Source organism: Streptopelia decaocto (assembly GCF_964273445.1).
Source record: "Streptopelia decaocto genome assembly, chromosome: 1".
In the NCBI taxonomy this organism is placed as follows: domain Eukaryota; kingdom Metazoa; phylum Chordata; class Aves; order Columbiformes; family Columbidae; genus Streptopelia; species Streptopelia decaocto.
In genome coordinates, this window is record NC_138663.1 from 139,414,737 (window position 1) to 139,484,791 (window position 70,055).

The 70,055-nt window shown below is 45.0% G+C and overlaps 5 protein-coding genes across 5 annotated transcripts; 2 read left to right on the forward strand and 3 right to left on the reverse strand.

Moving 5' to 3' along the window:
* Positions 1–3,775: 3,775 nt before the first annotated feature.
* Positions 3,776–21,172, reverse strand: LOC309435113 (protein spire homolog 1-like; the record flags this gene model as incomplete). The annotated part of the gene is made up of 16 exons (XM_082042991.1): positions 3,776–4,153; positions 5,320–5,462; positions 5,863–5,890; positions 6,739–6,803; positions 8,144–8,275; positions 9,430–9,581; positions 9,974–10,049; positions 11,405–11,526; positions 11,970–12,099; positions 12,578–12,646; positions 15,167–15,328; positions 18,238–18,303; positions 18,575–18,700; positions 19,450–19,614; positions 20,113–20,144; positions 20,932–21,172. 16 exons carry the CDS (start codon positions 21,170–21,172, stop codon positions 3,982–3,984), a joined length of 1,881 nt encoding a protein of 626 aa, XP_081899117.1. The 3' UTR covers positions 3,776–3,981.
* Positions 21,173–22,817: 1,645 nt separating this feature from the next.
* RMP64 (ribonuclease MRP subunit p64) lies at positions 22,818–30,140 on the forward strand. Its single transcript, XM_082059812.1, has 9 exons — positions 22,818–23,033; positions 23,227–23,381; positions 24,126–24,202; positions 24,310–24,441; positions 24,782–24,859; positions 25,791–26,152; positions 26,949–27,010; positions 28,193–28,443; positions 28,901–30,140. Exons 1-9 carry the CDS (start codon positions 22,880–22,882, stop codon positions 29,295–29,297), a joined length of 1,668 nt encoding a protein of 555 aa, XP_081915938.1. The 5' UTR covers positions 22,818–22,879; the 3' UTR covers positions 29,298–30,140.
* A 142-nt stretch (positions 30,141–30,282) lies between these two features.
* Positions 30,283–33,034, reverse strand: TAF13 (TATA-box binding protein associated factor 13). Its single transcript, XM_082059813.1, has 4 exons — positions 32,955–33,034; positions 32,721–32,799; positions 31,808–31,905; positions 30,283–30,918 (listed from the first exon to the last, which is right to left on the reverse strand). Exons 1-4 carry the CDS (start codon positions 32,979–32,981, stop codon positions 30,748–30,750), a joined length of 375 nt encoding a protein of 124 aa, XP_081915939.1. The 5' UTR covers positions 32,982–33,034; the 3' UTR covers positions 30,283–30,747.
* Positions 33,035–39,556: 6,522 nt separating this feature from the next.
* On the reverse strand, positions 39,557–44,757 carry GTPBP8 (GTP binding protein 8). The gene is made up of 7 exons (XM_082074745.1): positions 44,409–44,757; positions 43,910–44,008; positions 43,283–43,413; positions 42,598–42,697; positions 42,056–42,174; positions 40,726–40,852; positions 39,557–40,077 (listed from the first exon to the last, which is right to left on the reverse strand). The coding sequence occupies exons 1-6, from the start codon at positions 44,700–44,702 to the stop codon at positions 40,768–40,770; spliced, it is 828 nt and encodes a 275-aa protein (XP_081930871.1). The 5' UTR covers positions 44,703–44,757; the 3' UTR covers positions 39,557–40,077; positions 40,726–40,767.
* Positions 44,758–47,278: 2,521 nt separating this feature from the next.
* On the forward strand, positions 47,279–56,884 carry LOC309435116 (cell surface glycoprotein CD200 receptor 1-B-like; the record flags this gene model as incomplete). Its single annotated transcript, XM_082043010.1, has 7 exons — positions 47,279–47,344; positions 49,159–49,267; positions 51,053–51,361; positions 51,629–51,955; positions 52,655–52,757; positions 56,232–56,235; positions 56,753–56,884. The coding sequence occupies 7 exons, from the start codon at positions 47,279–47,281 to the stop codon at positions 56,882–56,884; spliced, it is 1,050 nt and encodes a 349-aa protein (XP_081899136.1).
* Positions 56,885–70,055: the final 13,171 nt, after the last annotated feature.

Below are 70,055 nucleotides of genomic sequence, written 5' to 3' on the forward strand. Positions count from 1 at the left end.
GAGTGGCGCCCTGGGTGAGATTATTCATAGAATCATAGAATAATTTAGGTTGGAAGGGATCTTCAGAGCTCAACTAGTTTAACCCGCCTCCAATGAGCAGGAGCATCTTCAACTAGATCAGGTTGCTCAGAGCCCGGTCCAGCCTGGCCTTGAATGTCTCCAGGGATGGGGCATCTACCACCTCTCTGGGCAAACTGCCAGTGTTTCACCACCCTCATTGTAAAAAATTCCTTCCTCATGTCCAGCCTGAATCTCCTCTCTTTTAATTTAAGACCTTTACCTCTTGCCCTGTCACAAGAGGCCATGTACCTGCTTTCGTCAGGCTGCCTGGCTTCAAGCATCAAAACACCAAACAACTTCAATAACCATACGACAGTTCTGCAGCCAGGCCTCTCCTGCTTCTCACCTCCATGTAAAACCTCCTTTTTGTTTCGCTGTGTCTCTGTCCCAGCTGCCTTTGGCCCATGCACCCTCACTTTTCCCCTCACCTCCCCACTGTGGTGGCCCAGGCCCAGCACCAGCCGGCTGGGTCAGAAATGCCCACTGAGTCCTTCCCAGAGCTAGGGGAGCACCACTGAACGGCTGAAAAATATGAATAAATTAAGACGGTAACAATATGTTTTATTTCCTAGACGCAGCTAAGGATGGGGCCCGGGCAATAACGAAGCCTGTAACTCAGCACCGCCAGGCAGTCGGGAAGGTGGGTGACGGGTAACCGCGCACCTCTACCTGCGCCCTCCCGACACCTAGCCCCCGCGGGTCGGCCCCGGCTCCGGCCCCGGCTCCAGCCCCGGCCCCGGCTGGCAGCGCGGCCCGTGGCTGCCCTCTGCCGGAGCGGCGGCGGCGAGACGGCGGTTGGCTGCCATGGGGATGGCGCGCCCAGAGCCTGCGGGAACCGTTGGAGCCGTTGGCAGCCGTTGGCCCGGGCGAGAGGGCGGGCGTGGCTCCCGCCTCAGGCTGCTTCCCCGGGGCAGCCGGGCCCTGTCCGCAGGTGCTGCTGGCAGGCGCGGCAGCGAGCGTGCAGTGCTGTCGGCACCGTACCCGGGCGCCCGGCTAGGGTGAGCCAACCATTCTTGGAGGATCAGAGGCCCCGTGGTGAAATACAAGGTGTCCTAAGTCAGTCCCTCCCTCTCCCTTACTGGCTTCATAGATAAGTGGACACAGAACTGACCTGAGCGGGAAACAAAATGGAAGTAAGCTTGTGTAGACAGGTCTCCCTTCTCCACCCCCAGGGCCCTGATCCAGGCTCTCCTGCTCATTAGAGCCAGCCCTTTGGGTACAGAGGCACCCAGATAGAGTCTGTGTGGAGACAAAATGACACTTGCCACAAGTTCCTCTTCACACTTTGGTAGCCTGTCCTGAAACAGCACTAGGTGGTTATATTCAATGCACAACTATACTTTAAAAAAAAAAAAAAAATATCCTACCATTACCAATAGTAATAGATTATTTTTCCATTTTTCAGTCATGATTCACTAATGGGATAGGACTAACGACTGCTGCTTTAAGCTACTAGGGGCTGTGTGCTGGGACCCAGTGCAAAAGCCAGACAGACTACTTTCTGCAGTGGTGGGAGAATATCAAAAGGTCCCCACATCCAAAGGCAAGTTTCACCCAAACACAACACTAATAACTAGAATCAGTTGACTCTGAGCAGGAAAGGCTCTGGTCCATATGGTAAGAGGGACCAGCAAATGACTAGAAAACAGATCAAATCCTGCCATGTGCTTGCAGAGTGAAGGCTTTCCTCCAAGCCATCACCTTTCAGAGGCTCCAAACCAAACAGGTTTTGCACAGTCACTTCCAAATCCCTGCAAAATGCTGTTCTTGGTGCATTTAAGGTTTGGTCCCAGATCTTTTCCACATGGGAGCCTTCTGCTCTGCACCCTGGCTTCAGGCTGCCTGTGCCCGATCCCCCTTGCACTCCGCAGTTCTCAGGTAAGCCCTAGTCTCTCTTTCCTCTGAAGTGCTCTCCTTGGTCAGGGAAAGATGACCAGACTGTTTTGGCTGTATTTAAACAGATGTACATTTCTAGTAAGCCTGCCCCCCACAAGTTGTCATGACTTCCCATGGTCAGGAGCAATGGTTGCACACAAGAGTTGAAGAAAGATCAGATGTCACCCCTGTATAGGGGACAGAGGTTTTACTAGCCCACTCAGGGACCAATGCAACCAGTATAGCAAAGAGGAGTGATGGGAATAAGGGCCTTCCTGATAGCTCACTAAATAAGGGACAGGCAAGGAAGGTCAGGGTGTCCCTTAGCAACCCCCCACCACCCCTTTTCCTGTTTGTCTTGTAGTCACCCTGCTCCTGGACACAGGGTAGGAAAAGGGGAAGCCAGTAAAAAGAGTCCATGTGGCACCACAGCAGATGTTCAAGAGACAGAATCTAGAACCAGCTTTGCTCTCCAGCTAAACTGAAGTCTACTTGGGTGTCATACAGATGTGTTCTCTCCGTACCACTGTACCCAGGCCCTGAGAAGAATTTTGGGCTTGCACATTAATCAAAACAGAGATAGAAATGAGCTGAGATCAGCCTATCTAAACTACCTCACTAAGCAAGCATCCAAGAGTACCTCATGCCCCTGGCCCCATGCTGCACCCATCTTTCCAGCAAGCACAGCTGTGGCTTGGCTGCCATTCCCTATAGCCTGCAAGGAGCCCACCTGCCCGACATGGATGTGCCTTGCAGCAGCACCAGTGATTAGCACATGAAGAAGAGGACCAGGGCAGGCAGGCTGCACCCCTCCTAATTGACTGAAGGAAGAGGAACACTTGAACTTGCTCCAAAAGGAAGCAAAAGCTCCAGCTTCCCCACATTCGTTGAGTTGCAGAGCTTGTCCAAACCTGCAAGTAGGCATCAGCTTGCAGATAGGTAGTTTAGAGGAAGTAGAGTTAGGCCAGCACAAGTCAGCTGGAGGTATTGACCCTCCTGGCAGTTTGGATGCAGACCTTGGGCTCAGCTTAAACATGCCTCTCTTCCCTTCTCCACTATCTAGAAGAACTGGCCCTTCCCAGACATTATTTTCTTCATCATGACTCATTCCAAGTATAACACCATTGTAACTTTCACCGCTGTCTATCCAGGCCCTGCAAAACACAGCAAGGAGAACTCCATCAGAGCACCACTTCTATAAAGTCATTCCATTTTGTTTCTGGGGAGAAACAGACATGCTATCAAATATCCCATTTCTGGTTTTAACCACATAAGGCATTTGCCAAAACATTCTTTATTTTTCTAAAACATATGTTGTAATAGTCCATTTTAGCTTAGGCCAAAGCTTAAGGCCAATATAAAGAGCAATAATCTCTCTAGAACAACCATCCACCCCTCAGGTGATGATGGCATTGAGATATACCGGGTACTTCAGTGACAAGCACCAGAGAGCTCTGGTGGCAAAGCACAGATCACACACAGACAAAAACCAAACAAAGCACTAGTCCTAAGCAAGCAGCCTGAGCAGGCTTCCTGACAGCTATCACTACAGTGCTACATGATTCGGAGCCCTGAGTTTAAGTGCTTTTTAGTGAGTTATCAGGAAGGAGTAAGTGCTTGCAAAACACATAGTAATGTGATCACAGAACTGAGAGCTCCACTCTTCAAGCTTCTCGGGAATAGAGGTTTTATGTTAAAAGTTTCCCTGCACTCATTACGTAGGGTGAAGTCTGCTCAGCAATGAATGCAAACAGTGCCACAGAACAATGACAGCTGCAGGTGCAAAGAAGGAAATGCTAGAGGCATGATAGTGCTTCAACATTTATTTCCCCAAGGACACATAAAAGAATTAAAACAGTTCTAAAAACCGCAATGCTTTATAATACTACACAATACATAAATACTAACTGTGCTTCCTGCTCAGACTAAGCAGCAGGGAGGTCTTTTATTCGGGCCTTTATGTCGGTTGGTGCATAAAGCTGTTTCATTTACTTCAGGTACAGAACAAGTGACAGGAGAAATGTATGGTAGTCATTCCAGTTTTGTTCAGGGCCAAGAAATTCTCCTGAGAGGGATGCTCCGCTGTTGACTGGAAGCCATGTTCAACAGATACTGCTCACATCGCATACAGATGTCTGCAGTCAGCCAGTCGGCCATGGTCCCTGTGTAACGGCACAGAGGCTGTGCTAGGCAATGGGGTTCCAAAATAACAGGCACACTGGAGTGGCACAGGGAAGAAAAAACCAAAACAGAACAGGAAAGCTGACACAGGTTTCTGTTAGAGGGTATGGTGGTCTTCTACCCTTCCCCGATGATCCAACACTGCTAAGTGATTTAATTTAATGCATGAGTTCAACAGAGCAGTTAGCTCTGCTTTGGAAGGTTACTGAGCAGCCGAACAGCATAATTCACTGACACCTTCTCTCTGTTGATAGTATGGCAGCTAAAGGGTTAATGGATATCTATGGCTGACCCAAGGTGATGGCTGCATTCTCACAGCATATGCTGTAGGATGGATTTTTGCCATCCTGAAGTACAGCTGTAATGCATTCAAACCTCTTCTGCAGTACTTGGACTATGAGCCAGAACAAACCAGTGTCCCACACAGTTATCTTCAGTAGTGAACACCATCCCTGAATTTTGGCAGCTGAAGTATAAGTCTTTGAATCAGAAACAGCTGTAACTTTATTTTGGTTACATTAAAAAATGGTTTCAGGAAGAAAATATATCTGTTCCCCCAGTAGAATATGTAACTGATTTAGAAAGAACAGATAATGTATGCTTCCAGTCCTAAATATTGCACTTCTACCCACAAAGTCTGTCTTCTCCACCCAGCACTGTCAAAAGGTCCTTTTGAAATAGTTCCCTTTCTGGACACAAAAAGGAAAAGGTGTCTGTGTGTGTGTGTAGGGACTCAGAAACCATTTGTGGCATTACTCTTCAGTCAGTTATGCCCAAAACCATTAGCATATTTTATTTCTAGGTATAAAGGGGCTACTCCTGGGTTGTAGTGACAGACCCCCAGCTATGTGGGACTTAATATAATGGGGTCTGGAAATTATTATATAAATGGAGCTGTCATAAGGAACCTTCTCTATCTGGACTAATATGGACACTTCTGAAAACAGGTTGGAATCTTTATAGCTAAAAGGCAAAATGTATTTCAGAGCACCTACACATCCTCCCTTTTGTTCATCTAAAATGCACAATATTTCCAGAAAATTGTAGAACAGTTAGACCAGTGGCTAAACCACTCATTCAGCATAACATTAAGCTGGCCAGCATAATACTACATACTGTTATCTGCATATTTGCACACTTGCATATACAAGTAACTGGTAACATCTTTCAAGGTCAAAACAGAACATCCCTGTCCCAGCTTACCCCAAAGACTCCCAGTGCTCGAGTTCATGCAGCAGCTCTGAGTTCTTCTGCTTTTGAGTAGCTGGGTCCTCCTCTCTGGAGAGTCTCAAAAGTCTTAAGAAATGAAGTGGGAGATGTACACACATTCTGAAGGGCATGGACATCTAGAATCACAACACAAGTCACCTGAGTTCTCAGGGAAACAAATTCTCCTTCTGAGGTGGAAAATTTGCATGGCATGCAACTGATTTATTGGTGCACTTAGAAGATGGACACTAATGCAGTGAACTTCCTGACTGTTGTATAAATAGAGCACAGTGTAATCCCAACCACTTTACACAGGATGAAAGAAAGAGTAGCCAGAGTTGTTTTAGCTGAGTGTGACAAGAGATGTCTGTGGCACCCTGTCTGCTTTTGCACCTTATAATCTTCACTCTTCTGTTTTCTCAGAAACAAGCTAGAAGGTAGATTTATTAGTGGGATGAAGGAAAGCTTCCTATGACAGGTGAGGTGCAGGGAAAACAGAAAATGTAAAAAACCTGCTGTTGTGAAAATTAGACTTGCCTTGATGCAGCAGTCACAGCAGACGACACTAAGAGAAAAAAGTTCCCAGCATTACCATTTGAGTAAAGCTCAGCAGATACCAATGCTGCAGTTCATGGTGACTTTCCTAAGTCAGTCTTAATTTGTGATTGTGGCATAATCAGTTGATAGAAAAGTGAGCAAGCTTAGAACTCCTCTCTATTCAGTTTGTCAGCCCTCCTATTTATCCTAGTTTAAATAATCTGAAATGTGCCAGCATCCATAGCTTGAACGCTTTATGTGCAAACATCTATTACTTTTCACCCAGCACTAACACCGACGATTACTCCATTCTCAGTGGCTTTTTACTTGCTGCTTGTAATCAATTCAGTGCTTCGCCACTGCTTCAAATAGATTTAAGTGAACCTTAATGCGTCTAAAGTTCCTCTTTTCCACTTCCATGAACAGAAACCCTCTGACAAATAAGTGTATATAAGTAGGTCCAACTCTTTTCCCAGTCAGAGAGTTTGGAGTTCACTTTTTCAGTCCTTAAGAGAAGATTCTGGTGAAAAACCTCTCCCAGAACCTGCTCAGGCCCTTGACTGAAGTTAAATCCAACATCTAGAGCAAAATGCCCAGTGATCTCTGAGAGAAATGGAATCTAATACTTCCACAGTAAACTTGGTTGTTGAAAACTTAATGCTAAGAGTTAAAATTGAGATACCACTTCAGAGGCAAGTTTTTCCATATCCTCTGCAGCTGTAGACACTTCAGCCTGGCTTCTGCAGTAACGCAAAACTGAAGGGCTCAACAACCTGTTTCTACCCATTACTACAACTGTTTGAATACTGAATATTTTCAGCACTGCTTTTTCATTCTTTTCTCCCTCCGTATTCAGCCTTTTTTCTACTAGCTCACCTGCTGCAGAGGTAACAGCTGTAAGGCCACTTAAGAAACATCTGCCTACGGCAGCTGAAACATATCTGTGGAAGAGAAAGTTACTTGTGAATGCCAATAGGAAATATCTTTGTACCAACAGTATCCACTGCTTGCTAAAAAGTAAGCATATAAACCAAGCTTCTAAAGGCTTTAGATCCACATACAATAACAGAGGTCCAATAAAGGATAGCAAAGACACAGGAATTAAAAACTAAAAAGGCAAAAAAAAAAGTCTTACTTGTAGGCCAGTGTTTTTATGATGCAGAGGTTTGGGGCAGCTGCCAGACAACAGGAGTTTTAAAAAGGGCTCTTGAACAAACAATAGCTGTATTGTGCAAGAGTGTAACAGTAGCTAGTTAAGGGAGAGAGAAAGAAAGACATTTTTTGAGGTAGACTGCAGCAATCCCAAAGAGATTAAGTCAGGGCAAATTTGAATCCAATCCTGAAGCAAAAAATGAGTCATATGGAAGCTGATGAGTCGCTTGAACTTTATAAAAAAGAACACATTCATGCACAGCTGGCAGTCAGAAGTGATATTATCTTGAGAAGCAGAGCTTGAGCAAGCTAAAAAAAACTTCAGCAGCAAGAACACAAAGGGGGTAATGGAGCCATTTTAGAATAGGCAGAGTGCAGGCAAGTTAAAGCAGGATTGGTAAGGAAGGTGAGAAGACAAGGCTTTAGTCTCAGGAGCATCAGACAGATTGTGGAAGTAGCATAGCTCTGCTAGTAGAACACTTTTGCTTTGTCTATTCTGCTAAATAAATGAGGGCAAGAATCTGGAGCCCCAAGCCAAGTAGCCTAGACTTCCTCACATCTGTGTTACAATGGGCTTGTACTCACAAAGTTTGCTCTAGAGGGGCTTGTTGCAACAGCCCCTCTAAAGGAGATGTGGCAAATAAGCCAGCAGACAAGCAGAGCGGACAGCCCACAGTCCTGTGCTGCAGGTCATTCGCTGTCCCCCTCGTCTCCCTGACCTTTGCATCCACTCAGCAAGGTGATTTAAGTCAGCATAACCCAGGTGTGGGAGTCCAAGTTAAGAAACTTTCCTTCACTGTTTAGCAGCACCAAACCCCAATTAATTACTTTGTGATTTTAGAGCTGATCAACAGTAATGGCAGCTCTCCTAGCATGAAAATAACAGACAAGAAGTATCATGCAAAGGCTGGGTTACTTCCTGGGCAACTTACACAGCTTAAGTTTGATTAGAAGCCATCACCATACAAGTATTAAAAGATTTTTACAGCCTAAGGCCAAACTCAGATCAGCTGCATGAAGAGGATAAGTTGAGGCAGAAAGCACCTCAGCAGTTCAGCACTGAGGGCCACAGAGCCAGCCAGCTTTTGAAAAGGCAAGGACATCACAAAGACAAGAAGAGGAAACGTACCTTTGCTCTCAGAATAGCACCATCACTACCTCCTTGGAAGAAGCCTTGCCCTTCCAGCATCATCATTGCATACCTGGTTCCAATCAGCTCAGCAATGGTTGGTGATGGCCACTTGGTAGGAAAGGGACAGTCCTATCCAAACACAGAAGAAAAGCTGAAGGAAGCAGGTATTTGGGGAGGTCATCCTCAGAACTGGGTTGCAAAAGACTTAGAATCATTTGTCCTCAAAGCTCAGTTCTGCCAGTGATGAGGAATATCGGGTGACTCTTTGACAATACTAGCAAAGAAACTGCTACAGGGCTTTTAGTGGTTGCTGTAGTTTTCAAGCACCTTCCTGACACCTCAGGTCACTGTGGTGACTGAGGAAAGCAGGTGCCTTGGTCACCACAGTAGTTAATACCATCTCCAGAGCCAGTCTCTGGGGAGTTTTACCCTTTGGTACAGACCACAGCACAGATGACATCCTGGCGCCTCCAAGGTACAGGATCCCTTTCCACAGTGCAACTCTCTATTCCCTTCTCTTTCCCGCAACCCACTGGCCCCACACAAATGGCAGCTGTGGTCTGGTGGCTGACCAGGAAAGACAATAGTGCTTTTATCCCCAGGTGGTGAGCCCAACCCACCTGCATCCCCCACCACACTGCTGAACAAAGAGGTCACGCAGTCATGGTCAGTTCAGAGACTTGCCAAGGGTGGGAGGCAGGGAGGGATGCAGAAGGAAAGAAGGAGACATGGGCACAACATGGCTCATCAGGGCAGAACAGTGCAAGCCTTGCACAGAAGTGCACAAACCCCAGCATTGCTCCCACAACCATCATTCAGAGCCTGATGACTACAGTACTGTATACATTTAAGAGTCACTGATGCTGTACTATCTATGTTCTCTTTACCACAGCTTAAAGTATGTTTGCGGATGTATCAAAATCTAGAAAGAATGCGGGGAAATGGAGAAAGCAGGACAGTCCCACCAACAACTACAATCTGCCCAAGGAAGCCTTGACAGACACTTTCAACTAATGCAGTGGTATTTTTTTCTTCTTGTATGAAGAACAACTTTATTTCATATCATTTGAACTGGGAAGCCTCCACAAGGACCCTACAGCATACAGTCTTCTCTTAAGCTGTCTCCAAGGCGGCAATGATATCCCAACTTCAGATCAGTACACAGTATGGCCTAAACTAAAAACCACAGAACATGCTTTCTGCTTGCACAAGGATCAACATGCAAGCTCTGGTCATTACCAGAAGTATCAGACTAGGCTTGCTAGATGACACACCAGACTTACAAGTTCCTTTCTTTGAAGGCCTCTCTCTAAAGATTTGGACCTTCCTCTGTAAGTAGGCAGTTGCTGTTGGCCAGCGTCCGGGAAACCATTCAGTTTAATGTCTCCTAATGTGGGTGCACTCATGGGAGGACACATGCAATTTGTAGCAAGACCTGGACAGGAAGAGAGAGTTTTAGAGTGCAGAAAACCAACTGGCAGCTCTCCAGTATTCACCCCAAAAGCTGAATGCTCAAGAGCACTTCACTGTCTTCTGAAAGTAGAAAGGCTAGCTTTTACTGTGAATTCCAGTTTGGCCTTTGGGGACATGCTGTCATTGTTTTGAACCTGCAGGAGCTATACAAGCTTCAGTCAACTGCAGAGGAATGGTTTTCTAAGAGCAGCTCCCCAGACTCATTACTCAGTGTTGGAGCTTCTCCTGTAAACTGTCCTCAGGTGACCAGAGAGAAAGCATACAGTGAACCCAACCTAATGCTTTGGGAACCCAGCAGGTGACAGATTGTACTTTGTCCCCCTGGTTTAGATGTGCAGGTAGAAGTACACTGACCTGTGCTGTTGCAGGATATTACTGATGCCCCGGTTGAGGCAAGCCAGGTGCTGGAAGGCAGCTTGGAAGTGTTTTCCTGTAGACCAGAGGGCAGGATATTCTTAAGCTGCATGCGAGAGACATTAAGCCCACTTCCTCAAAAGTGCTGCTGCTAATCAAACCCCAGGATACCCAGGACTGATGAGAAATGTTCAAGGCTCAGCCAAAAGTGGAGAGAGAAATCAATGTGGTATATTTAGCAACTTTATATTCCAAAAGGTAATAGCAAGTTAATTCCCTTCACAAGCACAAAGCTCCAGCCAAGCTAGTGAAATTTCAAATTCATCTGTCCTCTCTCTCACCCAAGTTCAATGCAGATACTAGTCCCAAAGTTTCATCTGTTCAGGAACCAACTTCACAAAATCCTCACTATACAACTCTCAGAGTACCTTGGAACCATTTTCCTGGCTCCAGCTCACACGTAGCAACACTGGAGAACAGTTCAACAGACTGTGCCCCACTAATCCAACTCCAACCCAATGCTGTATCTCAACAGGTTTTTTTTTTTAGCTTCTCTAGAAAAGTAGAAAAATTTGATCGTATTAGTCTCTATATGAAGGTCCTTCTAGTTTAGCAGTAATACATCAACCACAGGGTTCTCAAATGCTGAACATTCCTACAAGTGGCACAGATTTGTGCAAATATAGCCAAGATTTTTCTGCTTTTATTAATTCCTATCCATTTTCCTCAGTTAAGCAACTTCATTTCAGACAAACAGATTTCTGTTTACAGAAAACAGATTCCAGTTTGTATGCCAGTGCATCTGTGCTAGACACGATGTGTTAGGGCTTAAGGTCTGTTCCACAGAATGTCTGAATATGCCCAGACTGAATCCCAGCACCAAGCAGTCAAGCTTTTCATGATCAAACTAGGAGTTAAAGAACCCAAAGACCATGTATCATGGCTTATTGAAGAATGGTGTTCCCAAAATTGCTCCACAGGCAGAAGAGTGGGAAGTCACCAGTAAAGTTGCTTCCTGAAAAAAAGCCATTAAGTTTTCCTTCCACAAGCTCACATACCACATGAAATGCAAATATATCAATACGTGTAGCATCAAATGCCTCACTGTGAGGTAAGAATGGCAATACTTCTGGACCATATTGGCCAAGCTTCTGTGCATATCCAAACTTCTGCAGGATCCGTATGTCAAGAGACAAGAGCAGACCTTGGTTCTATAGACTGCAGACATGCCACAAAATATGTGTTTAAATATGGTGTGAGCTTCTCTAGAGGAAAGAATGTCAGTGAACCTAACAGTACTACATTCGTTCACTTCTGAGAGACAAAATTGATGACACTAGGATTTGCACCTGATGTTCCAGGATGTGTATGTGCAGATCTAATGCCTGCAATTCTTGTGCCTCTCCAGGGTCTTTTCATTTAAAGCCTTACCTGAAGTCCTGGTCTGAGCTGCTGTGTTGTAGTGTTGATAATTTTAAACTTGGTACTGGCATGTTGAAGAGTTAAACTATCGCTTGGAGATTTCAAGGTAATATTTGGTGTCACAACCATTTCTGCAGGGGAGAGGGAGAACAAGAACCCCATACACACAGACAAGATTAGATATTGTGCTGTGACAAGAAAATGACAAATTTCATACCCACACATCAGAAATTGAGATTTGGCTAGACTTTATCCTGGTAGTTTCATAATCTTTTAGTTTTAGGTGATAGTTAAAATTCTGTTCTCTCACTTAATGGACAGATAAATTTAAGCATCCCTTAAAAAAATGGTAGGTTGAAACATCTTTTGACTGTGAATAAGCCACAGGTAGATTTTCTAGAAAGAGCTATTCTTATGCCATACTGCCTCTATCAACACAAATTTGCATTCCTACCTCCTTTACATCATACATGCTAAGGAGAAGATAAGTGAGCTTCATTTCAAAGGCCATGTATTATTTTTAGTCAAGGCTTACTTCACTTGCATGCTCGATAGGTTGCTTTGTAGCAAGTACCTTTGGTCCTCTTCCGCTCTTCCCTTGCTGCTGGTGACAGAAGCTTCTGTGGTTGTTTTATTTCTGATATGAGATGTTCACACCAGCGGGAATCCCACGGCACACACTCTTTTGGCTTCTTCCCCATCACCTGCAGGCAAAGCACAGCACCAGAAAGAGCCAGTGGACAGAGCAAGGAGACCACTGGTGACAGAACTACTCCTTCAGCAATGGCATTGTTTCACAAGTGCCTCTCACTCAAGAGGGCACTGTACCCTGCACATGAGAGAACCTTTAGATAATACGTAATAGAATACTACAGCAACTCTCAACTTTGAAACTGAGAACTCCAGGAGCACTTTCAAGACCACAAAATGTTCCAAATTGAAGCAGTAGTGGAGGAAGCAGGGAGACAGATCATCTTTCTCCTATGCAGATGTCAACTCCCATGTTCCTAACTCCATGTTTTGGCAGGAGGGTCTGCCCAAAAGTTAAGTAGGGTTAATATAATCCCCCTCCCAAATCCAAACCAGTAGCTCAGACATTAGGTCTATATTCCTAGAAAGCGTCCTGTTAACTCCAGAATAATCTTGTTTTGCTACCGTTAGATGTAGCACCAGGTCACTTACAGGTTTTAGATGAGGCTTGGGAGCAGCTACATCAGCTTTGGGGATCTTGTGTTTGTGCTTGATGACCACCTGAAAGAGCAGAAATGACATTTAAGCAATAGTTCTATGCCTGCTAGTGGTACACCCTCCCCTTCAACAGCACAGTGAGTTGACTCAAATCAGGATTTGTGAATGGGGGAGGTGGGGAAGACATAAGAAAACTAATGTGGGAGGTATACACTTATGAAGTTTACTTATGTGAGTTTTCACTAGAGATAAATTTGCCTGTGGCAAACTACAGGCAATCACTGCACAGCCCTTTGGGGCTTGCAAAAGAAACATACAGCCTTCTAGACCCAGCAGCTCCTGAACTCCTGAGAAACCACTGGAAAACCTTGTACCCAGATTTTAATATGAGGAGCGATCCTAACAAGCACCATGGTCATATCACATTTATCAGTGAGAACACAGCTCCAGGGAGGAGAGGAATTTAATGAGTTAACAAGACTGTAAGAACTGTAGCAGCAGACAGCTGTATGCATAAGCTGGAGTCCAAGAGACTGGTTTACAGCCCTATATAAGCCAGGAACAATAGCAAGAAAGAACTGCAGGGCAGGTATTCATGTGAGGACGACTGTCTCCCTCATCCAGCCCTGTGCTTGCTGCATAGAAGAGAACCGACCAAAAAAAGAAAAACAAGTTGTACAGACGTCTTTGGCTGTCTTGTTCACTTATTCTTACTTTGAGGCTATGTAAGGAGCCATTGAAGGAGGAATGTTGTTTTTGCAATTGTAAATCTGAAACATGATAAATACTGAGAGACATCCAGCTATCAGATCTTGAATATAAAATTCTCTTAGCAGTAATCTCGGAATGCAAACCAATTCCTGTGGTTAGAAGTTAAGCTAGGGGGAAGGTTAGCCAGAGAACCAGGAAACCACACCTTAAATAGAAATAAATAAATAAGGGGAGGGAGTTGTTAGAATTGGATTAGTGAGACAGGTAAACTGAGGCAGGGCATCTGGGAAGCGATGGGTAGTCTGTAAACCCTGCAGTACCCAACCAATGGGGAACAGGGGAGAGAATTTGCAGCCGGGATTCAGGGGGGGACATAAGCAGTGGCTTTTTGCCCTGTTTCATGTGCTTACCGTTAGGTAGAACACCTGGTTTTGCAAAATCGTTAATAAAATATGCTTTGCTGAGAGATCCTGCCTGAACCTATTATATTGGCAAGATGATAGTTTCTTACAACTACGCCATTTACTTTCCCTGTGTGTACAACTTCAGAACATGTGGGATTGCAGGTAGAACAACACTACAACTTGCCACACTCATTCATTTGCAAATTAGACCACTGTTTGCTAGAGAAGCTTTAAAATAGTTTTGCAGATGGGGAAATCCTCGTTTAAGAGCCTTCACAAAGACCTGAGCAGCAGCACTTTATGCTTTCTTCTGACAAGAAGAAAAATCAAGACCCAGTTCATCCTGCCACCTTGAGTTACAGTTCTGTATTGCACAGTGCATTGATAACACACTATGTTGCAAGGAACACAAGTAGTTATGATGTATTGTCTTCTTTCCACTACTGTTCACTTAGAAATCAATCAAGGTATCATCTCCAGAGGAATGTCATAGCCTTGTCTGAAGGATGGAGCCAGTCAAGAAAACCAAGACCTCGGGTTTTATAGAGGTGCACAGCTTAGCTGAGGCTTTTAAACTCCCTGCTCTCTAGTAGCACCAACAAGGAAAACAAAACAAAACAACAAAAGCCTGATGTTTAGTGTGGTATGCAAAGTTTTCACTTTGTAAAATATCGCTCTTTCTTACAAGTAGAGCTGTGTCTCATCTTCTGCCAACATGTCTGTTTGCAAAACACGCCAATGCCACAAAGCCTTATCCCAGTGATTTAACTCTGCTCATCATTCCCAGCTCAAGCTGCAGCAAGTGAACAGCATCACAAGCCTTTAGAGACACACCAGACGTTTTGTATCTGGTCATCTTTACCAACCATCCACACTGTTGGAAGCCCCTACCACCTGAGTCAGCACAGGAGCTGCCCCTGGAAGGGGCTCAGCTTTTTTTTTTTTTTACGCTCATTAAACTCCTGCAGTAGCTCGTGTACGCTGCATAAAGGCCGAGCAAAGGACTTTAAAGTGTTTTTGCACTTGCACACATCCCACAACATCCAGGAAGGCAAAGAAATTAGTAAGAGATGCCAGGCACAGGTCAGCTCAAGGAGCATGAAAGGACACAAGTGTCCAAGGTGCAAAGCATAAACAGGGTCTATTTCATTAAACTGTTGTGTGCAAGGCAGAGTGGTTGCTCCAGGGAAGGGAGTGGCTGACCACTGTAGGGGCAAAAAGCTTGCCATCCAGCTTCATGAAATTGTGGTCACTCCTGAATTAAAAAGTTACTGGAAATGAAGCACTTGGGTGGACAAACAGGGTGATCTAATGTTGAGCTGCAGCTGAGAGGGAGACCCAGACACTTCTGGACTTGGATGTACCTTTGAGAAAGACAGGCTTTTGGAGAGTAGGTCTCAACAAATACTGCTTAGAAATGAAGTAGAACAGTTGGTTTCAAAGCTGTCTGTTGACTCTAGTCACTCACCTTCCGAAGGGTGTACCTCTTGTGCTGAATGTCATCCAAAAGTAATTCATAGGGAGAGCGTATACGTTCATTTGAAGTCACATGATGCTGTGGTCGCTCAGTGGCCTTGCGCAGCCTCACACCGTTCTGCAGTTCACGGATGACGTTGGGCCACAGAGATGCCTCAGAGAAACCAGTGAGGGCCAAGTCAACAGCTGGCTGGAACACAGAAACAGCATTCCCTCCCTCTGTGTAACAGGACACACTTAGCAACCGAAGTCATTCAGAAACACAGAAGTGTGTCCTTGACACCCCCTTCAACTCACTTCTGGATTAGGGCACGGTACCAGAGCAGAGAATTGCTGCTCTTTGCAGACATTAATTTATAACAAGGGATCTGGGTGCTGGCTCACCAGGCTCATTCCTAAATTTTGTCGTTAACTTTATGAACTTACTCCAGCAAAACACAGCTTCTGCTGCCAGGGATCTAGACTCATTTTCTTGAACGCCTACTTTCTGCAATTGCTCCAGGTGCCAGACTTTTTTCATATTATTGGGCCTCAGGAAACACTGGGAATTAAATCTCAAATCTTGCCATTAAAATCCTCTGAACTTTCAGAAACTAAGGGTTGAAGGGCTCACAAACAAAACGGGAAGACAAAGGGAAAGGGATCTCTTAGTTTAACCTTCACAGCAGCATATGTTAGTTTCAGCCTGGAGACACAAGCTGATAACTCAGACATCTGCTCATCCTCTTCCTGTATTAATATCTGAGGATCCTCAGGCATGCAGTATAACCCAACAAAAGTTAAAGACCGGCAAAAAAAAAAAATCAACTCAATAGCATGTTTAGACAACATTGTAATGGAAGTGCTAAGTCAATGGCTTATCTGGATTCCAATGGCAAATTAAGTAAGAGCAAGTGACTGTATTATAAACAGAGTAAGGGAAGCAAAACATTTTAGAAAACTGCCTCAGAACAAAGCTTCTGACTTAAACTCCTCTTCCTTTTCCACTTACAGTATGAAGCAACCCTCTCAACTTACCCATTCAGATATCTTGGTGTAGTATCAGATGAGTCTTATGCAAGCTCTGACTGATTGCTGCCTTGAAGGAGACAGATTTTTTTTTTTGTTGGATTGTTTTTGACTGGCTTTGGTACATTCATGCCTCAACTCCAGAAAACTAGAACTGTCAGAGAGTGATCACATACTAGTCATATCTCCTAGGTTATATTTATTATTGTGTAGGAGAACATACAAAAGTCTCCAGGCAAACTGAAATAGCGTATCATGAGCCATTTGCACTTTCTAGAGTTGTATTTCACATGGTGACAGAACTTGACTGAAAGGTATGATGTGAAGAGAGACTTCTGTATGGTAATACTGCTACATTAGTTTGGGGACAAGAATTGCCTTCAGTTGGTCATTTCAGAGCAACTTGTACACCCAAAACATTTTTTCAGATGTAGATGACCTCATTATTACTCATGTTTTTCTTTCCCAACTAACTGGATCACTGCAATGATTCTATCTGGGCCATCCCATGTAATGTAATGACTTCCCACACCTGAGCAATACAACACAAGATGCCACAACACTCCAAAACCATTGCATTCAGTTCAACAGATGGGTGGTAAAACAGCTGTGTTCATAAGAGGTCTCACTCCTTAGATTTCAGGGTGAAGATGGTCTCATGCCATGTACAGATAAGCTCTGATGAAACTGTACAACCCTGGAAGCTATCAAGCTGTGGTCTATGTTTCAGAAGGCCTGTTTTCTAGCAGTCAGCACGAAAAAGTGTGGGCCATAGAGAGCATCAGCTGCTTGGCACCACTAAAGGCATCAGCTCTAATCTGTGGGATCCCAGTAAAGTTGGCATCCTGGTTATTTTAAACTCAAGAGTTTGTCAGAGCGATGCAATCAACTGGTGCTTAGAGACTTGGAAACCAGAGGCAGAGGATATGCAACAGACATCTTGCTTTTGAAACTCATGTCTACTGAAGGAGCAGAGGCCAAATACACTGGCCCTCAGGCCACACAGCAAAGTCCATGTATTTATTCATGTATTCCCTGCAGAAAAGAGCTATAGCAGTTGATGAGTTTGTGGTTTGAGATAGCTTGCCAGTTTATTTTAATAGATCACAAAATTGAGAATATGCCCAAACACACATTTCACAAACATTTTCATACGGATAGTTTGAGCACGCTTCAAAGCAAGTGCTATTTAGACAAAGGGAGTGAGTCCACAAGTCTCTCGGGGCTTGCCGTTTGTCTCCACAGACTCCAGACTACAGTGCTTTTGTTTATGCTGGGCAGAGCTCCAGCCAGAGGAGCTATTTGTTTCTGACTGAGCCCTGACTGTGTAGGGCCTTGAAAAGAACAGAATAAGTTGCTTTCTCTGCCTCAAATACACATTCTAAGATCCAAGGAAGGACAAGTAAGGCAGTGAGCAGAAGGCAGGAGCTACATCTCCAACCTCACCCTCCTTCACCCCTTTGAGCTGCTGGAGCTGCACAACCAGAAAGATGGATAGAGCTATAGGCCTTCAGACCCCTTCAGCCCTGAAACAGCACAGACTCCACATAATAGGAGTGAAACAGGCCACCCCAGTACTACCACCAACAGAAGAGTTTTCAGTCCAGCTACAAGAAAGGAATGGTTTGCTTTTGGCAGGTGTTGATTCCTGCTGAGAGCTGGAGTTTGGGGCTCATCTGGCAGGAAGAAACAGCCTGAGTAACTACTTGTGGACACTTGTTCCAAAGACTGCCTCCAACTTCATTTTTAGAAGTGGTTTAAGTTGGACTGCAAAGACACCCTTCATGTAGAATAAAAGTCCACATGAGCTTAACACATGAAATAGTTTAACTTCAAGTTCACTCCCCATCTTCCTTCACAGAGAAATATTTAACTACTTAAGCTCATGAACAACTTAAGAATGTGTGTGTGTGTGTGTGTGTGTGTGTGTGTGTGTGTGTGTGTGTGTGTGTGTGTGTGTTCAAACTCTGCTTTTTATAGAAGAGTCAATGGAAAGCCTCAAAGAGACAAGGTAGACAAACCTGCCCCCCATAATGAAGGAATGCAGTCCCTTACCCAGTGTTTTTCCTTCTTCTGAAGCGGATTTTCCACCAAATCTTCCACACTCATTTTTCTTAGCCTCTGAGAAGCAAGCACATGAGTTTATTACCTTGTACCATTCAGTGATTTCCTATATCCAGTATAAATTACCAATGTTAATCTGAAAAGCCCCGAAGTCCCAATCACCCAAAAATTCAAAAGCTACAATAAATAAAGACAGCAGCCTTTCACATAGCGAAAATAGACCCTCAGCTAGGTACTCCATTTCTAGTGCAATGGGAAGGTTACTTTAGAACTAGATGAGCATGTGAAGGTAGAGGGAATAGCAAGTAAGAGGTAATCCCAACTGTACCTCTTTGGAGGTCTGGATGATGGTCATAAGCTTCTGAAGTTCCATATATTCAGTAAACAAGCTGCTACAGGTCCTTTTATAATGGCTGGTAGCCTCAGAAGGCCTGCACAGGTGCTCCTCACAGGCCTGAAAGAAATGCAGCTATTTAAAAGAAATCTCAAAATGAAAAAAACCACGGTGGGATGGAATAAAGCAAGACTCAGTTTTCTTAATTCATGGTTAAAAAACATCTTCCTGACAGGCCCTTCGTAGTTTTTTTTTTTTTTCTTTTTTTTTCCCCTATTGTAGATGCAGAGGAACAGAGAAGCAGGAGCAATCTTATGTGTAATTTATACATCTTGTTCTCCATAAGGTGTGCTTTGAAATAAGTACCTGGAAGTGGAAGCCTCCAGTGCAGATGAAGCACAATTTCCCCCCCCACCCAGAACGTCAAGTCACTTGTCCTGTTTTTTCCCCTGCCCTGATCAGAGCAAGAAACAGGAAGTTTCTTACATCTTTAAATTATGGTTGAGAGGAAAATATTTGAATTCAGACATTCAAACACCAGCTCTTGCAGAAACTGAATACTATGCACAAATTACTTTTTTCAATATCCATAGTCTTCTAGGTATTGATTTGGAGACTATGTGCAGAAGGACTTCATAGACACAGCTGTATGAGAGTCATGTTCAATCTTCTGAGTTCTTTTCCATAGGCACTTGTGTGCACCTGCAATGGTTTTGCCTTTTCCCTCTGATGGGAAAGCCATGTGCTCCCTCTGTGTCCTCCAACAAAATACCCAGCATTTTCCCAGAAATGGTCTTGCCCCTTGGTTAACACATTACTCCATCAGCTCCTCTAAAGCTGCTATATTTACTAAGTGTGAAAAAGGAAACCTTGATAACATCCTGCAGGGTGACTGCTGGTTTCATTGCTTCATCATCCAGTTGCAACATGAGGCACAGCACTTTCTCCAAAGGATCACTCAGCTCTCGCTCCGCTTGGCTGTCGAGTCCCCAGTCCAGGGCTTCATAGATCACCACTCCCAAGTACTCCAGCAGCTGCAGGCAGAGACCACGGAAGCAGTGCAGCACAAAGCACTGTGTGGAACTTCACAGCTGTCACTTCCCAGCCATACATGTACCCTCTACTGTCCCTCAGGGCTGAGCATATCTCTCAGGATGAGAAGGGCCCAAAACGCAGCTAGATGCTCATGGGGTAGCCTTAAATACTCCCTAAATAACCTAAGATTTTTTTTCTAAGCAGACGTATCCTCTGTTATTATAGCTGTTATTAAGACAAAAAGACTGTGGGCTATTCCACAGCAAGCAGCATCTGTGCACATTGTTTCCCAGTCCCATTGTCTTACTTGAGTTCAGTCCTACCATTTTGCTTCATTTTCCAGATTGCAAGGGACAGAGTCACTCTCACAGTGAAGAGCAGATTTAAGCACCTTGATATGATTATTAATAGTTTCCAAAGACATCTGCATCTCCTGAGCTGGCCTTCTATGACAGAAGGATATCTGCACACGTACAAAGGTGAAGACACAAGCTTACCTTGTCCTCTGACTGTTGAATGCTGCCAACATCTGGAAGGGAAAAAAGATGGGAAAGGGAGAAAGATAACTCACAGGCATTGATAAACAACTTTTAGAATCCCTGTCAAGAGAAAGAAACAGGAAGAATTCTTGATAATAACGAAACAATCCCCTCTAACTAAGGTCAGTTTCACCTGGGGAAAGTAGGCCTATATTTAGCAGCTACTAGAAAGCAACACAGGATACACTTATGAGCATTAGTCCCAAACTAACTGCTGGTGGATGCATTTTTTGCTTGCTAATAGAGGTCTAACCACAAGGAAGGCACTGGATCCTTATCTTCATTCTTTATTACCCACTCTTGTCCCTGAAGAGTGAGTCTACCATTGACCTCTGCAGCAGTGCAACTAAGTGATGCATAAGACAAAGCTTGTTGCCACTTGCTGGCTACACAAAAAAGGGAAACTGTCTATCATAGATCTGTCCTAAGAGTTACCATAACAAAGGAACCATACATTAGAAGATCAACAGAGCAGAACACATAATAAAACCCCAGACTATTTATTTCAAATAACATAAGTGGTAACAAACTTTCATTCCAGCTATTCCCTAGAACCCAATGACTCACCAGAGCACTATTAGAAAAATTAGTAGGCTGCACCTCTGTATTACCGCTCATCTACAGCCCTTTAAATTGAAGTATAGGCAGCAGAACAGCCTTGTGACAACTTACAGGGAGGTGGGTTGGGGGGGGGAAGAACGGCAGGAAAAAAAATTCCCCACATTTCAGTCTATGATAAGAACAGTCCTTTGCACCCACAGCTACTTATGCTCTTACCGGACTTGTGGTACACCTTGAAGGAAACAGTACCGTCAGCATGGATAAAGATGCTCCCAGGACCTTTTATGAATACAGAATGGAGCGGTGGGCACAGCCCCTGAGCCAACTGCTCCATTTTACGGCAACACTGAAAACAGATAGCCCAGGCTTGCTCCTCACTTATAGCATGTTCAAAACACCTCAGGATCTCGGCTAGTGAGACCTTTGTGATCCTCTGCTCACACTGTGGAGACTCCATTTTCACCTTTACCACTCATCTCCACTCTTAGCCTAGGAAGCTTAACACACCCCTTCCCAGGAGAGGCAAGGGCTCACACCAGCCTTTTATCAGCTCTGCCTCCTGCTTTGCTCTCACCCCTCTCTTCCTTACAGGTGTGATAGTTAATGCCAATTTTGCTCTATCTTTTTAAAGGGACACCACCACTTTAACCTGGATTTGTAGGAGACTCCTTGAAAGCAAGCAGGAAGTATACAACAAAAGGGAATCTAAAGAGATAAGACTGAACAAAATTCATGCTCAATTTAACTCTGTTGTTTCTCACAAATATATTAACGGGAATACCAATGTTGGCAGGTAAAAAAAGAGTATATTCAGCTTCAGGTGGAGGGAGAAGGGGCCAGGAAATAATGTTATATATCCAGGGGAGAAGAACTCATGGAAGACCATAAAAATCTAATCCATGTGATGCAGAACCATTTGGGCAGCACTAACATGTTACAGCAATCAGCTCCACAGGGCACCTGCACACACCACAGGCCCCACTCCTGCTTGGTCTTGACCCTTTGGCTCTGACAGAGCCAACCCAAACATCTGGGGTGGGGAGCAACTGCAGGGACCAGGCAGGCCCCCAGGGCGAGGACAGCAGCCTCATGCTCAAAATGCTGATGTGAATAACTGCTGGTGCGAAGCAAGTTACCCAGTTTTGTTTGCACTTTGGGCTGTGTGTGTGTGTGAAGGGACGGGACAGGCACTTGGCTTGTGACGGGGATCATCCCCTGGAGAACTTTTTTGCTGCCACAGTGCCTCTGCAGTGCATTGCGGGGGACTTCAGCTGCTGCTGCGCTGGCTCTGAACAGCCCCGACTCCCAAGGCAGAAGAACTGCAAGGGTTAAAAAGTGTGAAAGACACTCATAATTAATATTTATTTCCCTTCTCACTCGTGACATTTTCAACTGAATGGCTGGAGCTCATGGCTGGGCTGCAGTTCCAGGGCTGAAACGGAGAAATAAACTTAACAGCAGAGTCAATTATGCTATTAAGGGGCATTCTTTATTGGCAGCGCTGAGTAGCTCTGGGGATCATCCTCCAGAAGTGCTGGATGCTCTTGTGTTGCTTATATCCACACAATTAATTACATATTGATTACGATTTTTTGCCATTTTTAACATACATCTACACTAAGAAATAATTGATAAAGTTAGTTATAATTGATTGGTTTATTACGTACATGACATCTATTAATTATTAGTTAAACATAAACTAAGCACTCTGCATCTAAACAATGTATTACTTAATCTTCTGCCTCCCTCTTGTCATGCAGGATCTAAAACTTGAACAATATCCCCTCATTTTGCAGGTGGTTACACAACATTTATCATGTCAATTGGCTAATGATAGATACGTCTTTTGTAACTTAATCACAGTATATATTAATTTAGCAGCTTCTCTTCAGGCTGCCCCACGACCGCGGGGCGGGGCTGTGCCCGGGGCTCGGCTCCGCCAGGCGGGAGGCCCGGAGCTCCCCACGGCCACGGGTGGCTGGGAGAGCCAGGACGGCTCCCTCCCGCGGCTCTGGGGTGCCAGGCACCCCGCAGACACCCCGACTAAGCTGTGCGGGGCACAGGCGAAGGCACCGAGGCCACCGGCAGCCAGCCCAACGGCGACCAGCCCCCGCCCCGCCAGGGTGATTTGGTCCGGTCCACGCCACCCCCCTTACCGGCCAACATGGTCCCGCCTGCATTCAGCCTCCCTCCAGCCCTGCGCAGTCCCGCCCTCAGAGCGGGGAAGATGGCGGCGCCCGAGGCGGCGTGGAACCGGCTGGACGTGCCGTGGCCCGCCAGCAGCGCGACGGTGGCCCTGGCGGCCCAACACCCTGCAGGTCCCCGCCGCGGGCGCCGGGCCGGGCTGGGAGCGGCGCGGGCCCGGGGAGCGCTGGGAGGCGTTCGAGGCCGCTCCCGGGCGCCGTGCGCGGCGTTGGTCGGTGCTGGCCGGCCGCGGGTGGTGGGGCTGTGAGGGGCGCGGGTTTGGGGGCGGCGGCGGGCGCTGAGGCGGTGCTGTCCCCCTGCCCGCAGTGAGGTGGCTGCCGGCGCTGCGGCGGCGGAGCGAGATCGCCGGCAAGCAGCTGTCGGGGAGAGGCCTGGCCGCCGAGGGACGCGTCTTGCGGGCCGTGCTCTACGTGTACCACAGCAGGCTGCTCCGGCACCGGCCCTACCTGGCCCTGCAGCAGGTGAGGAGCAGCCCCGGCGGGGCGGCAGGTACCCGGCAGCTGGGGACGGGTCCCTGAGAGGCCTTCGGAGCAGCACTTGATGCCCGGGCATCATGCAAAAAGTATTTTGGAGCAGGGGCAAGTTTTGTCATCACTAAGCATCCTTGCAGTTTTGTTCAGTGGGTTTCCTGGCTCTGTGCAGTCAGTGCAATTTCTGCTTTCCAGCCCTGTGGAAACAGTGCTCGGTCACCTATACTCATGCTGAGATTTGATTTTCAATTAATTGCTATAATGGGAGGGGGAAAGAAAAATCCTAGGCTGCTCTATTAGGCATTTGTTGGTTTAAGATGAAAAAAATCAACTTCTTACCAGTTTTCCAGTATTTACAGGTATTGTCAATATCTTCAAATAACTGTTTTGAAATAGACCAGGAATCATTTTTACTTTCTTGATTTGTTTACGCATTTTCATTCTTGAAAGCCAATACCAAAAGCCATTGTATACTGCAGGAGAAACCAGGCAGCACCAATTAGCAATGGCCTGCTCCAGCCCTTCGCTTAATTCCATATTCACAGTAGTGCGATAAAGGAATGTTCTTCACCATGGTGCAGGTATAGGAACGTACCAGAGCATTCCGTTACACAAGCTTGCAATTTGTGCTGTTAAACTGGTAAGCAGAAAGTGTCACTTAATGTAGTGATAGTTCTTAGACCAAGGCACTTCTGTGTCTCAAGATACCAGTCAAAGGAGTTTTCTTTCTTGTAGGTAGAACAGTGCTTGAAGCGCCTATGGAAAATGAACTTGGTGGGCTGCATTGAAACTCTGGCAGGACTGATTCCCAAGTAAGTGTTGTGATCCTATATGTTATACTATCCATTAACTCAGTCTGTGTAGCTAAAGGATGGGAATGCTAGATCATAACCGTCTCCTCATCCTTGTTTCAACACAGGAAAAATACACCCCAAGCCCATGCAGAGTGTTTAGTTCCCAGCCAGCCTATGCTGGAAACCGTGGCTCTGAAGGTGTTGGGAGGTTGCAAGCTCATACTGCGTCTACTGGACTGTTGCTGTAAAGCTTTTCTGTATCCTTTTTTCACCGTGAAAATGTTCTTAACAGTTCACCAGCAGTACCTCATGAGACCAAAACGGACTGCTGTAGGCCCTGTATTGCTGAGGGACTCAACTGTGCAATTGATATGTGCAACTTGGAGTTCCTTTGATAGCCAAACATCTTATTTTCAAGTTATTATGTAGGAACCTCAGGCTATTGGCTGACTGCTGTTCCAGCCTTGAGCAGCCCAAAGTTTGAATACTCATTTCCCAAATTATCTAGAATATTCCCTTGTGAATTGCCGCTAGTTGGTGTGTTTAAGTCTCATTACATGGTTTTTATTTTTCATCCTTAACTGGTGTAATCTTCAGCTTGTCCGTTCAACATCTCTGCTCAGAAGAATTCATACTTTTGAACACTGTGGCTTCAGGGTTGTTGAGCCGGCTCTGGTTTGTGTATTCAAAAGTCTGTCTCATTTGTTGTCTGTTTGATGTGCCTGTCAGGAAAAAGGGCTTGTTATGAGGCATTGCTGCTGAGTGAGCTTTATTCATTTAGGAGGAGAAGGAGGAGGAGCGTCCTTCCATCTCTTTGGACTTGCTTCTAGCACCTGAAGGGTTGTATAAGTGGAAAGAGACTTCTTACATGCTGTTTTGGAAGGCTTTATTCATAGCAAACTTTATGTAGCGCTAATAAAATCACAGAGTTAATGCCAGCCTGCCACAAACACTAACATCTGGTACTCGTTGCAGAAAGCAGTAAGTCTTGCCCCATGCTGAAATGGAAAGGCTGGGATAAAGTTGTTCTGTAATATTGCTGAGTTTTCTAGGGAAATCTTTGTTCTGGCCTCTCTCAGTACTGCGAAGCAATGCTGAGAAAGTAACTGCTGTGTGTAGCTGAAGGACTACCAGGATTGTGTAGAATAACTCAGTAAAACATGTTTGGGCACAAGAAATGTGTCTCCCCAGTAAACATAGAGCAGGCGGTTGTCCAGCAGTGGTGCTAGCAATACTGTTCTGAGTTGGTACAGGTTTCTTTTGGGTGAACACGTGTTGTCAAATGATTTGGATGTGACCTGGCAACCTGCTGAGTCCCAGGTGTGGCATTCCACAAAGCTCTAGGGAAGCAGAGGTGCTCCTGATCAGGGATTTACTCGTTGAATCGCTCCTGTGCTCTGATATTGAACAGTTCCTTAAGGCTCAGACTAATATTAAGAACAACATGGTGATGGAGTGTAAAAAGATAAGCTTGTTTTGACGTGGAATAGGGAATGGGCAGCTTGGAATCTTATATATCAGCTCCTCCGCTTGAGCTGAAGGTAGTTGTTCTGTGAGCATAAGGCTTTGCTAGAAGACTTCATACTTTTCTGTCTTCTCTCTTCAGGATTCAGTACAGATATGTGTTGCAGAGCCTCATGTCCTTGTATGGTGTGTTGTCCACATCGCTTCATCTGGTGTCTGAGACCCAACAGATGCCTTATATCAAGGGGTTTACCTTCCCTTCTGATATCAGTAACTTCCTTGGAGTTAACATTTCTTCTGAGGTGAAGAAGCAAAAGGCTAAAATGCTTACAACAAAAAAACCTACTGGCTGGCTGAAGAAGCTCTTCCCAACAATGCCAGAGGCGGTGTCTGAGGTTGGGACAAAGAGAAATTTTGTGACCTGCATGAGTGCTGTGAAAAACTGTAGCATCCCATGCCCTGCGGACATTGGAGAGCCAGTTCTGGTGACCAGAGCCAGCAGAGGTAAAGCTTTGTGCCACAGTGCTACTGGTTTCTGACATCTCGGAGACTGACCGCAACCTCTGTCCAACAGAATCGAGCACTTCTACTGCCCACAGAGTGCAGTTCTGGTACAAATTACCCTCTTCTGTCCTTGGAAGAGGAGAAGAATTCTGCATGTACCCTTGCCTTTGTAAAGCTGTAGACAATGTCAGTATTGAAAGGGTTTTTTTTTAATTTATTTTTTATTTTTTTTAAACATGATACAGCCTAGAGACAGTAATGGACAGTACAGCCTGTACAGTAATGAAGTACAGCCTGGACAGTAATGAATGCAGTATACAGGTCCTGTAAATAGTTACGTGTATTTTCCTGCTTCTGCATAGATGGGGCCCCAGGGTAGTGAAGGAAGCTAAGAGCACTGTCTGCAATCTGCACGAGAGCAGATGGAGTTGTATGTACAGGATGCAAGCATCCTGTGTGTGCTGGTTCTGGGCTGTGCCTGAGACTTCCCTTGCAGTCAGCGCTATGGTCAGTGACTGCGGGCATCCAGGTGTTTGCATGAAGCTTTTGTCCATTAAGTTCTCCTTTGCAGCAGTTCTCCTCTGTAAAATCTGTGTGTCCTCTTCATCCCTTGCCAGCTGCAATGTGGGTTGAGTGAAGTCCCCTTAAGTCTGCCTGGAAATGCTGAGTACAGGTGTGAGCCTGCTGAGACGGCAGGAGATTTGAGAGCTCAGCAGGGCAAAGCGTTGTGGTGTCTCTGTGTAAAGACTTAAAACTGTCTTTATTTCATAATGGGAACTCTCCTCTCTCTTTGTAGGGAAGCAGCTGGGCTTTGATGTGAAGAGCCTACTTAGACCATCCAGACCTCTAACACAAGAGGTTTGTATGGCAAGTTTTTTTACTTTAAAGACTCTAACACTCAAAACATTATATCCCTTATTGAAAATGTCCCTTCCCTGCGTTATTTTTGCTTGTCTCACAACCCAAGTTAGTGTGGAAGCTTTGCACTAAAAATCACTACTAATTTCTGCTTATAAATTTGAGCATTTGTTGGTACATCAGGTGGCAGGACCAGAGGCCAAGTCAGTAGTAGACATTAGACACAAGACCTGGACAGGCTGGAGAGTTGGGCGGGGAAAAATTTAATGAAATATAACAAGGGAAAATGTAGAGTCTTACATCTGGGCAGAAACAACCCCAGGTTCCAGTATAAGTTAGGGAATGACCTATTAGGGGAAAGGGACCTGGGGGTCCTGCTGGACAGCAGGATGACCATGAGCCAGCACTGTGCTCTTGTGGCCAGGAAGACCAATGGCATCCTGGGGTGTATTAGAAGGGGGGTGGTTAGTACTCTGCCCTGATGAGACCGCATCTGGAATACTGTGTCCAGTTCTGGGCCCCTCAGTTCAAGAAGGACAGGGAACTGCTGGAGAAAGTCCAGCACAGGGCAACAAAGATGATAAAGGGAGTGGAGCATCTCCCTTATGAGGAAAGGCTGAGGGAGCTGGGTCTCTTTAGCTTGGAGAAGAGGAGACTGAGGGGTGACCTCATTAATGTTTACAGATATGTAAAGGGTGAGTGTCATGAGGATGGAGCCAGGCTCTTCTCAGTGACAGCCAATGGTAGGACAAGGGGAAATGGGTTCAAAGTGGAACACAAGAGGTTCCACTTAAATTTGAGAAGAAACTTCTTCTCAGTGAGGGTGACAGAGCACTGGAACAGGCTGCCCAGGGAGGTTGTGGAGTCTCCTGCTCTGGAGACATTCAAAACCCGCCTGGACACATTCCTGTGTAGCCTCATCTAGGTGTTCCTGCTCCGGCAGGGGGATTGGACTAGATGATCTTTTCAGGTCCTTTCCAGTCCCTAACATTCTGTGATGAATACAAATTCTAATTATCCACTACCTATTTTTGTATTTCACAAAACAAGACTGGTATTCTACTTTCTCCCTAGGAAATACGGAAAGTTCTCATCAAAACCTCAGTATTCTGCTCCTCTTCAGCAGAGCAGATCAGACATGTCATGTTTTTAAAATACTATTTCTGTTATTCTTTGTTTCAGGGTATAAGCATTACATCAACACCTTTTACAGCAAAATCAGCATCACTTTCCTCTCATATGCCAAGACTGCAGCATACTGGATCTCTTGTGCAGATGGTCCAGACAGCTACATCATTTGGGGAGCTGTCAGAAGCACTCAGAAAAGCAATTCTGTGGTGCAGAGGCAATAAATTCAAATCAGCAGCTTATTTTCTGCGTAACAAGTTGCTGAAAAGCAACCGGCTGCACCACGTGGAGGCTCAAGGTTGCAGGTAATTTTGCATGGGTGGGGGGTTTCTGGATCTGACACTTCACGTTTTAATATTAGGTATTTTGCTAGTGTAGAGAAACGCAGTGGTCTAACCCATTGTTTTTAAATTCAAATGGGATCATTAGTTCAGGTTACTGGATGCTCTGATATGAACATTCTGTTTAGCTTCAGTCATTTGCGAAAGGATTTAAAAGGCTAATAAATGCACAGACACTTGAGGGAGGATGAAAATGCAACTTAAATCATGTACATATTTAATGTGAATGATTATATGATGCAAGGGGTGTTTATCTTTCTTCAGAATGCCTTGGCTAATAATGTACCAGTTGCTGTTGTGTCTCCTTGGTATGACAAGGAAAATGGTAGAGAAGGCTAATAACCAAATCTTTCGAACCCCAAATGAAATAACACTTCAGCAGCTGATAAAGTTATGTTTTGTGCAATTTCCTCCCCTTAAGCTTGAAGAAAAAACTGTGCTGTGTCAAAACATCTGTCTGTAAATACCTCCTGTACGGGTCACAAAATGCACGCTGGCCAAGGCGGTACCTTGGGGCACAGTTCTGTCAAAGGAGGATCAAATCATGCACACGCTTGAAGAGAACTCTGAAGACTGTTCGGCATAAACCTTCTGAGCTTTCTGGGGTCTGTGAAAACAGCACTTCACTGATCCTCCCAGCTTGCCAGGATGGGCCTCTGAGTCGGGAAGGACGCTCCAGTGCCGATACAGCCACTGCCAAACTAAGTACAGTGGGAACCCCTAAGTGGCTGCTGCTGGAAGGAAACTCTGGCTCTGTGTGGAAAGAAGATACTGAGAACATGGATATTGATTCAATTTTTGCAGCAATGGGGGTTTGATCCTGGACTGTAAGGAGGAAAGGGGTCAGGTCATTCCAAATTTTCTTTTTTCCTAAATAAAACCTTCAGAACCCTAATTGTCTCTTGGTAACTCACATCCTAAATTCTGCTAAGAATGTAGCAATTGTTTTATTGTATTTTTGTAAAACAGCTTTTTTATGGAGGGGTATTGTGAACAGCTGAATGGTTTTCATCCTTTCCACCAAGCCTTGTCCAGGAACAGTGACTTTGAGTTACCCTTACTCAGTGTCTCTTCTCTTTTGCCAGACCACATATTAAGTGCTGCTGCCAAATTCGCAGTGCAAACCGTTACCGTCCACAGTGAGATGCTGCAGGTGATTGCTTACTGATGCTTAGGACAAAACACTTGCCACTTATTTTCCAAGGAAACAGTCTTACACCCTTCATTCTGTGCTGCTTGTACAGGGGGCAGCCTTGACTTGCAGTATTATTGCTGTTCAGTATTTGTTATCCTTGTACTAAAAGGAGTTTATTGAACCTTCTCACTCTGAGCTGCTCCAGAACTAGAGGAAAGCACAGCTGTGGCCTGCAACAGTGAACTCCTGACTGGAGAACACGCCGTTTGCTGTCTTGAAATCTTTTTAATGTAAGTGCAATTTCTGCCTGCTGGGCAATGTAAGGCACAGCTACTCCAACACATATTAATGAAATAACATTAGAACAAGCAACGTTGTTAGTGCTTTCTGCCAGGCTCTTGTTTGTAACTACATCCCAAGATCAGGATCATCAGGAAATACTGAGAAAAAATTGTCTCAGAATGAAGAACAGTAACCTGCTTTGTTGTAGAACAGCATCTGCCTAACAGAGGTAAGGAAAGGCTGTAAGCGCAAGTACATCTGGAATAGGCTAACTTCCATTTCCTAGGCTTAATATTGCTAGAAAACAGAAAAGCCAGCCAATGAAGTGCTAAAACCCCTGTATTAGGCACCTTGTGTGAATTTATCAGTGTAAGTTTAGTCATGAGTAGTGGGCACAAACTTGAATTGTTTTATTCAAAGAGCACATACAGAGCAAAGAGCAGAAGTTCTATAGTAGTTTGGGCTTGAGGACTTTGTCCAGTTAACCAAGATCCGCTTTCTAGGTTTCCTGTCACAGGAATACCCAGCAATAACTGAAATAGTTGTAGAGAATCACTGATCATTAGCCCTTTAGATATCTGATCCAACACACTCCTACTTCAGTCTGCCTGCCATTACAAAATCTTTAGAGCTCTTTCCTTATTTCATGCAATGGCATAAAAACACCAAGTTGTACCATGTATAATCAGATAATATTCAGCTGCTTGAAAGCTTCTCAAAAAGGGCTGGGAGTGCAGGCAGACATCCCAGCAGTGACCTCCATCCTGAATAACCCCTTCAAACAACACAGATGATGTTCCTTTTGGGCAGCAGGTGCCCAAGTAATGCCTTAGTGCAGCTTGTGCACAGAATCAAGATCCATAGTTTGCTTCATCAAAGGCCTTTCTGGCTCGTTTCAGTTCTTCGTTCATAGTTAGGAGGTCTTTAACTCTGGCAAACTTCCGGGGGTCCTTGCGTATTAGGAAGACAATGTCCTCAACCTGTACACGGCCCTGCCGCCCAATTGACATCGCTTTGTGCGTCTGTTGGAGGAAAAGAGGAAAGTCACCAGGGTTCCTTTGCCCCTTAATTTATTTTGAGCTCTCAGTTCCACTTATTTCCTGTCATTTTATAATCAAAAAGTAAACAACAGCAGGATCTGGGTACCATCATCCTAGTCACAACAGAACTTACCAGTGAACTGTGGACTTACTGTTGTGCTGTCCTCAGCTGTCCGTCACTTACACTCAGCATATACCACTATATACACGTAACAGTAATAGAATCAAAACTAAAGCCAGATTACGTGAGGGGCACCCAACCTGCAGAGTGCTTGAACAGCATCAGGCAGAACTTGGAAGCAATGTGAGGTACCCACATCACAGGACAGTTTAGGGCATTTTGATAAGGGAAGGCAAGGCCAACCTTTCAGAAGCAAGGGGATCCACAAACACTAGGAATAACTTTTTCCAAAAACCAAAACAAACTTTCAAACAGTATCCAGATATCCGGAAGAGCTTCAGGCTCTGGAAGCTTGGATTTGTTTTGTAGTGCAGAGCTATGTTCCCATCCATGTAAAGATACTGGGAGAACAAAAAAACCTGACAGACTATCAAAGCCGAGCCTTGTCTGCTGTCAGCTGCGCATACAGTGATGCCACAGTGAGCCCCAAAGTTGGACGTGTATTTCCCCTCCTACAATACTAATCTAACTGCTACTTAGGAACTTCAGACACAGTTCTAAATCCATATGGAGCAAGATGTGTGAATTTTGCCTTAATCTTGGAAGAGCAAAGTCTAAGTTTAGCTTTTTCCTACTAGCATCAGAGTTTTGGGCCTGGGATAATGCAGCATTTGAGTCAGAGGTATTAACCTTCAGAAGACTAAAGACTTAGTGAGGATGTTTTGACCATGCTGTCTAGAACTGACTTACCATTTCTGTGATAAACTCTATTACCAAGTCCTCAAGAATGTCCACTGATTCTGTGTAAGGGTTCTGGTCATCCCCGAATCCATACATCATGCATCTTACTGCAGAAAGAAACACTCAGCGTGAGGCTTCTTCCATCCATTCAGCACTGTCAGCAGCACACCTCTCATTAGAGCTCGCCAGCCTGCACATTCATGCACCGGGATGGCACTCCTGTCTGTTGGGCAGGACAATTCTTGAACAAACAATGATAGGACAAGGGGTAATGGGATCACGCTGGAACACAAGAGGTTCCACTTAAATTTGAGAAGAAACTTCTTCTCAGTAAGGGTGACAGAGCACTGGAACAGGCTGCCCAGGGGGGTTGTGAAGTCTCCTTCTCTGCAGACATTCAAAACCCGCCTGGACATGTTCCTGTACGACCTCACCTAGGCGTTCCTGCTCTGGCAGGGGAATTGGACTAGATGATCTTTTGAGGTCCCTTCCAATCCCAAACATACTGTGATACTGTGAAATATACAGGAAACAGGCAGGTGGACAGAAGCCAACAAAAGCCTAATGCTGTACATAAAGAAAGCACGTCTGATTACAGACTCTTTACATACGCATTTAGCCTACCAAGTACTGAACACTGCAGCGTGACTGACTTTTGGCACAGTTGGGTTCAGAACATGCATTGGCAATATTTGGGGCGGGGCGGGGGGGAGTCTACAGGACAGCTTTCTGCACTTTCGGCCAGGGCACAGAATGAAAGCTGCTGTTTTACTAAGAAAAATTAGGTTTTGCCACTCCATAGCTGCCTCCTCAGAGCTTCAGCGGTGTTTGGGGGAAGGACATGGTCGTTTAAGCCACGGTGAGCCCTGCAGCGAGGGACCCGTCAGCGCTGGGCAGGGGTTGCTGCCGCAGCTCGACTCACGTTCTTTGGAGAACAGCCTCTTCCTCTTGCCCTGCCCGCCGTCCAGGCCCCCGCCGGCATCTTCCGCGTCCTCTTCAAACTAGATGGGCACAGCAGAGCAGAGGCCGCCGTCAGCGCCCGGGGACCCCTTCCTGACCCTGCCCTTCCCGCTGCCCTCCCTCGACCCCCTCGCCGTTGGGATGTGGGCCGAAGCGTCCCGGCCAAAGGGAAGCGCGACCCCCTCCCGCCGCTCACCGGCACATCCTCCTCCTCGTCAGCCATGGCTGCCAGGCACCGCCGGACGCCGCCGGGCGGGGCCGAGGAGCTTCCGCTTCCCCAGCGGAAGGCCGCCATGCTGCGGGGAGGAGTCGTCCCGTTCCGCTCCTCCTCTCCGTTAGCGGCCGAGCGGCCCTCTGCGCCCGCGGGCGGCCCGCGGCCCACCCGGCGGCGGTGGGGACACAGTCACAGAATGTCAGGGGTTGGAAGGAACCTCGAGAGATCATCCAGTCCAATCCCCCCGCCGGAGCAGGAACACCCAGATGAGGCTACACAGGAAGGTGTCCAGGCGGGTTTTGAAGCTCTCCAGAGAAGGAGACTCCACAACCCCCCTGGGCAGCCTGTTCCAGTGCTCTGGCACCCTCACTGAGAAGTTTATTCTCAAATCTAAATGGATCTAAATGTTTCTTCACCCAGAGGGTGGTGGAGCACTGGAATAGGCTCCCCAGGGAGGCAGTCACAGCATCAGCCTTGACCATATTGAAGTGGACAATGCCCTCAGACACACGGTGTGAATTTTGGGCTTGTCCTATGCAGGGACAGGAGTTGAGCTTTGTGATCCTTGCGGGTCCCTTCCAACTCAGGACGTTCTGTGATTCTGTGATGTGTTGAAAGAAACACAGGAGTAGGACAGAAGAGTTCCCAGGTGCCTGGCAGTGCTGCTGCTTCTACCCCCCCAGCCCATGTCAGTGCAGGATCATAGAATCATAGAACCATCTTAGTTGGAAGAGACCTATCTCTAGCACTAAACCATGTCCCTAAGAACCTCATCTAAAGGCCTTTTAAACACCTTCAGAGATGGTGACTCCACCACTTCCCTGGGCAGCCTGTTCCAATGCTTCACAACCCTTTCCATGAAGAATATTTTCCCTAACATCCAATCTAAACCTCCCCGGTACAACTTGAGGCCATTTCGTCTCATCCTGTCACTTGCTACTTGGGAGAAGAGACTGACACCCTCCATGTTACAACCTCCTGTCAGGTAGTTGCAGACAGTGATAAGGTCTCCCCTCAGCCTCCTTTTCTCCAGGCTGAACAGCCCCAGCTCCCTCAGCTGCTCCTCACTGGAGCTGTGGGGAGGTTGACCCAGCCGACCCAGCTTGGTGTTGGGTTGTACAGGCACTTGCCTTGGCCCAGAAACGGGCTGTCTGGCGACTGCAAGGAGAAGCTGGAGTATGGATTGTTTTCCTTGATTCAATCACTGTCACTAGTGACTGTATAACTAACCATAAAGCAAATAGCTTTGCCCGTGATGCAAAGATGGGCATGCCTAAGCATGTAAAATCTGGTTCCTGTGGAAGCAATGATGCTATGAGCACCCTTCTTGTAATTCCTCTTTTAATTAAAAAAAAACCAACAAAACCCACAACCAAAAGTTGTAATTCTTCCAGATTGAAGCTGTGGCACAAAAATCTCTGAGATAGATTTGGCGACCCTCCCCAAATCTGTATATGACACTTACTACATTTTCAGTTCAGGAAGGGACCTTGGGAGGTGTCTGGTCCAACCCTTTGCTTGAAAGAGGTTCAGCCATGAGGTCAGGAAGGCGGTCTTCTCCCAGTCAGTCCCTGGCCTGTGTCATTGCCAGGGGCCCTTCCTTCCCTTGAGTGAGACTTGCACTTGCCCTTGTTGAATTTCATAAGGTTGCTGTCAGCCCTTTCCACCAGCTCTCCCAAGTCCCTCTAAATGGCAGCCCAGCCCTCAAGTGTGTCAACTCTTCCCCCCAGTTTGGTGCCATATGCACATTTGGTAAAAATGCACCTCCTCCGGTTCACTCATAAAGATGTTAAACTGGACACATCCCAGGATAGACCCTTGCAGTGTTCCACCTGTAACTGAGGTGCAGGTAGAGTATGACCCTCTAACTTCTACTCTCTGAGCCCAATTGTCCAACTAGTTTTTACCAATCTATTTGTACACCTGTCCAGACTGTAATGTCCTATTTTGAATACAAGAATATTGCAGGAGACAGTGTGAGAAGACTAGCTAAATTTGGTGTATATGACATCCCCTTTTCTCCCCTCGTATAAAAATCTGGTCATTTTATCAAAGAAAGCAGTTGAGTTGATCAGATATAATTTACCCTTGGCAAATTCATGCTGTCTCAAAATCTTTTCTTCTTCACATGCTCAGAAATATGCTCCAACATAACTCACCCCATGATCTTCCCAGGGACAGAGGTGGAGCTGGCTGAACCCACAGTTCTCCAGATTGTTCATTTGGCATCTTTTTGTGAGCTACTTTTCATGTTGTTAGCCTAACCTAGGTCAAAAAAAAAAAAAAACAAACAAAGGAGGGGCAAACTAAGGAAATGGACACAATTGCTTAAGTAATGCTCTTTTCAGCTAGCTTATAAAAGAAGGGCCTATGCACTGTGCCATTTAACTTGTGTTTGTGCATCAGTTCCCACCTGGAGCTGCAAGGAGAACTGTGTTCCTTTGTAATTTAACATCTAAGGCTTGGGCAAGATTTATCCTCATCAGCTTGGACACCTGTTATTCTTTCTTAATGTCTTAAACTTTAATATTAAAATGTTTTATACTGTAAAAACAAATTTCTGGTTATTTTTATTGCATTAAAGTTGCTTACTGTACTCCTAATATTGTTGGTGAAGTTCTGAGAACTACTCCTTTAGAGTACTAGCTTTAGAACAAATATCTTAGTTATACATTGGAAGTCATATTGGGGACACACTAAGGAGGGAATAAAATAAATATCTTTCTATTAGAATGGTCTTTAAAATTGTCCAAAACTATTCCTTTATCCCAAATGTTGTAAATACTTTGGCCACTGAACCCTGGCTGCTATGGGCCAAAGCTGTCAGCAGCACCTTCTGACAGTGTGTAAACTGTCATTGTGTTTAGCTTATTTACAGATCTACCTGTCAAGTCTCTCCCAAGGTTTGGAAGAGAACAGTATTGTTCCTTATTTTATTTGTTCACAGAATGGTTTGGTGTGGCAGGGACCTTAAAGTCCATCATCAGTTTCTAGAACTTGTGAAATGTCTCTTGTAATTGTGGCCTGAGTACCAGGTTTCCAACACCTATTTTTTTGAAAGAAGAAGAATCTCTAAATTAATCAGTGCAATGTGTTTTATCATGTTTGAGCACAAAGGCAGCTGTGGTTCTGAAGTCCTACTGAATCTTTGCGGTCCTTGATCTGAGTGTATTTGTTTTGCCCTGTTAAACAGTATTTCTGAATTGTACAACAGCTTGCATCCTTCATAAATTGTTGTAAGTGGTTAAACTAGTTTTGCTGATGCTTGAGAAACACAAGTTTCTTGTGCATTTGTCAGGTTTTGCTTTAAGAAAAAATCTTGTCTTGAAGAAACTTTTTCTTTATAAAGAAAAATCTATTATGTCTCCAGTAGGAGGCTCACTCTTCTAGCATAATAATTGCCTTGCCAAGTTAAATTTCATCCAAGGTTTTTCTCTAGGAAGCTGAAGAGGAAGAAAAGGTACAGACACTGGAGAAACAATAACGTGCTAGAGAGCAGAGTCAGAGAAAGTCTTGATGAAGCACTGAAGGATCCCCAGAATTGAATTCAAAAGGAGCACAGCGCCTTCCCGTGTCTGAGTCTAAACAGCCTTCCCTGGGGGAACTCAGGGCTGGTGTCATCCCAAGTCACCACGTTCTGCACTTGCATTGGGGGTGAGGACAGCAGTTCAGCAGTGCTGCATTTATCACACAGGAATCAGCGGAGAATAACTTCTTGGGGAACAGCATTAGCAAGAGCAGTACTCAGATTTATTCCCTGGCCCTCACCCCCCTTACTACTTATTAGCATATGTTCTCCATAATTCTCAATGTTTTTCAAGGAAAATACTGGTTTAATTAGGTAGGTCTGTGCAAGTGGTAGATTTATTGTCTTGCATAAACGTTGCAAATGTGCCACAAGATGCACAAATGCCATTGCAGATTATTAGAATACAAAAATGTGAACTCCCTTCCCTGAAAAGATCTGGTGTATATTTAACTGAACAGTTGATGGCTGCTCAGTAATTAACTTATTGGGAAAAAGAGTTTTCTGTGTTTATAGATGTACCTATAAGTAGACTAGTTATATCTGAAGTATTAATAGTTAGAGATCAAGTACTTAAGAAGTGCTTGGACAGTGATAAATTAGTGTTAAAGGTGTGAACAGCTTAATGCTGTGGCTAGTTCTTAGGAGCAGATCAAACTGCAGTTACCAAACCCAGTATTAAAATCACTTGGGCAGGTAAGGAAGGGATGCTTACTTTTACTTTTTATTGGTGGTGCTTTTACACACCAGCTGGCTGTAAATGCATCAGATGAGAATAAAAGGAAGTTACAGGACTGGCTATAGCATATTGTGGAGAGGGTAGCTTCTCATATAGAGGGCTGTAGAGATAAGTGACACCTCTTAATTTATTAACCAGTCATTTTTATTTTGAAATGTAAAGTAAGATCATCTTGCATCTTCTTAATTCTTTTCCTTTCTTCATTCTGTGCCAAGTTTGCAGCATGGGACAAAGCCCACAACTTATTCCCTCCTCCTCTCCCTCTTCTGTAAATGAGTTTTGTCTTGTTCCCAAAACACTTAAGCAGGAGAGTGATGTAAGAAGCTGTATGTGTCCCTGGGGTTGTTCCTGCTTGCACAGAAAAAAGCTACAGTTTCTCCATAAAATACAGTATCGAATTATAGCTGGGATAAGCAGGTATTAAAGTAATCTCAAGAATGAGTAGGATTAGCCAATGATACAGACTGGAAACATTAGCTGCTGCTAAAATTCTGTTGCCTCTCTTGCCAGTAACTTTCATAGTTGAGGTAGCAGTATCTTGCTTCTCATGGGCACCCACCCTACTTAATGCAAAATGAATTGCCTGTATTCAACACCTGGCATGTTCTGCTTAGTACCCAAAGTCTGTTTCATACTGCACCAAAGAGCTGCTGCTACACCCTAGTTCTGACCACATTATGAAAACAATGGTGAGCGCAAGGAGCAAGGCTTTTGAGAAGAGTGAAAGAAGGCAACACTGGAACAACCTTTGAAGTGATAGTAAACCTTAGTGCATGTTGCCTCTCTGTTTAAATGCCTCAGAGAGGCTAAATTTGAAATGTCTACCTGCTAAAAAAAAACAACCCAACCTTGTGCTTTTTAAAATAAGTCAAGAAACGCGTTTAGGTTACTTCATTAATATTAAATGGAATTATTGAGATAGTCTCTGGTCCAGGTCCCTACTAAAATGCATTCTATGTACCAGGGTTATGGAGACAGACTAGACCAGAGACAGTAGTGGAAGAAAAAGGAGAAAGTACTGCTGAAAGACCAAAGAGGATGTACAAGGTGAAATCCTTTTCTGTAGAAGCTGGTACTCAACATCATTTCTGTAAATGACAGGTGCAGAAGAGGCGAAGGTTTACAAGGTAAGGCTGGGTGCCTGCAGTGTAGTGTATGCAATGCAAACAATTTAAGACACAAAACCATTTAAAATTCAAATAATCTCTATTGCTTCAGTGTGATGGCAGACCCACCATTGATTAATCAGTGGGGAAAAAGAAAGGGAGAGCTTTTGTGTCTGTGGCGTGAGAAGGTGCAGTTCATCACTCAGCAACACAGCATATTGCTGAAGAACTTGTCAGGAAAGTCTGCTAGCATGTCAGACACCTGCTTACACAAAGGATGTTCCCATGAAAGCACTTAAATGTAAGTTTTAATGTTGAAGTGAAGGAGAGGATGTGACTTTATTTACCAACTTACCTGTCACAAGAGTACTGATTCTTGCACGTAACAAACTGTGGTGTTCTCTCCTGCAGATGGCTCAGCAAAATGCAAAAAATTATTCCAGTATTCGAAGCACTTGTGAATGAAGAGCTTTTGACCAACACAACAGAAAACTGAGATGTGTCCAGAGGTAAAGCTGGTTCTTCAGCGTAAGACTGTATCTACTGTTTCTAGTACAGCTGTGAGAAAACATATGACCTGGCTGCATGTGGCTTCCACTAAGGACACCTCATGGCAACTATACACACCCACAATGATCATGAGGTCCAATTCAGACTCTGCTGCCATTTCAAAGCACTTTTTTATACAAATGGATTTACCAGACATACTTAAGGCACTTAAGTGGTTAATAAAAGACTTGCTATAGCACTAGTAAGGGGTTTTGTTCTGAAGACGGATGAAAACCAGAAGTGCACTTTTTTACATAAACAAACTTATTTTCAGAGGCTCTTCAGTCAAGGCTGAGGTCTTGAAAATGACAGCCTTGACAAGATTGATGCTTCTGGAAGATCCTGGTTTTAAGATACTAAGAAAAGATTATTCCTGAAGTGTTCACTTGCACCTGTTCCATCTGTCTAGATACTACTGCACTTCCCCCTAGGATCAAGCATCCCAGAGGCTGGCTTGCTCTGCAGCATTTTGGGATTAGAGGTAAACTATTAAGAGAATTACAGACTTGATCTCTGCTAAGATGTGGAAGCTAGAGATCCTCATCTTTCCCTTGCATTCCCTCATGCCCCTCCACTCTTTATGCTGAAAACAGATCTCACCTCATGGCTAGTCTGAGAGTTACAAGAAATTCCACAATGAAACAAAACACTACAAATACCTCAGGATGGTTCACAAAAGACCTGCCTTTTCTTCAGGTTTAATACACTTGATGTAATTAAGTAACAACTGCATACTTGCATTTGGCAACACTAAGACACAAGGACTGAGTGCCAGTTTGACATAGGCACTTAATAGCTTTAGTCTCAACTCTCTTGCAACAACTACTGCTACTGATGGCAGTCCTTTTTTTTTCCAATTCTGTGCCTTGTAACAAGCCAACTTCATTCAGGTGCTCTTAGCTGCTGTGGGACACAGTTCTGCCAGCTGCTACACGGTCTCAAACAAGTACAGGACATCAGCTTATGCTTCAGCTGCCAGGGTAGAACAGATGCAGATAACAGACAGTGTGTCTCATCTCTGGCAATTGATCTCAGTGCAGCTGCAGAACTTCACATTGGATTTAAAGCAGAAGGTAGAAGCAGCACTGACTGATGATAGGTGTCAGTCTTTCATTCCACTCTGATTCAAGCCAACAGCGATGAAAAAGTAGACCCCATTAAAGATGTGTTCTTTTGTTCATCCACCTGGAACAGGGACAACTCAGTGTACGCAAGTGAGGCGTGCTGTCACACTGCACCCATTGAACACACCATGCAGAGGACTTACAAAAGTAAAATATACAAGAAGTCCTGAACACACTTTCTCATGCGAGGTTTTGGCTATTTCCACTCTAGATGCCCCTATAGGAGCAGGCAGGTTGCACAGGTGCTACTTTTTGGCCCCCACTACATAAGCTGAGAGAGGTAAACCTCTTCCAACTTGGCAAGTACAGCTTGCCTAATGTTATGGCTATAGCTTTTTCTTTTCTAAACTAAACACCTTTTTATTAATGAGATTACTAGACTAGTATCCTAAATACAGCAAAGTTTAGGCTCTAGCTTTTTGAACATTTAGCTGAAGGGAGAGGAAATGCTGTATTAAAACTTAGCTTCTCTTTGGAGGTTCTCTTTGCCTTTTTCTCTTTAGCACAATCATATAGGTTTTATAGAACAGTTTTGTAATAACCTGGATTAATTTCTAGTGCAAACTTCCTGAACTGATGAATTAAACGAACAAAAAGCCTAGTCTTACAAATATTTATTTATAAAAAAAAATTATATTATTTTATTAAAAATTAAATTCTAGTATCTCAGGTTATTTACAAGAAAAATCCAGGCCTCTGGTTTTGGTACCTTTTGTTCTGGACGAGCCAAGCAGATCAGGAGCCAGTCTTTTCAGCTGGCCTCTGCAGTAGGCAGGTTTCCGGTAACATGGGCTACAAAGCACCTTAGCAAGTGAACCCCCGAAAACTCCACAGAACTGTGGAAACAAAGGCGCGGATGTTCAGTGCCAGATGCTGCTCTGTCTTGGAGTAATACAAACAAACTCAGCCACTAACTGCATTAAATTACATTTCCCACAGTGCAGTACAACCTTGGTAGGAGTAAGCACTTCAGGTATGTAATCAAACAATGACATCTTCCTACTTTTAACACAACTCCAAAGAGAACAGCAAAGCCCACTTGCATGCAGCACAGGGACTGCTGCCCCACTCGGAGAAAGGCCAAAGGAGAAGTGTAGAGGGCAAGTGCAGAGTCTTGCATCTCGGTAGGAACAACCTCAGGTTCCAGTATAAGTTGGGGAATGACATGTTAGAGAGCAGCGTAGGTAGGTGAAAGGGACCTGGGGGTCCTGGTGGACAGCAGAATGACCATGAGCCAGCACTGTGCCCTTGTGGCCAGGAAGGCCAATGGCATCCTGGGGTGTATTAGAAGGGGAGTGGTTAGTAGGTCAAGAGAGGTTCTCCTTCCCCTCTACTCTGCCCTGGTGAGACCACATCTGGAATATTGTGTCCAGTTCTGGGCCACTCAGTTCCAGAAGGACAGGAAACTGCTGGAGAGAGTCCAGCACAGGGCAACAAAGATGATAAGGGGAGTGGAGCATCTCCCTTATGAGGAAAGGCTGAGGGAGCTGGGGCTCTTTAGCTTGGAGGAGACTGAGGGGTGACCTCATTAATGTTTACAAATATATAAAGGGTGAGTGTCACGAGGATGGAGCCAGGCTCTTCTCGGTGACAACCAATGACAGGACAAGGGATAATGGGTAGAAACTGGAACACAGGAGGTTCCACTTAAATTTGAGAAGAAACTTGTTCTCAGTGAGGGTAACAGAGCACTGGAACAGGCTGCCCAGGGAGGTTGTGGAGTCTCCTTCTCTGGAGAGCTTCAAAACCCACCTGGACACATTCCTGTGTAACCTCATCTAGGTATTTCTGCTCCGGCAGGGGGATTGGACTAGACGGTCTTGCAAGATCCCTTCCGATCCCTAACATTCTATGATTCTGTGATGACCAGCCTTGAAGACTGAACTCCACTCGTAGAGGAGACGGAAGAAGGAAGCCCACCCTCCATGCTTGGGGCACAGAGAGGTGCCACCTCTAGAGCAGACAGACCTATTTCAGGTGGTTTGCCCTATTGAAACCATCACCTGAGAGGAAAAGGCAGCAATGGAGAAGAGCTTTACCTGACCAGGAATGGCTGAGGAAAGCACCCCTGAGTTTTCTCCTTTATAAACTGTTGGATCTTCAGTACGTTGTTTAACAACAGTCCTCTGGAAGCTCGGTCAATTTTTGTTAACACCATCTGCATGGATCCAGAAAGCGAGGATTGAAAGAAGAAAATAAAATTATTTTGCTGCTAGCCTGGAACATCTGTAAGTGTCCTGGACCATCTTGCAAGGCATGCTGAAAGCTCTAGGTCATATCCAGGGGAAAAAATGGTATAATACAGTTCACCAAAACACTTCTATAGCCTGCATAAGGAGCGAACCTTTTCAAGCTCCTCAAGCTGAGCAATGAAAAAAAAAAAAAAGTCCATTTACTAATCAAGCAAAAAATCCCTTAAATCCCACTCATCCCTTAACACACTTTAGGCCTCTTTTATTAACATTAAAGGCTGAGGTAGGAGTTACTACTTAGGACAGCTTGCATAAGCTCAGGTAGAGTGTATACACCTTTACAGATCATCTGTAGCTTATAAGCAACACAAAAACAAAGCATTACCTACCACATAAGGAATCCCAAACTCTTCCAGCATCTCTACGGCAATATGATCTGTTTTCTGGAGTCCTAGTACACCATCAGCTAACAGAAAAGTCCTCTTCAAGCTGCCGGAAACACAAGCAACACTAATCACCACCATTATTTCATGCCTGCTTTGCTACTTCCAAATTCTTAAGAAAAAGTAACACAGGATCTGGGGATAGAAGAGCCAAGAAAAGCCATGCAGGGGAGCTGAGGGTCAGCATGGAGCAGCACCTCAATCTTTTCTGCTGTTTTGATCTGTCTAACCATGAATGAATCATAGAATCATTTCAGTTGGAAGAGACCCTCAGGATCACCAAGTCCAACCATAACCTAACCTAACTCTAGCACTAACCCGTGTCCCTAAGAACCTGGTCTAAATGCCTTTTAAACAGCTCCAGGGATGGTGACTCCAGCACTTCCCTGGGCAGCCTGTTCCAGTGCCTGACAACCCTTTCCGGGAAGAATTTGTTCCTAATATCCAATCTAAACCTCCCCTGGCACAACTTGAGCAACACCACGCAGGTTCGCAGGGAAATTATGTCAGAACCAATCAATACTACCATTGGAGGTAGCTACCTCTCCCGCACTGTTTCACCTCATTACATGACACTGTATATAGGCATCTGGCTTTCACGACTCTGTGGAGGTACAGTTGAGTCTCTTACTTGCGCCGTTCCTGCAGATAGGCCTCCACCATCTCTACAAAGTCTCGTGGGGCGCGGTAGCCGTAGCCTGGCATATCCACCACAGTAAAGTACTTCCCTACTTTGAAGAAATTCATCTTCTTGGTGTGGCCCTGGGAAGAGGGTTTAAGTAAGATGAAGGAAGTGGTTTTAAAAAGTTGCTTTAAGCCATGGACTACAAAACATTTCTGCACCATACCCTCCCGCACCATGAGAAGGCTGCCACAATGCTACTGTTGCTTTAAGTTGCCTAGTTTCCTATTCTTGTAGAAATCCTACATAGTTCTATCCTTAAAACAGACTAAAACTGGGTCTCTGTGCTTGGTTCTTCCCAAAGGGCTTTAGAGCAACATCTGCTCAGCTTGTATGGCTCTTCTATCTGGCAGACATGCCAGCCCTGGCTGAAGAGCTAAGTTGGGCTCTTTCCACCTTGTCCTTTGCTAGAGCAAGGGCTGCGCCAGCCGTGAGCTGGTGGCCACCATGGCTGGCACGCTCTCCTGCTGCTTCAAATTGCCCAAGAGCTTGTTTCCTCCTGCCTTTCTCAGCCCTGTCCTCTGGGCTGGCAAAAGCTTCTGACCACGAGGGAGGGAAGTTAAAAATGTCACTTACAGGAGTTTTTGACACTCTGACCTCCACTTCTGGAGACAGTGAAAACAAGGCCCGGATTAAAGACGATTTCCCCACATTGCTTCGGCCGATGAAGCACACCTGCAATAGGAGAGGCAGAGAGAGTATTCAGTATTTCTACACCTGTCCATCTCTCCTCATCCGTCTGGGCAGGTGGTGCCCCCTCCAGCTGCAGTCAGTCCTGGCCATCTGTCAGCCTTTAGTGCCAATGCCTGGGGACGTCGATGTCATGTGCTGCTGTCCCGGGCACACCAAACTGCCGAGCTGTACAACAACAAATACAAGATTAAAAATAAAATAAAATAAGGCAACAATAAATGCATCATGCACTGTGCAGCGCTCAGGCACCGCCGCCCCCCCGAGCTACACAAGCACACCCGGAGGCTCAGGCCGGTGGAAGCCGCGGTCCCCGCACGGCCTCCAGCGGAAGGGCACGGAGCGGGCGAGCGGCGGGGAGGCGCGGGGGCCGGGCTGACCTGACCTCGGGCAGGGCGGGCGGCGGGGCATGGTCCATGCGGACGGCGGAGCTCACATAGTCGATGGCGTGGCCGCGGCGGGACCTGAAGAGCGCCTCGGCGCGCTGCAAGGCGCCCAGGCCGGGCTGGAAGAGGCGGAACGGCGCCGTGTCGGTGCCGGGAGCCAGGTAGCGCTCCAGCTTCTGCAGCGGGAACACGATGCCGGTGCGGCGGTTCCGTTCCAGACGCAGCACCTGGGACAGGGCGGCCAGCGGCGGCGGGGACCGTCCCGCCGCGCCCCCCGCCCGCGGCAGCAGCATCCCGGCGGCACAGCAGCCCCGGCCCGGCCCCGGAAGGGGGCGGACGCGGGGCGGAGCTGCGTCTTGTCAAGGTCCGGTGGTTTGTGGAAGCCGTTTGTCTTCATCAGACCCCGGGAGGGCAGCGGGTGTCTCCGAGCTGCGGCGATGAGGAACGAAGGGTTGGACTCGATGATCTCTGAGGTCTTTTCCAACCCAGTCGATTCTGTGATTCTGTGATTCATACAGACGCAGACAGAGACACACAGGCACGGAGTTCTTGTTAGCAGCGAGAGCAGAACCAGGCTGAGGCTGAGGTCCTCTTTATTGACAGTTCTCAATTTATAGGTTTACAGATACGGGCCTGGACCAAGAGGTTAGACAGGATGTTTTTTTCAAAAGGTGTTATTCCAAACACACCACAGTCGTGACTGTTTTCAGCCACGTTCTTGTGCATGGCGTTCTGACCCACTCATTCACACACCCAGGCCCAACAGTCACATATCATACTTTTCTAGCCTGAGATACCATTCTCACTGGCCCGGGCTATCACTCCTTACACTCAAGAAAAACGTGAGTTCCTTTGGCTGGAACTGCACGTCCTGCCATTCCCACACCAAGCCTCATCTCTTTATTTGTTGTTCTTGCTCATCTTGTGTTCTTTACAGACTCGAACCAGAGCCCGGAACATTGGTGAACTGCAAAGAGCTCTGCAGGCTGAAGTGTGGCCACGAAACAGAGCAAAGCAGCAACATCCTTCAGCACACTCAGTCTCTCCACTGCAATAGTTGGTTTTCCGAGAGCGGTTTGATGTTAGACCTTACATGCCAGCAGGCTTGAGCATCCTGGGGAAAAGTTGCCATTCCTGTGAGACAGGGACCCATTTATCTTCTGCAGTCACAGTCCCCTGTTTAAAGCTCAGTAAGTCTGGACAGTTTAATTATTACAAGGAATATATTTAAGATCAGGAAGGACCATTAGAAGATAGCACAGGTTATACCATGCTTCACTTGTGTTCAGCGCAGTTACAAAGCTATAGGGAGGGAACTTATATCCCCCCTCAGTCCAGAGGAAGGTCACAAAAGTGGTCTGAGGACTGGAACGTCTCTCCTATGAGAACAGGCTGAGAGAGTTGAGGCTGTTCAGCCTGGAGAAGAGAAGGGAGACTACAGTGGCCTTTCAGTACTTAAAAGGAGCCTGTGAGAAAGATGGGGACAGACTTTTTAGCAGGGCCTGTTGTGATAGGACAAAAGGTAATGGTTTTAAACTAAAGGGGGGAGATTCAGGCTGGACGTGAGGAGAAAATTTTTTACAGTGAGGGTGGTGAAACAGTGGCACAGGTTGCCCAGAGAGGTGGCAGATGCCCCATCCCTGGAGACATTCCAGGCCAGGCTGGACGGGGCTCTGAGCAACCTGATCTAGTTGAAGATGCCCACTCTTCTATGATAATAAAAGGCCAGCCAGCAGCCTGCATGTTTCCCAGAGATACCTTCAGATCTTTTGTAATAAGACAAGATTCTACTGAAATGCACAAGCTTCTTCTCAAATTTGTGATCAGTGAAAGCAGCTACTGGTGAGAGTAGATATAAACCTAGGTATAAACCTAGGGAAAAAAACATGCATTCTACCTTAGTCCTGTGATTAAGTTCTCTTAAAATCTGTTCTGTTTCACAGCAAGACAGAGCTCTAATGTGCATAGCTCAAGACAGACGACAATCACTGGCTGCTAGGTGCATACTTTGAAGAGTTCTCCCAAATACATTTACAAGTGACTGTTATTTGGTTCCAAATGAGTTTGAAACCTACAGAGCAGGTCTCTTTCCTGTCACTTCCAGTGGTGCAAATAAGCATAGGTAGATACAGAGAGAAAAACAAAACAACAGGAAAAAACATTTCAATAATTACTGCAGGAACACTGTGTGTTTGGTTTGTTTGTTTTTGTGGGTTTGGTTTTTTTTTTGGGGGGGGGAGGGGGCACAATGCAGCAACCTAATTTAATTGAAACCTGTGGTGAATGTAGTAGCAGGAAATCCACACTGGCCAGTCATGATGCTCATAATCACTCCAGAAGGCAGATTTCCACATTTCTATGCCAGCAACAGGCAAAACAGAGCAAGTGCACTTAGGTGTCTTTGCCTCAGCATCTCACACAGCTCGCTGCTGCTGGCAGCAGACTTGCCTGCTTGAAATTACCCTACAGCAGTTACCTTTACCAAGCACATGTTCTCCAGCACATTACTCCCAGGACAGATGGCCAGAGACAGGAGAATGGCTAGAAAAACTAAGGTAGCTAATGGGAAATTACACAAAGGAAACAGGACATCATGCAGTTGTTCGTGGTACTCCATGGCTTCAAGTAAAACAGGCTGTCAAAACACAGAAATCTTCTGAGCTGAGGAGTAAACAATCTCACACTGAGGGACACTTAAAAGGAGCCCCAGGGCTGTGCCAGAGGCGGATGGAGAGTGACCACATCCAACAGCTCAGTTGTTGGATGAGCTGCCTGGGGCACAACAGCTGTGCTCTTGCCTCAGTGTTACCGTGCTGTCTGGCTCCACCTCTAGTGTCAGACTGAGAGTTTGGGCTGCCAAAAATAAAAAATGCCCATCAACCCTCCCCTTGCCAAATTGCCTGTATACAACCTTTCCATTCTTCACAGTCGTGCAGTAAGTTGCTGTGCTATGGCCAGATTGTAATCCAAATACTCAAAAACCAAAAGGCTACCTAAAGAAATACAAACATAATTTTGAGACATCATCTTCACTGTCAGACCGCAAGCAGAATCTCTAGCAAAGAAAAACCCCAAACCCAGAAGCATTCGGCCTCACCCCAAAGATAACTGGACTAGGTTGCATCACATGCTGTAGGGAATTTTTCCTTCCCATTTGTCAGGAGTTTTCCCGTCTTAGTTTCTAAAATGACCCTAGGTCCTTCCATGTGCCTGGGTGCATTGCTCCCAATTAAATCCCAAGTGATTAGGACCCTGGAAGCTTCTGATTTTCATGATTTGGACCATTACTTTTTGCTGCCTCTGCCATTTAGTGCTGAACCACACCACCCACAGATTTTACGTCTGAAACTGGTAGGTCTTGCACTGCAGCGGTCTAAACGTGATCTTTGCATCTTGGACCTGCCTCTAAACATGAGAAATAGTTTTTGCACTTAACCACCAAACCACACAGCACTCGGGCAGAAGCTGCATTGATCAAGGTGCACGTAGCTGTCTGAAGTTGTTTGGCAAAGTGACTTTCTGAAAGTGTAACTGCAGCAAAAACAGCCAGCAGAGATGTAGATTTCATTGTATTGTTGCTATTGGCTTTTCTGAATATAAGAACTGTGAATACAGGTTGCCCAGCTTTCTTTTTGAACTTACCCGGCTTTTCCTTTCAGTCACTAATAGGTGCTACGCCCCTTCTCAGTTAAATGACACCCACTATTTGGGCGTGGGAGGGGAGACATGGTTGCCTGCGTGCCAGTGATTCCCTCCATTCATGGATGCCTTGCATCTATTTGACCACAGAACTGAAGCCCTTCCAGGCACATTTTAGCACAGCTGTGGAGATACACGAGTCTGCTGAGACAGAAGTTGTGCGGGGAGAGCTCTGTTCTTAGAACAGCCAAATAGTCACCAACTCATTTCAGCTTGGTGGCTTCAAAGTTTGGGGAGGCTAACATTTTTCTGACAAAATTAAATTCAGCACGCTAATTTTCAGGGCGGTTCATCTTGTACCTAGGGAAGCTTTCTTTGCTGATGTAAGGCAGCATGTTGGAAGATGGACAGTAGCATTTTGGGGAAACATCTTTAAGGAACTTGTAAAAATTAAGGGACTCTTCTGGCTCTAAACAAAATCCCACAGCTCACCACTGAAATGACCTTCAGTGTTCACTTGTGCATGTGTACAGTACCAGAACAGCTGAAAAATACACAAAACAGTGGTGCAAAACCAGACAATCTTGGCCTAACTATCTGTAGATGTATTTTTAATCAGAGAAAATGAGCTGCAGTATAGATGTACAATGTACCCACTTACCTTCCCTCCTTGCAGGGGAGAAGTGATTGCCAGTGCCTTTTAAAGAAAAGGTCTCAGGCTGTTAGGTTTGTGGGGAAGAAGAGGAATTTAAGAGATTTTTTTGGAATATGCTGAGCATCCTTTAAGTGGTAAGCTAAGAATATCCTTCCCCCAATTCCCAATAAGAACCAGACATAAAAAATCACACTGCCTAGACTTTGTGCAAGTTCTCCTATAGAGTTTGTCTTCCCACAGTGACACTATACAGAAGGCCAATGGTCAGAAAACAAATACCAATACAATTTCCTCTTTGTTGACCAATTGTCAGTACAGGAAACTTCGTGCTAGGACGAAGAACCATCTCTTCGTAGCTGCACTGCGGGGCCCCGAGGAGCACGGGATGAGCAGTGACTCTGGCTGCTGAGGATCCCTGCCAGGGGCTGACACGGAGCTCATAACCAGCTTGATAGTGCAAGAAACCCACATCACCCACAAACGCAAGAGCTGCTTTGAAAGCTGTCAGGAAGACAATGCACACAATTGTTCTGCTCAGCATCACCGCAGTCTCAGGAGTTACAGGTACTTCTGATGGTACTTGGGTACCAACTCTCTGCTCAGGGCAGAGGAGGAAATGGCAATGTATCAGAGTTATGTTTACTCAGTTCTTTGGGAAGGAAAATATCCTGGGGGAGGGGTCTTCACAAATTGCTGAAGGGACATTTTTGATAGAAAAATCAATTACCTGCAAATCAAAACATTTCTAGCTGCAACTAGATCTTTTCAGTGGTCAGCCAGTAAGATGTTGAACTTGGGCTTTTCAACGATTTGATGAAAACTGGTAATGATTTTCTTGCAGTATAATATTTTTCATGATATTTAACAGATTTATTAAAAACATTTGGTTGGAGTTTTCTGATCAGTCTGAGCACCCTGTCAAGCTTTACTCTTAGATATCAGTGAGTTGTCCTGACGAAGTATACTGGGATTTTATGAAACCAGGTTCAGATGAAAATTTTAATAAGACTTAACAGAAAGGTTTTTTTTCCCATTTCCAAACTCAGTGAAATACTTAGAAAAGCTAATTTCAAAAATGTGGGATCTGAGAATGTGGCTATAGCCCTTCTCCTCCCTACCCTACATCAATTATGCAAATTCTTATTTGTTTTTCTTGTTTGTTTTTGTTAGGACAGGTAAAGCAGGTCACAAGGCAACCTTGAGTTTGTCAGGAATCTCTGCATCTAACAGCAAACAGGAATGTGTTTTCTTTCAAGTTAAATGTCATACTCCTCTACTATTTCATCTGTCACGACTCTAATATTGGAAATTGGTTCATATAAGTTTTGGAGTGGCAGGGCACAAATTGCCAACTGTGCTTCACCCAGTTATGAGGGCTGCTTATATCCAGCACAAAATTGGGGTGAATGTCTTCAAACATTCATTTTTCTGCTCTACTGGGCAGTGATGTTGAGGGAAAAGCATCCCAAGGGATCTCCCCATACAGATGGGTTATGCAGCTCATTCAGATCTGCTTCCCAGTCATGTTATTTATCCACTGTCTGAGGGAGAGGACCTTACGGAGGGAGACAGGGAAAACAAGGACCAGTATATGTGAACATAGCCATGAATTTGGATACTTATTCCCACCTAAGAACAGAGACACAGCTCTTGGGCTGACACAGACGGGCCCTTACCCTGGTGTGTCACAGGGCAGGCATTTCTCGGTGAAGCACAGACCAGAACTCCAAGGTTATGAGTGACATCTCTGGGCCCTTTCTTACATGTCTTTGTCTCTCCCTGCAGAGACAAAAGTCAAAAACCTTTCCTTCTACACAAAGCTCCACCACTGTGGTCATGTCTGAGAGGCGTAGACAAGGCCTTTGCGCACAGTGTTGGATTTTGAGTGAATGCAGAAGGAAAAGTTGTCTACTTCACTGGTAGAAACAGCTCCAGAGAAAAGTCATTATCATGTGCCTAAATGCAACAGCCAAATTTCTGTCATTTCAGCCTGTAAACGTTAACCCACTGGAGGATTTGCAAACAGAAACACACTATTCGGATACTGAACTGCTTCAGGCAATAAGCACGGATGGGGTCTTCCTTCAGTATTTGTCTTATCCACTAAGATGAGCCCCAGCGGGAAATTTGTTGATAATATGGAGAGGACAGGCTGTGACAGGCCACTGACTCATTAAGTACAGCTCTAATACAAGGTGATCTGATTTACAGATCAGCATAGACAGGGCCTTGCCCTGGCATTTAACGATGCAGACATTTCTTGGTGAAGCACAGACCAGAACTCCGAGGCTGTGAGTGACATCCCTGGGCACTTTCTCACATGTCCTTCTCTCTTTTTCTCACCTTCAGGGAACAACAGAGTGTCAGCGACAGTAGGTAACAGCTCTGTGCTCGTCTGCTCTCTCAAATCAGATACAATCCTGGTAACATGGAAAATAAGTCCCAAGACTGGAGGCTCCTGCACCTTAGGATACAGGGCTGATCAGAACAAGACAGACAGAACAAACTGCAGTGACAGCGTGAACTGGAAATTCAGACCAGATCAGGATCCTGCCCTGGAGATACGGCAAGTGGGAATAGTCCATGAGGGAAATTACACCTGTGAAGTAGTAGCAACAGAAGGGAATTTCCACAAAACGTACCACCTGACCGTGCTGGGTAAGGGACGCCTTCCTCATTTTACAGTTCTCCAAAGGACTGTGTCTGGACCTGGATATATACCTGAATAGGGGAGAATTGTCCAAAAGTAAAAAAGAGGCACGATCTTTGTCTCTTGTGACTTTGGCCTGTGTTGCTGTAATAAGATGGAATCTCCCACCTTATCCTTCTCTTTTCACTGTGTTAATTCTAGGTGAAGAATGAGAACATCCTATCCCATCTGTGGCAAACTAACTCCATGTATCTCCCCTTCCTGTCACTTTGCAGTCCCCCCCAGGCTGACCCTGCACTGTGATGACCACGGGAACCCCGTGTGCGAGGCAGAGGCAGGGAAGCCGCCTGCTCAGATCTCGTGGGACCTAGAGAGCAACTCCACCCCCAGGGAAGAACTCCACGATGACGGGACGGTGACTGTTGTCAGTACTTTCACAGCACATGGCACCAATGTGACTAATAGGATCTGCATTGTGTCCCACCCGGCAGGGAACCAGAGCAAGTCTGTAGCCTGTCATCCCTCAAGTAAGCTTCCATTTCTGCATTCAAAACCCTGCTTAGCCCTCTGTTCATGCACTAAGAAAAACATCAGTGACAATGGCAGGATTGCAGGAGGAACTGTGCAGCTGAGCTGAAGTTTCCAGTGAGAAGTTTGTCAGGAGAGGGAAGGACAAACAAAAGTGCTCTCAGAACTGTAAAGTTCTAGGAATGGAGGTGGATGTAGTGGTCTTACCTTCCACAGATAGGGCTAAACAAAAGGTCATGACACACAAAGATGTCAATGGTGTTGTCACCCAGATCTGTGTATTATAATCCACTCGTACCGTTGTGCCTTGCTAATTGTTGGGTTACACGTAGATTGTGTCAGGAAGATTGAAAGCCAACTTACAGCTTCCAAAGACTGGCTAGTGGGTGAAGGCTTTAGGTGGTGAAGTTGAAGACATCAGTGGTAAGTTTGGTACAATCATATGCACCTCACTGAAGTAGTTGGTTGGAAGAGAATCAGAGCTGAAATTTGCTGGGATGCACTTGCAAGTCCTGTAGCTGGACTATGAGAAGTGGTGCGGAGGAGCATCTAATTAGTGCCCATACTGCAAAAGACACAGCTCTTCCATCCAGGGCAGGGGGGTCATTGTTTATTCCCAGTTCTGTGCCTGATGCTATATTCCAGCTACCTTAGTTCATCCTCCAAAGTACAGCACGAAGAGAATATTGTCTAGAAGATGCCATCCTGACAGAGGCACAGGGTAAACAAGCAGTCTGTGTGATGTACCTAAAAGAGCAACTGTTTCTCTTTAGAAAACGGTACATGGGTTCTTCACTGTGTCATCAGCCTTGCCAGTGTCCTGAGCCTCCTCTTCCTGCTTGCGGTTTTTCACCTCTACACCTTCTGTGATAGCAGGTATGTATGGGACATGATACACACAAACCCCCTTGGCCAGTCCTGGGAAAGTTTAAAAGGGCTTCTGGTACTGTTTCATGTCATGGGCAGTCACCTCAGGCCATCACAAACACACCAGTTCAGCACATGTTCATGAAGGTTTGTCTGTGGTCTGTAAGACCACAGCTGGGGCAGAGAGGGAGGGAGTCCATACATGTGCGTTAGGGACCTTCTTCCTGCTGCCATACCATTTTCACAAGCAAAAATACAAAGGCAATGGTCAGTTTTTCCACTCAATTGAGGGGTCTGAACAAAGATTACCAGGCTATGAAGATTAAAGAGGCAGCCTAATGTCTTTCTGACCTTGGAGCCAGACCTTTGGTCCTTTTTGTCCTACTCAAAGGAAGCCAGGGATGGCAGGACAAATGTAGACATGCAGGTCTGCTGTTGTAGCTGCTCAGGAGTTCTGGCAGCAGTCTCACAGCTTGGCCGATGACTCCATTTGAGCTATCCTCTTTGTCACAAGGTGAAATTGCTGCCCAGAGTTCCAGTACCAACACCGCAAAGGCAGAACTAATGACTGTGTTAAGTCACTTGAGCTCCACCACTTTGCCAGGGCTCTTGGCAGGCTGAGTTTGGTGCTGGCTGGAGCATGGCCAGCTCTGGTCATGCTCATGTGAAGTTGCAGACACAAAGCCATATGTTCTTTTGTCTCTCCACAAAATAAAAGGAAAGAATTCTGTTCTTACATTTCTAGAGCCCAAAATGGCCTCCTCAAAACAGCCTCATCCTCACACTTACAATATTGGTATCTTGTTTCCTAGGACAATGAGAAATCAGAACAAGCCAAGGCATCTTCCACCTGCAGAGTTCTCTGGGCCTATTTCCAACTCAGCACCTGAGCAGATGAACTAAGAGGACCTCCCACTACGCCTTGGTCAGCAATGTGACATGCAGCAGGGACTCACCACTACCAAAGGGTTGAGGAGAAAGAAGCAAACATCTGCAATGCAGTGGGTGTAACTGTGCAGAAACACAGCATACAGGGCAGACCCCACCTGATCCTTGTCAGTTCTGCCTTCCATCATCTCTCTAGTGCAACTATAGATGCCATTATCACTCATGCAAGTGTCAATATTTTTTATAAAACCAAATCTAACATATACAATAGGAAAATAATTAATGTTGTGTAAAACAAGGTCACTGCATTTAAAATACATTGTATCCTAATGTTTAAGTAACATGTCTTATAGGATAAAATAAATCAGAATAAATTTTCTTGCATACTACTGAGTAGCAGCCTTCCCAGGATGGTCTCACAGGACTGGGGTGGAATTTGAGCAATTCTCATTTTCACTAGAAGAATTTTGAAGTGTTCCACCAACAGCTACAAAAAAAAAGGGAGAGAGAAAATGTTTGAGCTTGAGCAGTTCTTGCTACATGAAGCATAGAAATTATTACAGTCCTGAGATCTAAGCCTCACACTCGTTTACCTCTTTGCATAATCAAGAGAGCTGCAGCCCATGGAACACAGCTCTCTAATATTAATTTCCTTAAACACTTCTTACTGGTCCTATCACAAAGGAACCCTTGAGTTTAATCTTCCAGTGACATAGCTGTGCCTCCTTGCCATTGCTTAACTTCTATTCTGAATAGACATGACTAGAGTTGAATATACTAGGCACCCAAAATTTCCAAGAGACCACACTTATTTCAGACTCACCTCACTCCTCCATGACCCGCAGGAATCCACATCTCATTATTGTTACTGCACAGAAGATTCTATTTCAAACTAATACATCTAGAGACCTTTTCCACTTGCTACATTCATCCAATCTGCTAAATCTCTGCAATGGCATGTTAATTATGAGACATGAGCTGTCAGCTAGCGTAAGGGCAGAAGTGGGAAGGTACTGCAAGGTACTGCAGAAGCACCTTTGCTGGGCATGCTGCCCTGTGTTTGTGCATTTCACATGCCCAGCTTAAAGAGCTATTGGTTAGGCCTTTCTATATTCTTCACAACCCTTCCAATCCTAGACTAAGCCTTTAAAAATTTATTTTAAAATTTCTTTTTATTTCCATTAGCTTTTCAAGCATTTATTTAATTTTTTGGGTATCAGTTACAAAGGTATCTAGCTCTCAGCCAGCAAGCTGGGCTTAGAGTTGGGGCATCAGTGTGTTACAGTGAAGATAAAACACAGAAGCCAAGGTACTAAACTCCTCTGAGCATTGGGGTCTCTTTGGGGGGGGAGGTGGGGCAAGTGTGCACAAACCTTGGAGGGTATCAATGCATCTCCGCCAGATTTGTTAGCTTTGTTGCAGGATAAGGCAATTGCCCAGATCCCCAGGCCAAAAGAACACCTGCCTAAGGCTGACTTTGACAGCATTCCAAGTGTGGGGAGGAGACGAGGGCAGAGAACAGGGAACTCTGTGGTTTCCATGAAGCCAGAACATTATTCTGATCTTGTTGCTCATTCACTGCTTCTACCCATGACTGACCACATCTCAAGCTTTGTGAGCCTCATTTCACTTCTGAACCAGCTACTGAAAGAGCCAGAGCCAAAACCTCACCTAAACTTCAGTAATACAAAAAGTCAGGCTTTTCAGTCTCTGCACATTAACATACAGAATAGTTATCTAGCTTTATACAGAAAAGGAAATGCCATATCACCACACTCCCTCCCTTGTGTGGCTTCTCTACCACGACCTTGTTGCCTCTCGCCCTTTCCTGGTGTGGCCAATAAATGCGTGAAAACTCACTGCCTTGGGCGGTTTCTGCAGAATGAGATGTGCGGTTTGCAGACGCTGATTCTGCTGACACAGTGCCACAAAACTGCACCTTCTGTGTTCACAGACATCGCCCCATTCCCTCGATCTCTTGTCATGTGTCTGTTTGGTCACAACAGAGTCTGAATTCTACAGAGCTTATGAACACCACGAATGAACTTGGAGACAAGAGCAAGAGGAATAAACAGTTCAGAGGTTAACAAAATTACTGCTAATTCTTTGTGCTAACCTAACTGCTTTATCCAAAGGGCAGCAAGCAGAAAGCCACACTGACTTTACTTGGTATTTGTAGCTATCCTGGTAACTGAGTCTCCATGATGCACATCGACTGATGCATGCAAGTTGTGCTGAGCTAAATCTTATCTCTGTAGCAGCTAAGCAAGCCTTGAGCACCTGCATGTGCAAACCTACATGCAAACCTACATGCAAACATACAGCTTCTCCACCAGTGGTCTCATTTTATATTAAGACCATCCACAAAGCTGCAACTCTGCTTGGCGCTTACCAAGCGCATTACAGACAAAGTGAGTACACAGAGAAGACTTGTCTTCCTTCCCTGTTTTCACAAACTGCAGGCCAAGTCTAAATTTTGAAGACATCAACAAAGACATGTCCTAGGTTACCAACAGCCTATTGGTGTCAGATGTATTCAGGACATGTTCTTTTTGAACTCTACTTACTACGTTTCTTTTTTTTTTTTTTCTCCAGACGGGTGAGGTATCCAGCCAGAAAGAAAAATATCTCACATCCTTTGTTGTGGTTTCCAGTCAAATGGCTCAGAATCTCTCTATCCTCCATCAGGGCTAAAAGAGACCAAACTCACATACTGGAGTCCATAGGGTTCTGTAACCAGCCTTGCCCCTGCTTCTTGGTCTGTTTACTCTCAAAGCCATCACAAATCTTCTGCAGGAGGGAGGATAAAGCAACCACAGCTTTCTACTGTCGCAGTTTCATCCCAATATCTTGGGCAACTACCTGAGCAACTAAGAACATTTCTTCCATTCTCTCATTGGACACCCCTCCTCTTACTGGTGTGCTCACCATATGATCATGACAGATTTGGTTGGAATGTACCAGGTGGAATTTATGGCTGTTAAAGCTGTTTAGGTACTAATTGGTAGGCTTCTGTGCTTGCTAGTCTTACTGTATATTAGTCTAGTGCTCATTAGTGGTTGCTTTTGCTGCTTGTGGTACTGCTTATCATCTTACTCTGCTGTTCCTGGGAACAGTTTGATAACAACAACGGTGATGCATCTGGGCTGGCAGGTGGCCAGGACATGGCTGCTGTTTCTTTGCTGCTGTACTGGACAGGCTGGGACTCCACCATGAACTTGCGTCAAAGGACTGTGATCTGTGGATGAATCCACATGGGAGCAGGACACCCTGAAGTGTCTATGACTGTGCGTAAGTCTGTGCCAGAGCAGGTACATCTCAAAGCGTCTGTGGCCATGTTTTTGTCCATGCCATAGCAGGTATACTTCTGAAGGGATAAGGCCCAAGGATAAGTCCATGTTGGAGCAGTGACTGTGATGGTGGATAAGTCTATGCCGCAACAGGTAAACCCCTGAAGAGACTGTGGCTCATAGATAAGGCTCCACTTGGAGCAGGTACTCCCCTAAGGGACTGCAGTCCATGGATGAGTCCAAGCTGGAACAAGGTAATGGGAAGGGGTTTATCACAGTGTCAAATCCCATGGTCTGGTCCGAAGAGAACAGCAGTGGAGATTGTAATGGATAAACCTTTAATATTGTCTAACCTGTGATTTGAGTTGCGTGTTGTAGGAATTACTACAGCAGAAAGGACCCAAATCAATGGAGGACAAGCCTCACAAGAAGCCAAGGAAATACAGCAGTGACCCAACCTGAGCTGGCTTTAGTGCCCGGTACCTCCAGGCAACATGTCACATCTCTCTTCTGAGTGACCACCAGATAGAGCCCAAAGCCACGGACTAAATGAACTCAGTGAACATTTTATGAGTGTTCATGGACATTCCGCGGGGGGTGGTCAACAACAATATTTGTGTGTGTGTATCAAAGGATAGGAAGGGGGGTGGTGGTTAATGAGGATGTTTTGGATAGTGTGTGACCTTAGCGTGGTGTATATGGTAGGGAATAAGGGGTAGAAAATGTGCTGGTTTTGACTGGGGTAGAGTTAATTTTCTTCAGAGACTCACCCCTGCCATGAGACTCACTTTTACTCTTCCAATTCTCTCCCCCAACCCACCACGGGGGAGCCAGTATGTGGCTGAGGGGGCTCAGTTGCTGGCCAGGGTATAACATGACAGCAGGAAAAGACTGCTTGCCTTTTCACAGGATTTTTTATTATTTATTTATTTATTTTTTTATTTTTTTTAAAATATGCCAATTTAAAACTTATTGTTCTCCTTCTCAAAGAAAGAAAGTAACCAACCCCTAGTAGGGTGAAAATTTCTAACAAATTCAGACACTGCACTAACTTTTCTCCCCACCTTTGCCCCTGAATAAGAACGGACATTTCTAAGTTTCAGTCCTTCCCCAGCATGCATACACAACGGGGAGACCACAAACTGACCACAAACGTATTATTTGTCACGCGGTGAGCCTGGCCCCAAGGATTACATAAAACCCCTCTCACATCCTGTTCACTTGCAGAATGACCTGAGAGAGACCGCTCCAGCATCACTAGCTCTGCCTCTTCCACATTACCACTGTTTCAGTGTTACAAGTCCCTAGCACAAGTCTCTTCGTATTCCTGTTTGAGTATGGCAGATGGGAACGCTGGGAGACCACCAAAGGATGCTCTCGCTTCACAGAGTATTTCAGAACCTTGGTACAAGGATACAAAGCCCATGTCATCCCACTGACAAGCTATCACACCAACCTGTAGAATATCCTGTTTTTCTTCAACAGGCTATGATTCGTACAAGTAGAAACAGCAAGAGAAAATGAACAGGAAAATGTGTTTCTCACAATGAATTCTCATTTTATGTGTATAAACACATGGAGAAAGATGCAGAAAGCGGCACATATTTGTTTCCCTAAATCTACCTGCTTTGGGTAGAATAAGACTGGATTACTTCAGAAACCCTTATGAAGAGTTTGCATCTTTTATACTTCTGTGTACACCAATATCTGTGAAGAAGTAACGTGTACTGAAGTGCCCAGATTGGCAAAAATAATCCTCTCCTTCCAGGTGTTTTTGGGGTGGCTGACAAAAATCCTTGCTTTAAGGCAAGTGGGTGGTTCAAAAGGGAAAAGGTACAGTGGCAGCCAGAGCTAGAGATGAAAGCAAGAGAAATCCCAGCCTTCTCTTTGATGTATAGTTTGTTATATCAACAGGATTCATATGTAACAAAATGATGTTGCTCCTTGGGCATTTTGTGCCATAAGAAACTGGCCTCAAATTCACCCCTACCCACCCCACTGCTGGCAGCTTATTCCCTCCTCAGCAGCGTCCCTGTCACTGATATTTGCCCAGGAGACAGGGAACTCAGCAGGCAGAAATGAGTTGACTTTGTGGTTTGATTTACCATAAGACTGCCATAAGTCAGGGGGAACTACAGTGATGGAAAGGGACAGGGGTGGTGAGGACACGTGCTTGAACAGCAGTGCCTCGTTGGTTTTCCCTTAAGTGCTGGTGGTGGTCCAGTGCGAGAATGGAGTTGTGTTCCAGTTAGAGACAATATCTCTTTACAGTGTGAGAGAAATCAGGGAGCAGACTACAAGGAAGGACAGAGATACTAAATTTTAAGGGCTCTTCTTGTATCTAAAGATTAATAAATAGCAGACATTTCTACTTAACTCTGCTGTTCGCAGTTTCCCCTGTGCTGACAGAGTGACCTTTTGCAAAAGAAGGTTAAAAGCCCATGTTCTTATTTTTCTGCCCTGGGACATGCTCAGGCATTGGCCTTTAAAGAAAAAGCCGCAGGTTATTCGGCTGTTTGGGGAGAAGCTGTGGTCATGCCTGGACAGTGCTAACACCCAGTCCATACTGGAGGTAGAGCATGTTTCCTCCAGTTCACTAACATCGAATGTAAAGCTTATCTTCACCCAGCTGTGTGAGAAGTGAAAAACAGAAGGCACAGTCACTGCATCTGTTTCCACACTCTTTCCCAGACTGACAGCGCAGGAAGCTTGGTGCTGTGGAGGGGGATATCCAGCTCCTAGGCACTAATCGTTCAGGAACAGGCCAGGGTGAACTGGCACAGCACATAGGGGTTCTGGCTCCTGAGAACACAGCGATAAGGTCCTGCTCCTCCTCAGCTGAGCAAGACAGCCACTTGAGCAGTAAAAACGAGTGTTGTTGGCAGAAGTTTTGTTGGAAGGATTGCACGAGCCTTCACGCTGCTTGCTGTTGCAGCAATGGCCAAAGGCAGACCACCCTTTAGGAGAATGTAGCTATCAAAGATGGAGATCAGGGCAACGCAGCAGTTGCTGCTTAGCTTTGTCACACCCATGGCTGGGTAGGCATGCTCTCATCAGGATCAGGGAGCTAATCAGCAGTTGGATGGAAAAATGAAGGAAGAAAATTCACTGCAGGAACTACAATATAATTGCATTTGCCTGTGTTCCCAAAGAATTGGAAATCTTTCAGAAAAAACAGACCAGGTGTGGGACTACGGTGGGTCCTTGGATTCCCTTGGAGGGCATGGGAACAGAAATTAGCCTTCAAGATATGAAGGCCTACCCATGAGGAAGATGGGAGTAAAGGAGTACCTGGGGATGTTAAGGATGTACCCGTGAGAGAGAAGGGAGTAGAAGAGTAACATTGATGATAGCAAAAATAGCCAATGAGATGTTTCTGCTGTAACTTGTAACCAATAGCGAAGAGACACATGAATTGGTAAAACTGTATAAAAATGCACTTGTGGCAATAAATGGCATCTACTACTTTCATCCTGGAAGAACTTGGTCTATGTCGTTTGTCTGTCTCAACCACGACAACCAGGCAGGTGGTTGCTCCCCAGATTTCCTTATAATGAGATCATTATAATGAGGTCACACAGCAAACTTATAGCAGAGAAAACATCAGAATGACCTTTCTTGGTCCACTCCTGGATGAAAAGAGAGGGAATACGACCTAAATGTTGTGGGGGGTTGTTTTCTGGGGAGAAGGTGTGTGGGAGGGAGGTGACAGGGAGCAGCTTAGAAAAAAGTTCAGCCCTTGTTAGGAAAATTACAAACCCCAAACTAGAGGTTTCCAACTACACATCAACAAGTGCCAGTTGTTTTAGTGGGCCTTTTTGGTGTTTGATGTAAATTGATATTGTCCATGTTCAGGCACTCATAGAAATATTTTCCTCAATAAAATATTTTAATTCAAAACGTATTAAGGAAAAATCTTTTTATGAAAAGCTCATAACTGAATGTACTCAGAGGAACGTGTGTCAAACTGTGCTTCTCACTGACACGTAACACTGAGGACAGGAGGTTGTTTTGGAGCAGACTGCAGATCCAAGTGGCCACCTGGGACCTCTGTTCATGGAGACACAGGCCCAGGCACAGCCATCAAGGCAATGCCTCCAACAAAGCATGCCAGGGCTGGACATCATCCAGAGAACAAAAGCATTTTCTGGTGAGGACAAAGAATACATTTTAAGTGAGGACAACTGTGCACCCCAGAAGTTTAACTTATTTTATTTCCATGAGCTTTTTTTGGTGTTTCACGCTGTCACTGCAGCATGTCCACTGGCAATAACACAGGCTTCAGCAGTGACCGTGTAACCAAGGCTGTGACTAGACCTGCTCCATGCAGCAGGGAGAGCAGTGGGTGTTGTGTACCTTGACTGCAAGGCTTTTGGCTTGATCTCCTACAACATTCTTATAGACAAGCTGAAAAAGTATGAGTGCACAGTGACATTGATTTAAAACTGCCTGAACAGCTGGTCCCAGGGGGCAGTGATCAGTAGTCAAAGGCCAGTTAGAGACAAGTCCCTAGCTGTGTGTCCCAATGGTTGTTGCCTCTTCATTAATGGCCTCAACACTGGGACAAACAACAGCCTCAGCAAATCCTCAGGCAACACAAAACTGGGAGGAGTGGCTGATACACTCAAGAATTGCACTGTCATTCAGGGGGACCTGGACAGGCTGAAGAATTAGGGTGCGGGGAATCTCATGAAGTTCAATAAGGGAAAGTGCAGAGTCCTACATCTGGGTAGAAATAACAGCAGACACCAGTACAGGCTGGGAGCCCACCAGCCCTCCCTACAGAGGACCTTGGAATCCTGGTGAACACCAAGCTGACTGTGAGCCAGCAATGCACCCACAGGACAAATGAGGCGAACGGCACCCTGGGCTGCATTAGGAAGAACATTGCCAACAGGTCAAGGGAGGTGATCCTTCCTCTTTACTCAGCCCTGGTGAGGCCACATCTGCAGTGCTGTGTCCAGTGTTAGGCTCCCCAGTACAAGCAAGATTTGGACTTACTGGAGGGGGCCTAGCAGAGGGCCACAAAGATAGATGATTTAGCAACTGGAGCATCTATCATATTATGAGAGGCTGAGAGAGATGTGATTGTTCAGCCTCGAGAAGGCTCAGTGGGGACAAGGCTAGCAAGCCCATCCAGGCCAGAGTTATAAAAAAGAGGCAGAAAAGCCAGCAACAGCAGACCAAGAAAATAGACAGGTTTCTTTTTCTTGTCAAGTTTGACACAGCATAGGAGCTCTGGATACTACTGATATGAGCGTCTTACATTGCCTGTGCAGAGAAGTCTGAATCTAAGCATTATACTTAACTGGCAAGGGAGAAGAAGAAATTCTACCTGATATTTTATTAACAGGGGTACTCACAGGATGCACAATAGCATTCTGTGTTTTCAGAGTGAGAACATCTCCCCAAAAGCACCAAACAGAATATTTAGGAACAGGAACACACATAAGAATGGCCTTTACGGCCATAGCATTTTTCTGGTTCACTGCAAACAAGCTATGTTTTACCTTTGACTAGCTGAGGATGCCAATCACCACTGCTTCTCATGGCAACTACATGTACGCCTTCTGCATAATTCCCCTTCACCCTCTGTGGCAGCTAACCACAAACATCCAGAAAAGTATCTCATCCTCTTCCTTGAAGCACTTCACACGCTACTTGTTGCCACAATTTCCAAAGAACAATGAAACAAAGGAATACACCATGAAACCACACATATTTAGGAGCTGGATTGCTCCTGTGTTTTGAGGAGACTGGCTAAAAAGAAGCTGCGTGCACGCTGCTTTCCACAGCAATGCTTATATATCTGTTGCAATGCTCCATCCTTGCACAAAAACTCAGGGCAACAGATATTCACCTACTTCGAACTCATTTGACATTACAGCTATGTCCTTGTTTTGGTTCAAACAGGAGTAACTCTCTTTTAGTGTTTTTTCCTTTCAGTTAAGTTTCTTCTAGGGGGTGGGGAGAATGGGGCAGGGGTTAATAGAGAGTATCTGTTACCTGTCAGTTGCCCACCCAGCCTTAAGCAGTGACACACTGGAAATGCACTGCAGAGGAAACCAGACAAGAATCCTGTGCCAGAGGCAGAGCAATCCTGTGCCAGAGGCAGAGCTGGGAATATATTTATGATGGATGTTGAATTTCTGAATGCCTTAATTTGCTTCAGCCAAAAAAGCCTTAGAATTAAACATTCAGATCCAACATATAGAAACCTTTAAGGCTTCCCTCAAATCTAACAACAATAAAAAATTCACAGAAAATCCCCACAATTAATCAAGTGCTGTTTTGGCTTTGTTAAAACTCTCATTCCACCCTGAAAGGTGTTATTACTTGCTTGACACATAGGATGGAGATTGAAGGGCAGATAGTACATTTCAGAACTGTTACCTTGGTTTTACACACAACAAACAGATCAGAAAGAACATTAGCAAGTCCATATAGTCTCACACACCAAGACATAAATAATCAGATAAAAAATATCTGGAGGCATATCAATAAGTGTATCGCCATGGGAACGTATGAGAAATAGTATTTTCAGTCCACATTTGAATCAGAGCAAAGGCTGGAGGTGAAGAGAAGAGCAGTTCTTCCCCTACATTCACCTAGATGCTTAAGTCTTCTGGACATCTGCTCATGGTGTAGCAGTAAAATGTATTAATGGAGCATCTGGCATTATGCTGGTGAAAGAAGTCCTGGGCAAATTACTTCTCTGTGTATATAGTAAATCCCAATACAGCTCTGAAGAACAGTACTTCCTCTGAGACTTGAGGCAATTGACATTGCCATGTAAATCTAGAATCCAGAAGTTCATTTTAAACAGATTTATTTTTTTGTCTTCCAACATGAACCCATATACCTTTCATGCAGAGGACAGGATCCTTTAACATCTAGTGTTTCTCCTTGAGTGTTTTCTATAGGTTATTTGTTTGTCAAAATAACTAGCTTTCAAATTAGAATTTCTCAGCAGATCTACAGAAATAAACTACTGCCCAGCTATGACGGAAGCTAGTGGGATGCAAACTATTGTTCCCTAGAAGACTGGAGAAGAAAGGCATCTTTTTATTCATAAACAGATCTTCAAGATTTCTGAATAAAAGCTTTTCTAACAAGCCAGCCTTCCGTTGGGGTGCACGCATTTGTTCACACCAGCAGAAAGTTTGTCTACAAGTGGCTTAGTTTCTGAGATAGGTTGAGCTGAAAGCAATCATCAAGGAATAAAAATGTTCTATATCCCATAAACCTACTGGTCTCCACAGAAGATTTCCCCAGAAAATATCTTGTTAAACTCATACAACTTTAGACTAAGAGTGTGGATTTCTGTGTAAGAATATTTTTGTACAGTCAGTTGAGTCATATCATTTTAACCTTACAGAGCAGGGGTGATATGCAAATAACTCATGCGCATGAGAAAGGACTTAATTTCAAATAGCTCTTTTATGGTTGCTGTTATTACTTCCTGATAAGCAATCTGTATTATTGAAAGCCACAAGAAGTCTAGGCACAGCGAACCACATGGACCCAGCTCACATTCACACTGGTGAGTGAGTTTCCATTGTAAGACAAACCTATCACAGGGGAAGGCACTCAACTGATTTGAATCAGCTGAGCTTTGCACACACCTCCCAGGAGATACTTCCCCAACAAGCATCCTTGCATTTCCTTCGACTTTGAGTCCAAGCAACATGCCACAGCCAGGTGCTACTGCTAGGCTGGGCCAAAATCTTACAAGTGCCACGGAAAAGTTGCACTGGTCATTCCACGCTCATGCCTGTCAGGCTTAGACTGAAGCAGTAACCTTCCTGTGCAGTTGTGGATATCCAGCCTGAGCATGAGAGAAAAAGAAAGAGTGGTTTATGGGTTTTTTTTAACAACTACTTTCTACATACCCAGCCAGAGGTTTCACTTCTCTCAGGGACAATGAAGCTCAACATCACACTTTGGACACCGCAGGATCACAAGCAAACTGAAGCTTCACCACAATTTGCAGATTATCTGTTCTTGAGCTCCCTTGGAGGAAGAAAGAGAGCAGAACCCAAACCAGCAGAAGACACTGCTCTGACTTTCAGCACACTGTGTGTCAAGCAGGTGAAAAACAACCCTGTTAAGCTATCACCAATACTTCTAACAAAGCTGCTTCCCCTGCAGTTTCTTTTCTCCTACAGATCCAGTTTGCTTCAGGTGCAGGCCATTCCAGCAAATTCCCAGCCACAGCTGGGCAAAATAATGAAGACCCTCATTAATGCTTTCTGGATAGTCTTTCCCTGTGGCCTGTGTACACTGTCACATTGTGACTAATTACAGACTGTAAAATAATGCACATACGCTATGCAATGTTTGGGCCTTCCCTACTTCTTCTGACTTCTAATTTAATAATGTGCCTTTACCAGATGATTTTCTTTGTCTTTTTATATCATCTTGATGTAATATGTTTATACTAATGATACAAAGAGAGCAAGAAGTAGGTGGATCTTCTTGTGAGAAAACCAGCCATTATTTCTAACTTTCCATTACCTAAACAAACCAGTAAGTTTCAAGTCTTCCTCTGCCATACATGCTTACTTTCAAGACAGTAAATCTGTGACTGCAGGTTCTTTATTTCTTACTCAGTGTATCTGTCCATCAGAGGATTATGAAAAAATCCACCCACACCTTCTCAGCATGTGAGATCCCCAGTGACCACCATTCTACCTATCTCAAGCTAGCAATACCTTACTAGGTAAGCACCTCTTAATCTCCAGTATTTTTACTTGCACAATAGCACTTTAAATAGGCATGTGATTATAGGTAGAAAACTACATGCAGGTACCTGCTCAACAACAAACTGGAAGTCTGAAATCCTGAACGAGGCTGACCATAGGTTATACTACATACAGCATGGCACCCTCATCCATAGACCCTTTTCTTCATGCAGCAGGACTCATGGAAGTCATACGAGTGACTTCAGGACCTTCTGCTAAATGGAACTTGTCACCTGGAAAAAAGATTAGATAAAAAAGAGAGATGAAATCCTTTAATCTAGAAAGGAATCCCCTGAAACATGAGTAGGAGGAGAAGCCTTTTACTTTGACCAAACTCTACTGGTTTTTTTTTTCACAATTAGGCTTTATGCAAGTACTGTGCGGAAGTGTGTGTGGGTGCTTGTAGGTGGTACTGATAGTCAGCTCTTAAGAGTGTGTGACAGCTCCCATTATAAGAGTCTGGTTTCTACAATTTAGAATATTGCCAAATGTTATGAATTTGAACTGGAATTATCTGTGGTAGATAATTCTCAGACTTATGTTTAATTTTTTTTCTTTTAAATTTTAGCTTAGATCAATAATTCCAAAACATTTTACTCATACTAGAAGTGTGGACAATCTTTCATGTGAAAAGCTGTAGCAGCGACATATCTTCAGTCAGGTGGATAATGTTTGGCAGTGTTTGCCTTTCTGTTAGTGCTATGCTAAGTCCCATAAAGGCCTGTTCAAAATTAATCAAAGGACAAGACTTTGCAAATGTACAATTCATATATGCACCACACTGCCCACTGAGTCTGTCTTCCCAAAGAAATATGCAAGAGTTCCAGAGAATGAAAGCACAGGTATAGTCCAGTGTTGCCATAACAATTCATGTGCAGAAATGTGAGTGCAGACCCAGACCCTAAGCTTCTTTGCAAGAGAAAATATATCATGTTGAAACAGAAGGACTTCTGAGGACAAGAAGGTATCTGTATAAATTCAAGTTCAAACCAATTCTAAGCATATAAGTAGGAACAAAATAAAAATAAAGGGCTAAGCCTGCTGTTTCCGAAAAGGGAAATGGAGTGAGAATGACACAGCCATTTGTATAGCTGGACAGAGAACACTTGTGTTTCCTAAGGCAGAAGGATTTAGGATTGCTAGATTTGCTGACAGAAAAACAACAACGAGCCTTCAGGGTTCAGAGGAAAATTCCAGCCAAAGGGAAATGATCCAAAGAAGAAACCTATAACCATGACCATCAATCCAAATCCCAAATGCTGCTGAAGAGCAGCAAAGAAACTGAGGAAGAGCGACAAACAAGTATTCTCACTTTAGTCTCTATGTCCCATGCTGTGTAGTAGAAAGGGCTCTACTTTAGAAACTTGCCTGAAGTCTGTTTCTTTGTATGGTGTATTATCCACAAAGATAAGGCTGTGTACCAGAAAGATCACAAGGATGAAGCACTGGGAAAACAAAGCCTAACTTTTGGCTGCCCTGTGTTGGTCAGTATTTATCCCGGGGGTCTGTGGCACCAGGATCCTCAGGTTCCATTTACAGAAGTAGTCCCCGTAGAGACACCTTTCTCAGAAAATGGGTCAAAACCAGCAGAGGCAATGACTGCAGCAGAAAGTCATGCACCAGCCTTTCTGCTTTTTGGCTCTAAGCTGTGTCAACATTATTACCAGTGGCAATTGCTTCTAGCCAGCCCTGGACTCTAACCTGTTGGCACGGAGCTTGCCATTGATGGGGAAGAACACTGCAGTGGTTCAGTACTGGAATTACCTGTGTCCAAAGTAAAACAGGCTCAATTTTTTTTGAGTATTTAGTATGTCCCTCACTGATTGGGAGGCCTTGAATGTGGCAGTGAGTGAGGCCCTCCCCTCTTCTGGGACACAGAGAAATCAAACTATTCTTTGGGAACAAAGGAGATGCTTAGGCATAGGCTTCATTTCACTTCTATTCTGTCCTGTATCTACCGAGACACATGAAGTTGCAACCAGTGTTGGGAATTTCCACAGAAGCCATAATATGGCCACGTTGGATAAAAACCTCTTTGTTTTGTTATTTTTGCCCAGCATAGTCACATGCCCTGACATACCAAGCTCTTCTTATACGAGCAGGAGAATGATCATGTAGATGAACAGATACAGCAAGAGGCAGATGCAAACCTGTTATGGTCTGATTTAGAAGGTCCTGATATTTCCTGCCCCCCAACATTTCTCATGATTTTTCCCTCATAGCCACTCTCTTGTCAGCAGTATCACTGGAGAACAGGGGCATGAGCCAAACTTCCACACAATACAGCCAATGTTTCAACTGTTAGTTAAAAGAGGCTTTTGCATAGCCACATCCATGTTTTATGAAGGATTTTGAAGACAAGTTAAGCCTACTAAGAGGTACCACCTGCATACAGGTTTGCGTGTGGGCCTGTGTAGGCAGTACAGTTTCTAAGCAGTCTAAACCATATGAAGTGTGGTGTGTAAATCAGCCATCAGAGCAAAGAAAACGTTTTCCTTTTGCACTGAGAAGCAGCACGATAAGCACTTCACAGGACTAAATCAGGTTGCTATTAGTTCTTTGTGGTAATGTAACTGCATGACTGAAAGCCACAAAGAATTCAGTAGCAGAAAGCTACACCGGCCTGACTATTTTAACATAACATGAATGTGATGAAATTCACACAGTGAAAGTGGTCCTGCTGCAGCGGAAAGGTGCTTGGTTATTATAAATCGTTTTTACAGCAGCAGCAGAACAACCTGTGAGTCCACAAGCAGGCACACAAGTGAGGCACAAGAGAAGCCATTCCCTGGTCACAAGAGAAGCTGATACTTCAAGACCTACTTAGGCCTCTCCGAAAAGTTACTGGCCAAGAGTATCCTGGGCAAAGAGTATGTCGGTAGATTTTGTGAATATCGTTCTTCAGTGTCCTGACTCAAGAGACTGTGGGCCTCCTCATGATTTCTGATACTACCATAGAAATACTTCATATCAGCAACATTCTCTGAGTACCAGCTATATTTGATTTCTGCCAGTAGCCTTGTTTTATCTTTTATATTTGTTCTGTTCACTATTTACAGTTTTCTCCAAATTGGTTAGATGCTGTCTAGACAAACTATGAGATAAATAAATAGCAGACTTTTCCCCAGAGGTCCAGAAATTGCCTTCAGTTTTCCCCTGCCAAAAAAGTTCAGTCAAGAAGCCTCAAGAGTGAACACAGCTTTACCTAGGAAATAGGAAAGATCTGGCTACAGACTCCAATGCATTATTACTCCTCTAATTCATCATCACTCACCAATTTGTCCCAGAGGACCACACAGAAGCCAACCCACATAATCTTAAAGTGCAGGATGCCTTCCGAGAGACAATCTTTCTGCTGATCAAGGCCTTTATAGGTCAGAAGTTCTTTTTAATCTGGTATCTAAGCAAGTCACGCTCTATCACTAAGTTAAGCAGGTGTTTTCATCAGTACTTTAGAGATGGAGATCAAAGGACAGAAGCATATGATATCCTGTGAGGCCTGGGAGCAATTGCCAGATCTTTTAGCAACTTAAAAAATACAGGGTTCTTTTCAGCACAACTTCTCACTTCGGCAAGGATCTAATGGGCCAACAGGCCTGAGGCATGCTCAAAACTCCCCCAGGCTCCCTGGTTTTGCTTCCAACTATGCTAAATTTTCCAGAGATGGACAGTATGCACTAGAATGGGATTAGTACCAGTTCCCAAGTCTCAGAAGAATGTGTCAGTCATCTGTCATCTCTGCTCCATTCCAGGTACCTGGGAGAGGCCTCTTTGGACATGGACATGGACTCCTGCTAGTGCCTGAGCATCTCTTCACTGGAAGGAGCATCAACAACATGAATGTAAAAAGACACTTACTGTTATCACTTCGTAGAAGAGCTGGGGAGGGACTAAATAATTTTAGCATTTTCAGTGCTACAGGAAGAATAGGTTTCTTCCACTAGCTCAGAATAAGAAAACTATCTCTGATATGAAAGACAGACAAGAAGGGACTCCTACCCAATTTGAGCTCTGCTGTGGAGTTTATCAGCCACAAATCAGCCCCATGAGGAGAGGCAAGGCAAAAAAGGTACAGGAAGCCCAGCTCTGCAAAAAGGCAGGGGGTGGAAGCTCTCCATCTTCAGGGACCCCTTGCAGCAGAATAACGGGGAGTAATGGCACAGAAGTGAGGAGAACACACTGGCTCTGGCTGCTGAAGAGGTACTGGCACAACAGGAATCTGGCACAAACCGGACTGTATGGAAGACCCACCTAAGACAGAGATAAGAGCAGACTTGAATATAGAATGTAAAAACTGCTTGTGCCTCATGTGAGGAGACCACAAGCGCAACGGGTGGCTCAGATCCTTCTTTGGAATACGGCACTGTTACACACCAGAGCCAGGC

What these genes read in the sequence shown, in the direction of transcription:
- RMP64 (XM_082059812.1), top strand. Translation starts at nt 22,880, where the DNA reads ATGGTCCCGCCTGCATTCAGCCTCCCTCCAGCCCTGCGCAGTCCCGCC. An exon ending in GGCGGCCCAACACCCTGCAG is followed by an intron (nt 23,034 to 23,226) that starts GTCCCCGCCGCG and finishes CCCTGCCCGCAG; the next exon opens with TGAGGTGGCTGCCGGCGCTG. An exon ending in CTGGCAGGACTGATTCCCAA is followed by an intron (nt 24,203 to 24,309) that starts GTAAGTGTTGTG and finishes GTTTCAACACAG; the next exon opens with GAAAAATACACCCCAAGCCC.
- GTPBP8 (XM_082074745.1), bottom strand. Translation starts at nt 44,702, where the DNA reads ATGCTGCTGCCGCGGGCGGGGGGCGCGGCGGGACGGTCCCCGCCGCCG. An exon ending in TCAGAGTGTCAAAAACTCCT is followed by an intron (nt 43,414 to 43,909) that starts GTAAGTGACATT and finishes CCCTCTTCCCAG; the next exon opens with GGCCACACCAAGAAGATGAA. An exon ending in AGTTTGGGATTCCTTATGTG is followed by an intron (nt 42,175 to 42,597) that starts GTAGGTAATGCT and finishes GGATCCATGCAG; the next exon opens with ATGGTGTTAACAAAAATTGA.
- TAF13 (XM_082059813.1), bottom strand. Translation starts at nt 32,981, where the DNA reads ATGGCTGACGAGGAGGAGGATGTGCCG. An exon ending in ACGAGGAGGAGGATGTGCCG is followed by an intron (nt 32,800 to 32,954) that starts GTGAGCGGCGGG and finishes GTGCCCATCTAG; the next exon opens with TTTGAAGAGGACGCGGAAGA. An exon ending in GAGGCTGTTCTCCAAAGAAC is followed by an intron (nt 31,906 to 32,720) that starts GTGAGTCGAGCT and finishes TTCTTTCTGCAG; the next exon opens with TAAGATGCATGATGTATGGA.